The following is a 72,089-nucleotide window of genomic DNA, read 5'->3' on the forward strand; positions in this document are numbered from 1 at the left end:
CCGAGCCCATGTAGAAGGTGTGGGCTATAGTACACGAAAATATGATAATCGAGCGAAATTCCAAATTTATGGCCCTAAAATGCCAAAAAATGAGTAACGGTCATGGCAAGACGATGACTATTGTTCCTTAGGATGTTTTTTATGGGCCGGAAAATATTAGACGATCTGGGTCCTGGGGCCCTGTCATGACCCGGATTTCCCACCCTCGGGAGTTGTGATGGCGCCTACTAATAGGAGCTGGGCAAGCCAATCATCAATTACCTCTTTTAGCGAACCTTGACAATATTAGGAATAATAAAGCATTTAATAAATAAGCGGAAGTCTCAAATATGATTAACTGAAAGAAATGCAGAAGTTTAACAAAATCCTCTACCCAAGACTGATGTCACAATACTCACAAACGTCTAGAGAATACTAAATACAAGGTTTGAATGAAACATAAGACTGTCTGCTTCGGTACAAATGATAACAAACTGAGTAAAATAGAAAGGGACTCCGGGCCTGCGGACGTCAGCAAGGCTACCTCGAATGCCCCTGGACTGAAAGCTCGCTCCCAGAATGCTACTGCAACTCAAATGCTACTCCAACACCTGGATCTGTGCAAAAAAATGCACAGAGTGTATCATCAGCACAACCGACCCCATGTGCTGGTAAGTGCCTGTCCTAACCCCGGCGAAGTAGTGACGAGGCTAGACCAGACTACCAGATAAACCTGTGCAGATATATATACAAGTACAACAAAATAATAGCGGAAAGTAAACAGTTAAAACTGGGAGGGGAACATGCTTATGGGGTAGCAGATAAAACAGAATATCAGGAATACTAAAAGAAACTACATCTGATTTCTTCTAACACAGAATAAGGGAAAACAAACCACTTTCACTTGTCCAATGTCCTCTCGTTGCAGGCGTGCAACACGATCCTATTTCCTCATATCACGTGGTAGGCGTACCACTCTATCCCATTTCATAATATCACGTGGTAGGCGTACCACTCGCTCCCATTTCATAATATCACGTGGTAGGCGTACCACTCGATCCCATTTCATAATATCACGTGGTAGGCGTACCACTCGCTACCATTTTATAATATCTCGTGGTCGGCGTGCCACACGATCCCATTTCATAATATCTCGTGGTCGGCGTGCCACATGATCCCATTTCTTTCAACACAATACACAAAATAATCCCGGCAAGGGAACAAGATAATATAATAAACTATCCCGGCAAGGGAACAAGATAATATAATAAACTATCCCGGCAAGGGAGATCCAGCTATAACCAAACTTATTCAATTTCTATTTAACACAATTAAATCAATATTCAGTGTCAACAATTACTGGCTCAGTGTTAAAGATTTCCAACCAAGGCCTCATAAACAACAATGAAGAATTCGATAATTTAGCAATTCAGGACTCACGGTCATGCTCGACACCAGTGTATAGATACTCTTCACCATGCCTATACACCATACTCGACAAGTAGCAATTAGCAAATAAGACTCTACTCCTATTCCCTCAAGCCAAAGTTAGACCAAACACTTACCTCGAATGCTCCAAACTCAACTCAAGCCTCTAGTATAGCTTTACCACTCGAATTCGACTCCAACTCAATCAAATCCAAGTGGTCTTGAGAATGGGGGCTTCAATGGATTCCTAGAGCTTGGGGGAGAAGAGAGTTCGTGAGAAATTTTGAGTTAAACCCGTAACTATTCTGTTTCTAGACTTAAATTATAACTGGGCGATTTTGCCCTACGCGTTCGCGGGAGAGAGGTCGCGTTCGGATGGGCAACTGGTCGGTGTATCGCATTCGCAATGGGAAGGATGCGAACACGAAGTAGGAAGCTGGGGGGGTCTAGGTATTTTTATACGCGAACGCGTTAAGAACCACGCGAACGCGATGAAGAGCGCTGTAAAGCTACGCGTTCGCGAACATTGGAATGCGAACGCGAAGAGGGAATTTCTGGGGGCCTGAGTTTGACTTACGCGATCGCGATGATGGAGACGCGAACGCGAAGGAGACCAACACTGAAGCTAAGCGAACGCGAGGGTGGAGTGCGAACGCGAAGAACGAATTCACTGTGTAAAAATTACAGAAAATCTGCTAACTCCCTAAGTCCAAAACTACCCCGAACACCTCCGAAAACACCCCCGAGCCCTCGGGGCTCCTAACCAATCACACACACTAACTCAGCAACATCCTACGAACTTAACCGTGCGATCAAATCGCCAAAATAACATCAAAAACAGAGGAATCAAACCTCAAAATCCTCACTTTTTCATCAAACTTCATAAACTTTCATTTTTAGATATTTAGGCCCGAAACACGTCAAATGACGTCTGGTTTCGACCAAATTCACAGGAAGCGCTTAAACCACATATAAGACCTGTACCGAGCGCCGGAACCAAAATACGGGCCCGATACCAACATTATCTAATCCATTTTCATTTCAAATTTCCATATTAATTTCAGAAAAACAATTTCTCTTAAAAATTTATTTCTCGGGCTCGGGACCTCGAATTTCGATTCCAGGCATACCCCCGAGTCCCATATTTTCCTATGGACCCTCCGGGACCGTCAATTCACGGGTCCGGGTTCGTTAACCCAAAATGTTGATCAAAGTCAACTTTAATCATATTAATATCAAAATTCATCAATTTTTACACAGAATTCATATTTAACTTTCCGGTTACGCGCCCAGACTGCGCATGCAAATCGAGGCAAGTAAAAATGAGGTTTTTAAGGCCTCGGAAGTACGGAATGAAAGAGAAAACAGGTGATGACCCTTTGGGTCGTCACAGGCCCGGTCTTATGCAAAAGGCGTGAGAATCTGACGGAATTCCAGCTTTATGGTCCTAAAATGCCATAAAAACGAGTAACAGTCATGGCAAAGTGGTAACTATAGTTCCTTAGGATATTTTTTATCCGGATTCAGGGCCACGCGCCCATATAGAAGGTGTGGACTGTAGCACATGAAAATAAAGGAATCGAGCGGAATTCCAATGTTATGGCCCTAAAACGCCAAAAACGAGTAATGGTCATGGCGAGGCGGTAACTACTATTTCTTAGGGCGTATTTGATGGGATGGAAAAATTTTAGGTGACCCAGGTCTAGGGTCCAGGCCCTACGCAGAAGGTGTGGGCTATAACACACGAAAATATGAGAATCTGGCGGAATTTTAGTTTTATGGATCCAGAACGCCAAAAAACGAGTAACGGTCATGGTGAGGAGAGGTGGTGGCTATTCTTCATTAGGATAATTTTGAGGGCCGACAGATTTTAGGCGATCCAGATCCAGGGCCCAGACCCATGTAGAAGGCGTGGGATATAGCACAAGAAATAATAGGAATCGGGTACAATTTTAGTATTATCGCCCTAAAATGCCAAAAAATGAGTACCGATCATCGCGAGGCGCTGACTATTATTTCTTAGAACATTTTTGGTGGGTTGGAAAACTTTTAGGCGATCCTAGTCTGAGGGCCCTGGGCCCATGCATAAGGCGTGGGTTATAGCACACGAAAACATGAGAATCAGGCGGAATTACAGTTTTATGGCCCTAAAACGCAAAAAAAAAATGAGTAACGGTCATGGCGAGGTAGTGACTAATGTTCCTTAGGATATTTTTGATGGATTGGAAAAATTTTAAGTGATCCGGGTCCGGTGGACCGGGCAATGTAGATGGCTCGGGCTATAACACACGAAAATAAGAGAATTGGGCGGAATTCAAGTTTTATGGCCCTAAAATACTAAAAATCGAGTAACGGTCATGGCGAGGCAGTGACTATTGTTCCTTAGGACGTTTTTGATGGGCTAGAGAAATTTTAGGTGATCCGGGTCCGTAGAACTGGGCTCATACAAAAGGCGTGGGCTGTAACACACGAAAATATGGAAATTGGGTGGAATTCCAGTTTTATGATCGTAAAATGCCAAAAAAACAAGTACCGGTCATGACGAGGCGGTGACTATTGTTCCTTAGGACATTTTTGATGGATCAACAAAATATTAGGCGATCCAGATCCAGGGGCCTAGACCCATGCAGAAGGCGTGGGCTATAGCACAAGAAAATACGGGAATCGGGAAGAATTTTAGTATTATGGCCCTAAAATGCTAAAAATGAGTACCGGTCATCGCGAGGCAGTGACTATTATTCCTTAGGACGTTTTTGATGGGCCGGCAAAATTTTAGGCGATCCAGGTCCGAGGGCCCAGGCCCATGTAGAATGTGTAGGCTATAGCACATGAAAATATGGGAATTAGCTGAAATTCGAGTTTTCTGGCCCTAAAACGCCAAAAACGAGTAATGATCATGGCGAGGCGGTGGCTATTGTTCCTCAGGACGTTTTTAATGGGCGGAAATTTTTTTAGGCGATATGGGTCCGTTTGCCCGGTCCCATACTGAGTAACGATCATGGCGAGGCGGTGAATATTGTTCCCTATGACGTTTTTTATGGGCCTGCAAAATTTTAGGCAATCCGGGTTATTGGGCCCGGTACCATGTTGAAAGCATGAGCAAAAGCATACGCAAATATAGGAATAGGGTGGAATTCTAGTTTTTTTTGCCCTACAAAGCCAAAAAATGATCAACGGTTAGGGCGAGGTGGTGCCTATTGTTCCTTAGGATGTCTTTGATGGACCAAAAAGTTTTTAGGTGATACAGGTCCTGGGGACCGAGAGCATGAAAAAGGCGCGTGCTATAGCACACATAAATATGGGAATTGAGCGGAATTCCAGTTATATGGCCTAAAATGCTAGAAAATGAGTTACGGTCATGGCAAGGCGGTGAATGTTTTTCCTTAGGACGTTCCTGATGGGCCGGAAAATTTTTAGGTGATCCGGGTTGGGGCTACAACATTTGAAAATATGGAAATGGGGCAGAATTTCAATTTTATGGCCCTAAAACGCCAAAAACGAGTTACGGTCATGCCAAGGTAGTGACTATTATTCTATAGGACATTTTTGATAGGCCAACAAAATTTTAGTCGATCCGACCGTGGGCTCGGTCCCATGCAGAGGGCGTGGCTATATCAAAAGAAAATATGGAAATCGGGCAAAATTCCAGTTTTTATGCCTTAATACGCCCAAAAACGAGTAACGGTCATAGCGAGGCAGTTGATATTGTTCCTTAGGACATTTTTATGGGCCAGTAATATTTTAGGCGATCTGGGTCCGGGGGCCCGGGTCCATGCAAAAGGCGTGGACTATAGCACGCGAAAATATGAGAATCTAGTAGAATTCTAGTTTTATGGCCCTAAAATGCCAAAAATCGAGAAACGGTCATGGAGAGGCGGAGACTATTTTTCCTTAGGATGTTTTTGATAGACCACCAAAATTTTAGGCGATCCTAGACCGGGGGCCGGTCCCATGTAGAAGGTATGGGCTATAGCACATGAAAATATGAAAATCTGGCGAAATTCCATTTTTATGGCCCTAAATCGCCAAAAAAAGTAACGGTCATGGAGGGGCAGTGACTATTGTTCCTTAGGACGTTTTTGATGGTCGGAAAAAATTTAGGCGATCTGGGTTGGGGGCCCAAGCCCATGTAAAAGGTGGACTACATCACACGAAAATGTGAGAATCGAGCGAAATTCCAATTTTATGGCCCTAAAATGCCGGAATATGAGTAACGGTCATGGCGAGACTGTGACTATTGTTCCTTAGGACCTTTTTGATGGGCCGGAAAATTTTACGCGATCCGGGTCCTGGGGCCCGGTCTCATGCAGAAGGCGTGGCTATAGCACACGAAAATATGAGAATCTAGCGAAATTCTAGTTTTATGACCTTAAAACGTCAAAAAGCGAGTAACGGTCATGGCGAAGCAGTGACTATAGTTCCTTAGGACATTTTTGATGGGCCAAAAAAATTTTAGGTGATCCGGGTCTGGAGGCCCGGGCCCATGTATAAGGCGTGGACTATTGCACATAAAAATATGTGAATCGGGCGGAATTCCAATTTTATGGCCCTAAAATGACAAAAATGGGTAATGATCATGGCGAGGTGGTGACTATTGTTCCTAGGGCATTTTTGATGGGCTGGCAAAATTTTAGGCGATCCAGGTCCAGGGGCTCGGGCCCAACGCAGAAGGCGTGGGCTATAACACATGAAAATATAAGAATCGGGCAAAATTTAAGTTTTTATGGCTCTAAAATGCCAAAAAATGAGTAACCGTCATGGTGAGGCGGTGAGTTTTGTTCCTTAGGACGTTTTGATGGTCCGGCAAAATTTTAGGCAATCCAAGTCCGGGGCCCAAATCCATGCAGAAGGCGTGGGCTATAGCACAATAAAATATGAGAATCGGGCGGAATTTTAGTATTATGGCCCTAAAATGCCTAAAAAATGAGTACTGGTCGTTGAGAGGCGGTGACTGTTGTTCTTTCGGACGTTTTTGATGAAAATATGGGAATCGGGTGGATTCCAGTTATATGGTCCTAAAGTGCCAAAAAATGAGTAAGGTCATGGCGAGGCAGTGACTATTGTTCCTTAGGACGTTTTTGATTGGCATGCAAAATTTTAGGTGATCCGGGTCTGGGTGCCTAGGCCCATGCAGAAGGAGTGTGATATAGCACACAAAAATATGGGAATCCAGCGGAATTCCAATTTTATGGCCCTTAAACGTTAAAAAATGAGTAACGGTCATGGCAAGGCGGTGACTATTTTTCCTTAGGAATTTTTTGACGGGCTAGCAAAATTTAAGGTTATCCGCATCCGTGGCCCGGAACCATGCAGAAGGTGTGGGATATAACACACGAAAATATGAGAATCGGGCGAAATTTTAGTTTTATGGCCCTAAAATGCCAAAAATGAGTAATTGTCATGGTGTGGCAGTGACTATAATTACTTAGGACATTTTTGATGGGCCGGTAAAATTTTAGGCGATCCGGGTGCGGTCCCATGCGGAAGGCGTGGGCTATAGCACATGAAAATATGGGTATCGGGCGAAATTTCAATTTTATGGACCCAAAACGCCAAAAGAATGACTAACAGACATGGCGAGGCGGTGACTATTGTTCCTAGGACCTTTTTGATGGGCCAGCAAAATTTTAGGTGATCCAAGTCCGGGGTTTCGGGTCAATGCAGAAGGCGTGGGCTATAGCACACAAAAATATGGGAATCGGGCGGAATCCAAGTTTTATGGCCCTAAAACGCCAAAAAATGAGTAACAGTCATGGTGAAACGGTGACTATTGTTCCTTAGGACGTTTGGATAGGCCGAATTTTTTTTAGACGATCCGGGTCCGGGGGCCTGGGCCCATGCAGAAGGCGTGGGATATAGCACACGAAAATATGAAAATCGGAGGGAATTCCAGTTTTATAGCCCTAAAATGCCAAACTTTGAGTAACGGTCATGGCGAGGCGATGACTATTGTTCCTTAGGACACTTTTGGAAGGTCGACAAACTTTTAGGCGATCCGGGTCTGAGGGCTCGAGCCCAAGCAGAAGGGGTGGGCTATGACACATAAAAATATGAGAATCGGGCGGACTTCTAATTTTTCGCCCAAAAATGCCATAAAATGAGTAACGGTCATGGCAAGGCGGTTACTAATTTTCCTTTAGATGTTTTTATGGGCTGATAAATTTTAGGCGATTTCCATCCAGGGGCCCGTTCCCATGCATAAGGCGTGGGCTATAATATGAAAATCGGGCAAATTCCAGTTTTATGGCCCTAAAACGCCAACAAATGTGTAACGGTCATGGGCGGGTGGTGACTATTGTTCCTTAAGACGTTTTTTATGGGCCGGCCAAATTTTTGACGATCAGGGTCTGGAGGCCCGGGCCCATGGAGAAGGCGTGGGCTATAGCACACGAAAATATAGGAATCGGGCGAAATTCCAGTTTTATGGCCCTAAAACGCTAAAAAATAGGAAATGGTCATGGCGGGGAGGTGGCTATTGTTCCTAAGATGTTTTTTATGGCTGGCAAAATTTTAGGTGATCCGAGCCCGGGCCTATGCAGAAGGTGTGGGCTATAGCACACGAAAATATGAGAATCAGACGTAATTCCAGTTTTATGGCCCTAAAATGCGAAAAAATAAGTAATGGTCATGGTGAGGCGGTGACTATTATTCCTTAGGTTGTTTTCGATGGTCTAGCAAAATTTTAGGTTATCCAAGTCCGATGTCCTAGGCCCATGCAGAAGGCGTGGGCTATAGAACCCAAAAATTTAGGAACCGGACAGAATTTCAATTTTATGGCCCTAATACGCCAGAAAATGAGTAACGGTCATGGAGGCAGTGACTATTATTCCTTAGGTCGTTTTGGATGGTCCGGCAAAATTTTAGGCGATCTGGGTCCGGTGGCCTGGGCCTATGCAAAGAGTGTGGGCTGTAACATACGAAAATATGAGAATCGGGTGAAATTCCAATTTTATGGCCCTAAAATGCCAAAAAAGAGTAATTGTTATGGTGAGGCGGTGACTATTGTTCCTTAGGTCATTTTTTATGGGCCGACAATATTTTAGGCGATCATAGCGAAGCGATAACTATTGTTCATTAGGTTATTTTTTATGAGCCCACAAAATATTAGGAGATTCGGACCTAGTCGCCCGAATCCATGCAGATGGGGGGACTATAGTACATGAAAATTTGGGAATCGTCCTGAATTCCTGTTTTATAGCCCTAAAATGCCAAAAAGTGAAGAACGGTCATTGCGAAACAATGACTATTAAAGGCCATTGTTACATAATTACTTGCTTGATTTTGTTAATCGGTGAGTGATACATGTAACAATGGCTTTTGAAAGCCAAATGAAAGGTCATGGAGGCGGACTTAGTTGAAAATCATGAAACCCTAGCTGGTAGGGGTCAATGACACTTGAGCAGCAAACCTTGCTGCAAGTGACATTGGCTCCTAATGGCCAACGTCAGGAAAAAATGAGGACATGTGCCCTTGACCACCATGGGTCTTTGACCAGCGAACACTGACTCGGACTTGTGATGAATCTAGGTCGAAGAAAGAAAAACTAGGGGAAGAAGGAGTCGATTTAGGAGTTTCAGGCTGGTCAACGGTGAGTTGACCAGCGCGATAGCCGCGAAATAACCTGAAACTAACCTCAATGGATATATCTCAGAGAGATCTATAGATTGGCGTTTGTTTCAAGTGATTTCAGGCGTTGGTTGAGTGAGAAACGGGGAAGGGCAGCAGGGTTAGGGTTTTGATTTTGGAGGTTTGATTTTTGACGAAGAGATGAAGATCAGGGTTCGATCTTGGCAAGGAGGCATAGAGGAGGAGGAAAGGATAAGAATAAGAGTAGTTTGCAGTTAATTAGTTAACTCCGACCGGCAGAGACAATTTCTGGTCGATGATCATCGGTGGCCAAAAGCGGAGGAGTGGTGGTTTGAGGGTGGTGAGTGGCAGAGGATATTTCCTACCACTCAAGAGAGAAAGAAAGAGCGGCAGAATTGAAAGATTGACCTTTTGTTTAAAAAAGAAATTCAAGTGGAACAGCATAGTTTCAATTCGAAACTACGCCATTTTGAGGTGTCTGTGAGGTCAAGGGAATGAATCGGGTTGGGATTTGGATTGGGCAGGGAAATAGCATAACTGGGCCGGTGAAATGTTTTTCCCAGTTCTTCTATAAAAAAATTGCATGGTCGCCCTTTTTTAGCTTATACCCGTTTAGTTTTCCGTTTGCATCCGTACTCATTTTTTGGTAAAAGCATTTTAAAAAGACGATTTTGCGCTTCTTTAATAAAAGACTATTGACAAACTGCAGGACAAAAACTTAAACATGTTTAGGCTGAAGTTTTTGCAAATGAACTAAAAAACTTCAGCTTGTTTAGACTGAAGTTTCGGATAAAACTCAGGACAAAACTGAAGACTGCGTTACAAAAAACTTCAGCATGTTTTGGTTTGAAGTTTTAGCAAATGAACTAAATAACTTCAGCATGCATTAGCAAAAACTCTTTAGAAATTACATACTGCAAGATAAAAACTTAAGCATGTTTAGTCTGAATTTTTAGCAAATGAACTAAAAAACTTAAGCATGTTTAGTCTGAAGTTTTAGCAAATGAACTAAATAACTTCAGCATGCATTAGCAAAAACTCATTAGAAAATTACATATTGCAAGACAAAAACTTAAGCATGTTTAATCTGAAGTTTTAGCACTTGACTAAAAAACTTAAGCATGTTTAGTCTGATGTTTTAGCAAATGAACTAAAAAACTTAAGCATTTTTAGTATGAAGTTTTAGCAAATGAACTAAAAAACTTAAGCATATTTGGTCTGAAGTTTTAGCAAATGAACTAAAAAGCTTAAGCATGTTTAGTCTGAAGTTTTAGCAAATGAGAAGGTTCGGATAAAACTCATGACAAAACTGTAGACCGCATGATATATAACTTAAGTGTGCATTAGCATGAAGCTTTAGCTTCAACGTGAAACAACTTCATGCTGTATTAGCATGAAGTTTTAGCTTCAACATGAAGCAACTTCATGCTACATTAGCATGAAGTTTTAGCTTCAACATGAAACAACTTCATGCAAGTGTGATTCTGAAGATGAATCTGGATAAATTTCTAATTTTTTGATAAAGCTGCTGAGAGGAGATGAGGAGATCTTTTTTCACGAATGAGGTTGCAGATTATGTGATTAATGTGTGATGCAGGTTTTATATCTTTTGCCAGGGGTGTAATTGTCATATTATTACGGTTGTTTTGTAGTTGGCTACCAAATCAACAATTTTTAAAAATAAGGTAAAGGTTAAAAGATGGCACAAATATAGGGTACGGCTGCAAATCCCCCGTTCTTCTAATGGCAGGGACGTCCTCCTTTTTCTGCTTTTACTTTACACAATTAACCACTTGAACCCTAATTATCAAATGGCCTATTTCGTGCATTTCTAGCATGTTTTCGTCTAATTAACACCAATTATCCTAAATAACTATTTATTTATGCAAATTACATTCTAAAATGCAAAAATAAGCGACAACTAATGTTTTTGTGACTTTGTGTATTTTAATGCGCAGGTAAAATGTAACTAAATGCAATGAAATACAATTAATAAACTAAATGTAAAAAATAAAAATGAATTAAAATTCCTAAAAATCCTATAATGTTTGAAATAAATAAAGGACCTAATTAGAGCCTTTGGAAATAATTCTTTTTTGAACAAAAATCACATGCTCACAGGCCCGCTTCTCCTCGTGTATTATTCTGTCACAATATTGCTAACCATTTCTGGCCATAATAAAGACACTTGATCACCTTAACAACTATGTCCACTGATCACAGCATCGTCAAGCACTCAACCTGAGACGTTAGAGTGCATTATTCTTGCCTTTGCTTAGTGACATCTCTTATTATGGAATCATGTAAAATTCTACTTCAGTGTTATCATACAGCAAGTCAAAGTATTTTAGGAATTTGGTTGAGAATATCAAAAGCACCACATGGATTGTAATATTGTAGTTCGTATATTCTTATTAGGAATATACTTTATAAGCAAGCAATTCTATGTCATGGTGTTTTCATGGCGGGTATTATACCATTTATTACTATAGACGGAGCCAGAATTTGGAATTTGTAGGTTCGAGATTCTAGTTCGTTTATGTTACTGTGTTCTAATTTAACAATTTATACATATTCAATGAATTTTTTTAGATAAATATATAGTTTAGACCAAAGTTATACTTGGTTCGACCGAACGCGCAAGTCCTATGCTAGCTACGCCCCGGTTTATTAAATGTTTTTATGGGACATTAGTTTGGTCAGCTAAAAACCAAAACAAGCGCTCGTGAAGAAGTGGGCACTTTTGAGGATAAAGAGTAGGGCCACTAATGGCCAATGGGCTAATGAAAATACCATCATCATGTAAAATATTGTTTTATTTTACTATAATATATTGCATATGAAAGGCAACAGAATGTTGTGTGTGGCTGTGAATGGAATTGAAGTATAAACAAAGATACGCAACCATAAAGCAGAAAAGATTTATGGTCCTCCATCTCTCTTCTAGTTTCTACGCATGCAAAGTGTAATCATATATAACACCAGCACTAGGATATATTGAACCACTCTAATATGGGGAGTATTATTTTACTCGAAATATATAGCATTTTGTTATGTGCTCAAGGACTAAACTAAAAGAGAACCTTTCTTTTTTTTTTGGCCAATTGACATATTGATCTAGTGATTAACAAGATAAGATAAAATAGCTAATTGATGTAGTAATTTCCATCAAAACTATGTGAGTGTGATCGTATATAACCTTAATAGACATTATCTTTACTACTAATATGTATTAGAGGGTGATGATTCATAATATCACTAAGGCTACTCATATATACGATGCAAAAGCGGTGAGGATGTAGCGAAAATTGTATTGACTATGCTTTATTCATTATTCATTGCAAAATTATTTGGTATTTATTTCATCAATCATCCAGAACTCGTCAGGTTTCATATGATTTATTGTGGATTGGATGACGGAAAAATCAACATGCGCCTCCCCGCTCGATACGTTTGCTTTCTCTTTCTCACTCTTTAGTCAGTGGCGGATCCAGAATTTTCAAGCCGTGGGTGCTCAACTATTTTTAATCTGAAATTGCTACTGAGACTGAGTGCTCGGTTAATATATTTATATAAATTTACTAGTTTTTTATACAAGTAATAGTATTTGACTCTAAAAGTAATGGGTGCTCAAGCACCCATAACTCATATAGTAGATCCGCCACTATCTTCAGTTACTACGGACCTTCTACCATCCATTACAGCAGAGCGGTCTCATGATTGCCAGCCAAAGAGCATAAAGACGTGGTTGAATGCAATTCTACCAAAACTCCATACGTAGTCGCGCTAACAGGCAGGGGCGGATTTAGGGGGGCGCAAGGGTGTTCACCCGAACATCCTTCGCCGAAAAATTACACTGTATATATATGGCAAAATCTTAACACAATCTAAAAGTATAGTTTAGTGGTCAAGGGGGTTCAAAATTTACATAAGGTCATGGGTTCAATTCCCATTAGCTATAAAAAAAAAATTTGAACCCCCTTCGTAAAGATCCTGGCTCCACCCCACCTAACAGGTACTTAACGAGCTCGTGACGCGGATATTTCCCATGCCTGGATGTAATATTATAAAAAATAAATAAATAAAAAAGTATTAAGAAAAAACCTTAGACATGATAGCCAAAAAGGAACGCCCGTGAAATGGGTCGGCAATAGTGCGGTAAAGGGTCACGAGACTGAATTATGGGAAAATCCCTTCTACTAAAAGCCAACACAAATGGGACCCCCACCAACTACTTTCCAACTGAAACGGCCAAGCACGAACCCACCCACCCCCACCCCCACCCCCACCTACTAAAAAGTGCACACAACTGATATTGAAAGGTAGTCACAGACCCACAGTTTCTTACACCCCTCTTTGACCCTCCTTTGTTTCCGGGGCGGATTTATAGCCTATTTTTATAATTATATGGCGCACGTGAATTCATGATCTCTTCGTCAACACTAGATATTTTATGTTCATATTTGCTGGAAATGATCTAATATTATCTGCTGGCACATATGCTCGAAAGAGGCTAAATGGTGTATTAATGCTTATTTACCTAGAGGAGCAGGAATCAATTCCCACTTAATACTTTCTTTTTTTTTCAGTTGTACACCCATGTTATAAAAATCCTAAATACACCTCTATTTGTTCCTATATCGTCGAGGAGTGTGATGGAATGATTGGAATATTGTTATTTTTAATTAGAAGTTTCGAGTTAAAACTTTAGTAACGACGAAGAATTGCTTAGTCCGAAGTGTTTACCCTTTTAGTAGGCTATCCAGCGCACATTTAAGTTAGTCGGACTAGTGAGCTTTGAATACCAGACGAGTGAAAAAAGAAAAATTGTATCTACACCTAATAATGAGGAAACTCCTCTATTTTTACTTGGTCTATAAACCATTCCTCAAGGCCAACTACAAACGAGAATTTTTTTTTTGGTTTCTCATTCGGTGTCCGGTACCCGTATTATTGGAGCCCGATTATATTCGAATTTGTGCCGCGTAGGGCCCCATTCGGGAGTAAGCGCTCCCTACCAAGGATTTTTCCATACCCAGAGCTCGAACCCGAGACCTCTGGGTAAGGGACTAAGATGACATCACTAAGATGTACTAAAACATAAAGAGAATTACTTAACTGTTATTTAAAGAGTATACTTAACTTCATCAAGAAAGTTGTTTAGACTATAATAGTAATGATAAATTGAGTAATCAACTTGTAAGAGTCTGTTTGGAAAGTCACCTTGTAATTGAAATTGGTATAATTACTAGGGTAGTAATTATACAGCCTAGTAATCATACAGTTGTGTAATTACGATAGCCTGTTTGTTTGTCATAGTGTAATTACAGTGTAATTACAAGTTTACTGTTTGGTTGCACAAGTGTAATTACACGGTTAGATTAAATTTTAAATTAAATAATTATCAAAATTAAAAATTAATATAATAAATATATACCATAAGATTTTATAAGTATAAATGATAATATATTTGATATTTAAGATGTATATTTTTTGACAAAATTAAGCTACCAATTCTAACTAAAAAATGAAAAACATGCAATGTGAGTCAATACTACAAAACAAGTAAATTGGAACCATGAATATAACACAGTTTCAAAAATTCAAAAAAATAAAATAGTTTAACTTATGTCAAATTCTAACATAATAATAGTAAGTCCCACTGCAACTTAGATAGGAAACATGATAAGTTTATAACCACATTTAACAACGAAGTTCCACTTTAATTGCATCACTCATTATATGCCAAGTTTATTAATGACTCATTATTTCTAATATTAGGAGGTGTAGTTTCAAAAATAGAATAATAAAATAAATAAATAAAAATATAAGCAATTACATGTCACAAGAAGTAAAGATAGAGAAATAAAAGATAAATAATATACAAAGAAAATATATTTTAAAATTTCAAAAGAAATTAAAAGGTAAAAATAAAATTAAAAAATTAAAATAATAAAAATAAAAAGTTATAAAGAAAATAAATTAAAATAAAAACAAAAAGGAAAGAAACTAAAAAGCAACCTTGTAATTACACAGTGTAATTACCACCAATTCTCACCTCCCCTTGAGAATGGGAGAGTGTAATTACACCCCTCCAATTACCCCCAATTCCATGCTGACCAAGTAATTACTTGGCCAAACAAACATGCCAAACTGTGTAATTACACCCAATTACACTCAAATCCATTTCCAAGGTGGCTTTCCAAAATAGGCCCTAATTGATGAGTTCAATTTTTTTTGATGTTAGGCTATTCCAGTAATCTGTGAGATTTTAAATCATTATATGTATGTAAAGCAAATAAAAACAAAAATAGAAAGCGGAAAAAAGGTGAAGAAAATTGTCCACTTCAGAGAATCTTTTACCTCAATCCAAATATGTCACAGATTTAGAGTCTGTGACAAAAAGGTTGCTGCAGTTCAGTTACAAAACTTTGTCTATATAATAGACCTATTTACATATTTGCATATTATACCACCAAACCAATTCCATACCATATTTCTACTAAGCAATGCATTCATTTTATAGAATCCCATTGCCATCTCATGTAAGTGATGTTCATACCATTTACTCTTTATTTCTCTCTGCAGTTCAGTGTACTGCAATAATAAACTAGAACCAAAATTACCAACTTTTGTAGTAAGTACTGCTTTAAAAAGAATTTTCTTTCCCTTGAAATTATGTCTTTTCTTCTTTAAAATTGTGAAACATTTTCTAGAATTGAGATCTTGCTCTCTTCTTGCAAAGAGCACATAGAGGTCTCGGGTTCGACTTATGTAATGGAAAAACATGTGGTAGAGGGCGCCTCCTTCTTTCGTGGACCCTATGCAGTGCGGATCCGAATTAGTCACTCTAGTGATTTTTGACCACTACTGCAACAATAAAAGGATAACTCGATGCCACAAAGCATCCCGCATTCATGCAGGGTCCCAGGTAGGGCATGTAGACAGCCTACCATAATGCAAGCATTAGTGGCTACTTTGACAGCTCGAACCTGTGACCTATAGATCACACGGAGATAACTTTACCGTTGCTCCAAGGCTCCCCTTCTACGACACTAATGCATAAATAAAAGAGGAAAAAAGGAGCAACTTTAAGTCAAGACTCAAGAGACATGGACTTAAATAAGTTCCTTTTAGCATAGTTCAAACTTGAAAAGTATTTATTCTTTTAAGTTTTTCCTTAAGTGTGTTCTTGCTATGTTGCAGATGGAAAAGACAAGTTGGTTGCTACTAGTGATATTAGTGTTGGTGCTTTTAGTAGGAGCAGAGGGAAGAAAATCAAGAATTCTTGATGAGTCGTCTTCTTCTTATGATTTAGTGTACACAGCAATAAGTTGCAGAGCACACAGTGCATCTATAAAAGATTTTGGAGGAGTTGGAGATGGAAAAACACTCAACACAAAAGCATTTCAAGAAGCAGTGAATCAGTTAAGTCAGTATGCATCAGATGGTGGATCTCAGCTTATAGTACCTGCTGGTCAATGGCTCACTGGTAGCTTCAATCTTACTAGTCATTTCACTCTCTTCCTTCAAAAAGATGCTGTTCTTCTTGCTTCTCAGGTACTCTCTTTTTTTTTTTTTGGTCCATTTCCCGAGGAAATGATTTCTTATGACCGATTACAATTTGAACAGAAGAAAATGACCATATACTCTCCTATGTCTTATTTAGCGATCTCGCGTTACTAGGCCGTGTAACTAAACATACAAATCCGATGAAACGGATCTCCTCATTTAGTTGTGAATGAAATATGACCTGCATTTGGAATTGAGACGTAATTGATTGATTGATACAGTACGTAGCTTCAGTATTAGGCTCAATCGTCTAGGGGAAAGCTTTAACACATACACACACAGACACTAAAGGGCAGCCAGGTGCAATACATCCGCATTCACGCATGATTCAGGGGATGGCCGCACCCCAAGGAAGTGATGTGGACAGCCTACTCGACTCTGACACTCTCTTAGTTAAATCAGTATATTAACATGATGTTTCTAAGAATTTGTACTATAGTTATTATTTGACTGAATAATTGAAATGGTTCAGGAAATAAATGAGTGGGCAGTTATAGATCCATTACCATCATATGGTCATGGGAGGGATGCAGCAGGTGGAAGGTACATCAGTCTTTTATTTGGCACTAACCTTACTGATGTTATCATCACAGGTAAAGTGTAAACAACCATCCTATATCCAATTTTTATATGCATTTAAGCTATTAATTTCTCAAAATTTTAGACATTTTTCTAAAAATTGTGATTTTTTTTCTTGTGTAAATGATTAGGTGAGAATGGGACAATAGATGGGCAGGGTGAACTTTGGTGGCAGAAATTTCACAGCAAAAAGCTAAAATACACAAGGCCTTACCTGATTGAACTTATGCATTCTGATAATATTCAGATATCAAATCTAACCCTTGTCAACTCTCCATCTTGGAATATCCATCCTGTTTATAGCAGGTGATTTTACTAAGCCAAAATCTTCATTCTTTCACTTGTTATCTATTTGCACTAAAGTTTATCAAGAATATTTGGTTATTGTGAAATTTCAGCAATATCATTATCCAAGGCATCACTATTTTAGCTCCAGTCAAATCTCCAAACACTGATGGAATCAATCCAGGTCTGTTTTTCCTTAACGTATTCAGGACAGCCTGGTGCACTAAGCTCCCGCTATGCGCGGGGTCTGGGGAAGGGCCGGACTACAAGGGTCTATTGTATGCAGCCTTACCCTGCATTTTTGCAAGAGGCTGTTTCCACGGCTCAAATCCGTGACCTCCTAGTCATATGGCAGCAACTTTACCAGTTGCGCCAAGGCTCCCTTTCCTCCTCAACGTATTCGAATGAGAAAAAAAGCTAATGATATGTTGATCAATATTAAAGTTTTCATTTCTTTGTTGTTTTTACAGATTCTTGCACAAATGTAAGACTTGAAGATAATTACATTGTATCTGGAGATGATTGTGTTGCAGTTAAAAGTGGTTGGGATGAATATGGTATAAAGTACGGAATGCCAACAAGTCAATTAGTCATCAGGCGCCTGACTTGCATTTCGCCTTATAGTGCTGCAATAGCATTAGGAAGTGAAATGTCAGGTGGGATTCAAGATGTGAGAGCCGAGGACATCACGGCCATCAACACGGAATCAGGGGTCAGGATCAAGACTGCTGTTGGCCGAGGCGGTTTTGTCAAAGATGTATATGTCAAAGGGATGACACTTCACACAATGAAATGGGTATTTTGGATGACTGGAAACTACGGATCACATGCTGACACTCATTGGGATCCTAATGCATTGCCTGAGATAAAAGGGATTAATTACCGCGATGTGGTGGCTGAGAACGTGTCGATGGCTGCTCGGCTGGAGGGGATTTCTGGGGATCCGTTTACCGGAATCTGCATGTCCAATGTGACAATAAGTATGGCAAAGAAGGCCAAGAAATATCCTTGGACTTGCAGTGATATTGAAGGAATTACCAGTGGTGTGCAGCCTCCACCTTGTCAGTTGTTGCCTGATCAGGGCCCAGAAAAGAGTGAAATGTGTGATTTTCCTACAGAGAGTTTACCTATTGATAACATAGAGATGCAAAGATGTTCCTATAGATTGAATTACTAATAAGCTCTACATAATGTATCTGCAATATAAGTTAATGAACTATCTGATATCTTAGTGTTTTCATCTTCAATGTTAGCCCTTGAATATCCAGCAAAATGTGTATACAACAACATTAACTACTACTACTACGCCTACATTTCAAATAAATTGGGGTCGGCAATATGAATCTTCACCGACCATGTCGCTTTTAAGCGCCAATATTGTACAAAATTAGATAAAACAAAAAGTACTAGAAGTCCGCTATATTTTCTACTAGCATAAATCTCTAACATGACTAGAAGACTTCTATCCAGCAAAATGTGCATTTCTTACTAAATTTCCAAGGTTTTCATATGGTGCCAGAGAAGCTTCATTAATAAGAAGCCAAATTATTATAACTAATGATACGAAATGGACCTTGTACCTAACTCGACCCCAAAAGCTAGCTCCTGAAGTGAGGAACTGAGGATTGCTCAAGATCATATAAGGAGCCTAATATTTGATCCCACAACCAATGTGAGAAAGTAAATCCCCCCCACACCCCACCCCCACCCCCCAAAAAAAAAACCCACGCCCGAGATTGGACATCTAGAGCGTGGACAACATAACATAGAAGCCCAACATCGGGTAAACCAAGAATTGGGATGAGTATGAATTTGATACCATGATAAGAAATGGACCTTGGCCTAACTCAACCTCAAAAGCTAGCTCATGAGGTGAAAGACTGCTATAAGGAACCTAATTTAATCCGACAGCCGATGTTGGAAAGTCAACAACTAACAGAAGGCAAATTATCGATAAAACACCCTGATAAGAAGACCAAGCAGAGATTCTTTCAACATGCTGAACACTACAGTTGAGCAAGAAGCATAAGCGAATCAAGTACTCCAGGCAAGTTCTTATAAATATGCATACAACTTCAAAAATGATTCACTCACTGTCCATTCTCACATGAACGATCTCCTTATAATGTCAAACCACTTGAATAGGTGAAATATTCAGGAAAACAAGCAGTCAGCAGTCAGGATTTCCTAGTTCTATCACCCAGAGAGAATCAGTATTTTGAAACATCTAATTGCAGGCTACCATTTAGCTTCCTTATACAACACCGATAAACCAGAACATAATAAGGGAATAAGTATCTGACTTAAGTCACTAACAATTTCTTGAACCCAACAGCTCCACCATATTTATTCAGTCATCATCACTAGGTAACATTACAAGTCTAATACAGTATATTAGAGAAGTTAAATAACCAAATTCTTATTGTATACATCATATAACCACATCTCTTTCAATGAGTTGGATCAGGATTAAATTTTACGGCTTCCCTCCATATGAGCTCCTTGATATTATCTTCAGTGAAAGATGGCTGCTCAAAGTCCAAACTGAAAGGCCTAGGACAAACAGGCTCCTCGTTGATATCATGAAGCGGTGCCAAGTACGGATGGGAGAGAGCTTCATCAACTGCAATAATCCAGTAAAAAAGGTCATTAACTAGCAAATATTGACAGAATATACTTAGTAGCATTTAGTAAATCTATAAAGGAACAGAATCCCTCGTAAATTCTTTACCAGTAATACGCCTGCTCGGATCAAAGATGAGCATTTTTTCAAGCAAATCAACAGCTCGGGGAGATGAATTCGGGAATCTGGCAGAAAATTGTTGCCTCGGGTACCTTGGGAGCTGCCTAACGTATCTTCGGGCATTATTACTACGGAGAAACCCGAGACTAGCATCATCAGGTGAGCCTATGAGCTATTGCAAAAACAAAAATAGAGCATGTCAGATTGAACTGCCTCAGCTCAAAGTGAAAACAAACTTCTAAATGCATGAATGCAGAAGTACAAATTCTATCTACTAAATGTACCTCAGTGATAAGTCTCAACTGGTGTACATAATCTCTGCCAGGGAAAAGGGGTTGTCTCGTCAATATTTCACCAAGTATGCAGCCTACTGACCAAACATCAATTGCCGATGTATACTCTGAACAATTAAGTAGCAACTCTGGTGCACGATACCAACGTGTCACACAGTATTCCATCATGAAATCTGTCTCAGTTGTCGTCCTTGCAAGCCCAAAATCTCCAATCTTTAGGTCACATTTTGCATTGACTAGCAAATTGCTGGGTTTTAAATCACGATGCAAGATGTTGGCAGAGTGAATGTACTTAAGTCCTCGCAATACTTGGTACAGAAAATGCTACAAAATTAAAGATGGCAACCGATCACATTATGATTTATAAAAATGCAGATAAATCCCAAACAAGCAAAATTCAGAACTACATCTTCAAATACTAATCAAGCTAGCTGGTTAGAGAAAACGAATAACGAATATGGGAACTTAAGTACACGACATAAAGTGTAGCTTACTCGGCAGTGTTCATCAGTTAACTGTTGGTTGGAATGAATAATCTGATGAAGATCAGTGTCCATCAGCTCATAAACAATGTACACATCATTGAAATTCTTTTTTTGAGGAGGCCTTATAACATCTTTAATTGCAATTACCTGTATATTCGGGGAATAAAAAAGTTGAATGTAACTGGGATTCAGAATCATTAAATATTCACAGGAAAGATTGTACAAGATCCATGTACTTGGAGGGGGGAAATAATACAACAACAAGAACAACAACAAACCCAGTGTAGTGTAATCCCACAAGTGGGGTCTGAGGAGGGTAATGTGTACACGGACCTTACCCCTACCTTGTGAAGGCAGAGAGGCTGTTTCTGATAGACCCTCGGCTCAGAAACCACAAATCAGCAATTAGTTACTGATACTTACCATAAATGCCTATGCTTCCCATCTTTTTAGTGATGAATCTACCATATGAATAATCAACACATCATCTTACTCTTAGCAATGGGTTAACACTTGACAATGAAACAGCATATTTTGAAAGGAGTATTCACTACAAACAGAAGTACTCATAATCAAGATTCAATTTTGTTTCCTACTCCTATTTTAAACAAAAGGGCTATCATTTCATAGTGTGATATTAGAAGCAAAGTAGTAATAGATGTCCAACTTTCTAGTGAATATACAAAGCAAAGTCAAAAATGAATTAATCTAAGGAGCATGGTGCAATATTGAGATTTCTGGAGAGGTGCAATACTTACATTCTCATGATCCATGTGACTGAGAAGCTTTATCTCTCTTAATGTCCTTTTTGCATCTATTACATTATCAAATGCATTTCCAATCTTCTTAATTGCTACTTCCTCACGTGTCTCCGAGTTCATAGCAGCACTGCATGCACCAAAATTACAAAAAATTACTGTAACATCTTCCCTTCACATACTAATAAAATAGAGGAAAAAAGTTCAACAGAGGGAACTCTTACAACAGTGAAAAGAAATTAAACAGAGGACAAGTAGCATATGATCTAAAACTTTAATATCCCTAATTAACAAAGACTTCAATGTCACAGGATATATCACGTGAAAAGATAACATATTGAACAACTTCAAAATCTTGCTTTAGATTAGTGAAACATGTAGATACAAGACAAAGTACAGTTTGAGCAGATAATAGTCTTGCCCTTCGTCCGAAAATTAGACTGTGTAGGTAGATAAAAAAACTATGTATATATACTTTATGTTGAAACCTCTTGACTTCTTGTGTATTTATTTCTTTATATTCTGACTCCCCTAAGTGAAAATCGTGATTCCGCCACTGATCATAACAAGGGAAACATAGAAGCAACCATACTCATATACCATACATGGAGTCACTTTAAGACACATCAATGAGCAAGCATACATACTACCTTCAATTGTCAAAAAGCTCTAACTTGAAAATTATTTAATGGAAACTCATCATAAGAGTATATATATATATATATATATAGGTTAAACGATGAGGAATAATTAACCTCAAAGGTAAAAAACTCAATCTCCATGCAGGGGCAAGCTTTGCTCCTCTTCAGATCATAGAGCACTATATATATGTACATCAGGTGGTAATATACACAAATATTCACATACCTGTAACTATTAGAACTGAAGAAACAGAGCTTAAACCTATGCTGTGCATATAAAAAAGTAAAATTTTCTTACCAAACCATGCCATTAGCACCACGACCAATAGGTCTAATAGGAGGAACATATTTTCTTGAAACTTCAAAAAGACTACCATGCACATTATACTGCACATATCGACCCCCATGCGTTGGAACTCCTCTTATGTTACTACTATGATCACCTGAACTTGAATCAACAGACATTTCTAAAACTTAACAGAAAAATTTAGACCAAAAAAGAAGAAGAGCCTTTGGACATTTCAGTTTGTTTTCTTCTTTTGAACTTTCTCTTCAACTTTCAATTTTCTAGAGAGTAAGTTAGAGGAAAAGCATGTTAGATCATGTGTCAACTTTTGAACTGGATTGCATGTCATTTGTTGTTGCCCGTGAAGGAAATTGACTTTTCTTTGAGGGATGGGAGTTTGCTTTTTTTTTTCTCCCCTTTACTTTCTCTTTATTGTACTGGATGAGTCCTCTTAAATTTTTCACCATACAGGTGGGAAAAAATTGACTACATAATGATGCTTCCATTACTTCATTTTTTTTTTATTTTACATGCATAGGTAATATATATACTAGCATTTTTGTGGCAGTGGTTGTGTTTTGGGATGTTAGGAAATATTCTTATTTTGCCTATATTTAGAGGTCGTTTAATACGTGGTTTGAAATAATTAATCCCATCATAAAATTTCGCATAAGACAATATAATATTTGGTTGGTTGCACAAGAAAAAAAAATATCCTATGCCCGCATTTCTAATGCAGCATTTGGTTGACAGTATTAAATAATATTGCATTAAGTTATGTGAGGATCTATATAATTTTAAAGCAAAATAAATAGGTGTATACATGGATTAAATTATTCAAAGATAAAAAGTTTCCATTTAAAGTTAGTAATTCATATACAACATTCGCATTATAATAAGTAACTAACTAGTACGCGAACTAGACGACCTTTTAAAGAGGAAACTACTCTAAATATCTACTACAGCATTGATCACTCACTTAAGGATAAACCAGACAAAATTTCAAAGTCAAACATTTAAACCCCTACTTATTGCAATACCTTATGTTAATATAACAATTACCCATATACCTTATTCAAAATCAGACGCTAAAAACCACTACGTATTGATGAAAATCATACAATATTGAGTAAAATTCTCATCATATGTGAAGTTGTATATACAATTGATTACTAGAGGATATCCAGATCATAAGGGAGTCACATGTGATCCTGACGGGCTTGAAATACCTTAGGCAATGAAGATAGTCGATTTGAACCATAAACTACAAAGACGCGCGAGATTTTGCATTTATCATTTTGTACTTGGAGGGAAAAAACGAATGGAAAAATAAAGTTACACGTTTAATTTATAAAACTGAAATAGATTTATCGTTCATTCCTATAGGTCATCCTAAGAGAATCTTGAATGACTTATTTTTTATAGTCACAAATTTTTCACGAAAATAATGCCTTTGAGATTGAACTTTGTCATCAATTAGTGACGCATGTATAGCAAAATAGATAGATTAGGCACTTGACAATTCCATCTACAAGTCAAATGTACAAACTAATTATCTTTAATGTAACATTCCTATTATCTTTTTGGTTACATGCTTTTGAACTTTTGCGCACTAATCCAGCAAATTCTTTTAAAGAAAACAGAAACACTAATTAGTATAAGAGAAGCACTGGATAACATGAAAAAATGCAGAGACGGGACCAAAAACATTACACCACCTACAAATTTTTTTTGTTTTTGAGCCACAAAGAAGCTCCTTAATATGTAAAGCAGTTCTGCCCTCAAAAATACTACGAAGTTCTTGCTACATCTCCTCGAGAGCTCGAATTGCCACCGTTTGATTATATAAACCATAAATTTTGACCAACTCTAGTAGCAAAGTCGAGCTGAAGCTCCCAACTTCTGTAAACAATACAATCAAACATAAAGTCATTCCTCCTTGCAGCTCCAGTAACCTTCCTAACTCAGCACTACAATGTGAATGTGACATCAAAAATATCATGGCAATTGAAAGTAAATCACACCTATTGTTTGTTATGCTTTGCAGTTCTGCAGTGCAAAGCATAGAACCAACTCTATATTGAACAGTGAAATGTCCACGTGGTGTCAGTCTGTCTTCTTATCGTGTTCATCAATCGCAGTCAATCTTTCAACTAGAGGAGGGTGAGAATAATGATAAGCCGAATACCAGGGATCTGTGTTCATAGCCGACAAGTTTTCTTCCTGCAAGATGTTGAACAAATTGGTATTACAGATATCTTGTTACAGGATTTGAAAGTTTCTTCTAAGTTGCAATGATTTGAAACCTAGAAATTACTATTATAGCTTTGAGTTCCGAAGAATTGTTCAGCATTTAGATTTGGAAAATTTTTTGTTATCAACATTTTAAGAATCATCCATGAACATAGATGGTATATGCAAACGGCTCAATCGCAAAAAAGGATATCATGGAGACACATTTAGGATAGAAGGAATGGCAACCTGCAGTTTCACAAGACCAGCTCGAAGTGCTGCAGCATAACCAAGCTTCTTTGCAAAAGCATCAGCCTTGAGATAAAAAAATTACAGTTCAGGTGAAAACATTTAGCATTAAAAAATAAGTCAAAATATAAAGGTAAATCCATACAACATAACGTCACCTGGAACTCAAAAGCACGGCTTACAAGATTAAGACCAAAGCTCACTAGGTGCTGGAGAGGTATGACAGTGTGCTGCAACCATGTTAAATTACATTTGAATAAATTAGAAAAAAATAGATTTTGCAACTGATAAATACCAGTTCTTATATTCTCAAGGCATGTCAACAACAACAACCCAGTAAAATCCCACTAGTGGGGTCTGGGGAGGGTAGTGTATACGCAGACCTTACCCCTACCCCGAAGGACTAGAGAGGCTGTTTCCGAAAGACCCTCGGTTCTCTCAAGGCATGTCAAATGACACAATATTGAACTTTGAACTGTTTGTATATGCATGATTCCTTAACGAAGAATAACACCCTTAACGTACAACCTTGATTGCCTATTCACAAGGTATGACACATCAATCACCATTACTTTATCATTGCCTTTGTCCAAAAAACATAATTTGCTCTCACATTGAGCGGCATTTCAGTAGCATCCTACTTAACCCAACGGCTAGATTGATCATTAACTATGGATAATATTGTATTAGTTCTTTTAAGCTTCAAATAATTCATCTTCTTTTTGGGTATCAGTTGAGCCTGCCGTATGTCGACCAAATGGGAAATATAAAAGCTACTAATATGTGGAACCTCAAATATATTAACTACAGATCAACAAAAACAATACTACCTACTTACAGATTCACTTGTGAAATATTGGCAAACCCAGTGAAGAAACTACCAATCAGTCTATCAACTACGCCTGAAACCCAAATCATTTGGCATCGACGATATGAATCTATCTATTTATGGATTCTCTAAATCTCATGCTTACGCATACAAGTCGGTATCACCGACATTGACATTTATGATGTTTTATTCATAGGTAAATTTGCATTGACTGCATTGCTTCCAAGAGATTTCACATCTTTGAGGGAAAAAATATTAAATTCCAGAACAATGATATCAAGGACAATGTTAATACCATTAGTTCCAAACGACCATGATAAGAGTAATTCAAAATCTGGAATGGAAGTCCCTTGAGTCAATAAACTACAGAGTGATCAATGTTCTTAGACATATATAAAAGAAAAAAAACCAGCCAATGATTTGAATAACATATAGGCTAGTAAATCTTCTGGATTTTGAAAATCAAATTACCATATCTAACCCTTCCCAATAGCCACACTGACCTACCAGATGTTTAATATAACCTTTCAAGAGCATAGTATTACCTGAAATATGATAAGTCCAATAAGAACTGGTTGGGTATCAAACCCAAAACTCTGAAACAAGTCCTTTGAATTCCTAACAAGAGTGTATCCTCCGAACTGCAATAATGTGAGGATCTGCAGAGAATAATACTCGTGTCAGAACAAGAAAAATATGATTTTACTGTCAGAATAAAGAATATAACTGTTTTCGAACAGAGTGTTCTATCAAAACAGAACCGCATAGGTGTTTTGTTTTCCTAATGCTGTAAAGAAACAAGCAATCAGATATTCTTGGGCCAATGCTGATGTACGGGGAGAAAAGGAAAAAGGAAACCCAACACGAAGAGGCATGGCAATCAGGTAAGGAAAAAAGCAGCCAGATATTCTTTTCTTCTTTTGAGAAAGCTAACAGTAGCTGCCAGATATTCTTTTCTTCTTTTGAGAAAGCTAACAGTATACTCATCAGCACAAAGAATATACTGGCAACCAAGAAGCTAAGATACTCTTTGGCCAAGTTAAATACATACCAAAAGTCAGACCAACAATATCCCCTAAACATAATAGATGAAGGATGAAGCTCCAACATAGTCATCGAATGTTGATGATAAAAAGAAGTCAACCATACCAGCATCTCTATTTCCTAATACTGTTACAACTGAGAATACAGCAGGTTTTTTGTAGCCTCACCAGACATAGGCATTCTACTTACCCTCAAATTTGAGGGTTGGTATAGCCACACCAAACATAGCCATTCTTCTTACCCTCAAATTGAAACCTAACTGTCTTTGCTATCCTCAAACTGAAGAGCCACCCAAAAACCCAACAGTGTAACTACACCAATTTCCTTAAAATCCTTGCCTCAACCTAAAAGGGAAAATCGAACTGACTCGAATCCTAGACATAAATGTGAGATAGGCCCCCTGGAACGAATCGAGTGCTAACCTCCTGATTATCTCCTCTTCTTATCATTTTCCGATCTAATGCAGTATTACAACATCTTTCAGGTTCATTCTAGTCCAAATTTCCCAAATAATCATAGTAAAGGAACACATATTATATAAAATCAATGAGTACTTCTCACTTCTCCTTCCCGTACCTTGGCAAGAAGGGAAGCATAACAAGAAGAGAGACTATGAGCTACTTAGGCTGATCAAGGGCTATCTCTGTTATAAATGAAGAAATGAAGGATTGGAAAAAGAAGAAGAAGAGATTGGGTGGGAGGAGACGAAAGACAAAGATGCAGTGAAAAGTAGGCATTGCGAGCAAGTGAAGAACAAATTGAGAGAGACTGAAGTCTGAGGGAGTGAAGATTGAGCGGATACCAGAGGAGAAAAATAGAACAAAATGGAGAAAAGAGGAAGCAAACACCCTTCTCCTGGTTATATCGAGGAGGCAAAAGTGACAGTTTGATTGTTTTATGCGCCAGGCAGGTTATAATCCCCAGATAAATATCCCCTAATAAGATAGTGAAATCAGATGCATATTAGTAAAGTATCTCTGGGAGTTATATCAGAGTGTTTTAACTCATCAAAAAAAGTTATATCAAGGTGATTCACATAGCTTGGATATATCAAACAGATGGGTCACATGTATAAATGATAATGGTACATACACTATTCACATGTTCAACAGATCAAAAATTGTTATTGCAAATGATAATAATGTGCACACTATTCATGTTTCAACAGATCAAATTTATCAAAAAAGACTCAAGTTTCAGTTTCTGACAACTTTAGGAACCAACTTTGTACAAAAATCGGAAACCAACTTGGTTTCTTGTCTACCATCATAAATATAATAAGTCAAACTAGTCCCACGATCTCTTAAAGAGAAATAAACTACATCATATAAATGGAACAACGGCAACATCTACTTGAACTGAAAACAGAATAACTGTTTTGGTTTAATGGCACGGGCTACATGAATTAATTTCCATACCTGGACAGCTATGAATGAGTACATCGTGTGATTAAGTTTCCAGTGCCCCAGCTCATGCGCAATAACAGCAACAACCTCCTCATCATTCTTGCACTACATACCACCAGCAAATAAATTAGAGGAAAGAAATCAAACTGAGAAAATGTTTGTTATGTTAGAATTTGGGTATTAGCATTGTAGAGTAATATCTAAATCATGCAGTCTTGCTATAAAGGATACCAGATGAGAGAAGCAGCCCTATCATATAATGCAGCATGCTATCCACGTTCTATCTCTTTGAATCACCAAGAACAACATTTTCTCGAAGTAAAAAGGAAAAAATTGAAGAGCCTCCTAATAAACATAAACACCTATGCTCATGGCTCAAAAAATCATTATATTTCAAGCTCAGATAATGGCCAAATGATAAAAAGGCTGTTACTCAATCAAGTAATCAACTAGGCATATGGTTATAGTCACCCATATGGATCCTCTACACCAATCCATGCTATTTAGGCATTACTAAAAAATAAGCATTGTAAGGCAAATTTGGGATTCTCTAAATCCCATACTTTCCCTACTGGATAACTAGTTAATGTGAGTTTTTAGTCCAAATTGTCCCTTATCTATAGAGTAGGTCTATTTTTGTCCCTTTAATATACCCTTGAGTATTTTTAATCCCTTAAGTTTGCTAAAGTGGAGCACATTTGGTCTAACTAACAAAAATGAATTAAAAACTAACGGTGCCACCATCAGCTATCCTAGACGTTTTGAAGGGGTTGGACATGGGATCAAACTCTGTCAAGCCTTCCAGTGATGCCTTGGAGACTATGTAAACAGTAATTTGGAATGGACCAATGGGGGTGTTTGAAGTTGACAAGTTTTCTGTAGGAACTAAGATACCAATTTCCATTCCTCGTATTTGTTTACCACCTGCAGAGGTATTTAATAGAAAGGGAAAGTGAATAAAACTAGCTTGTGTGGCTTTATAAAATAAAAGGAAGAGGAATACGTTGGTTTAACAGGTCACTAAGTGCATTAATTTAGTAATTTACTTGTTATTCTAATCATTTGGTGAGGGTGCAGTATTAATGTTTATGTATGTTGTTAGTGTGTACCTTCAATTCTGATAGTGTTGTTTCTGTAACTGAATAGTAAATAAAAAAGCATGTTAAAGTAGTGATAGGCAATTGCAAAGAAGCTTGCAGAACTAAGTGGGAACGGAGTGACACCACTATCATTGGAGGCGGAGACTCTGTTGCAGCTGTTGAAAACCAGGTATGAACCCTATTCTGTCTGTTAGTTTTTGACCCATTTCTGTTAGTTGGACCAAAGATGCTCCATTTTAGCAAACTTAAGGGATTAAAAATGCTCAAGGGTATATTTAAGGGACAAAAATAGACCTACTCCCATAGTTAAGGGACAATATTGGCAAAAAACTCAGTTAATGTCAACTAGTTGGTATCACCGGTATGATCCTTTGCTTTCATTTTTTTATTTCTTAGAAACAATACCAAACCTTATACTTTGACGCGGTGGATGGGGGAGAAAAAGAAAACTACATTCAAAATTTATGCAAGAAGATAACAGAAATTGTTTCCTGCAGCAATTCCTTCTGTGCAGTGGAATAAAAATTACATAGTCAAAATACTTTTTAACAGCTTCAATCTTTTTTATTGATTTTAACAGCTACAAGTTTTCTCATATAGATGGCATACACTCCTGTCATAAGAACCTACACATAGGAAGAAGCCTACAAAGTCGTCACCCTTACAATTAATTAAGGTTGCATCTGCAGGAAACCCGTCATCATATATCTTTGCTTTTCACCAAATCATGACCACGTTAGAACAATCTTTGAATTATCATAAAACAGTTTTTAGGAATCTGTAAATGGAGAACTCCTAACTTAATCAACTAAACTACCTAAGCCCAAAAAAAAATTTTAAAAAACAATTCATTAGCTAACAAACAGTGGACAGAACACAAAAAGGTAAAAGAGAAAAATGAAGGCAAGGTCACTTTAATCAGATTTAATAGCCACCACACCTGCTGGATTAGTGTATCATAGAGGACAATCCGTTTGTTCTTGAAGAATCCATACATGTATGCCTAGCAAAATTTTCAATACAAGATTAGCGCACAGGAGCAAGCGGGGTAAAATGCGAGGCAACAAGGCATAAGCACCTGGCTAAAAGTTACATTCTAGTGACAAATTCACAGACAACATAATTCCAACAAATGAGTGAAGAGGTAGATTTCCAACCAAAAAAGAAGGTTGATGCAGCCCTAGGGTTCACTGGGTAAATGGGCCCCTTAAATAATCTTGTGTCTTCTGCAAAAACTTTTTTATTTACCTTTACACAGACTTTCATTGTTGCTGATTCTATGAAATTAAACAAGTTTTCATAGAACGGGATGAAGATTTGGCTACCACTAACTAGTTAATTTTGGTAGCACGTCCAGGATATCATTGATCAAAACCCAATAGTCTAAGTTCTTACCAATGTACCATAACTTGCTAAAAAAAGAATGAAGAGATCCACCTGCACTATGCATCTCATTATTGAGGTAAAATTACTATTCATATATTCTTATTAGAACCAGTATTCATTGTCATACACTATGTGTTGTTTTTCATTTTTTACTTTACTTCCGAAAGTATATGGATAGCCTCTCTGATCTATATGTTTTGAATAAGTCATTCTCTCACCTTCAACAACAAAAAACGAAAGGAGTTGGTTCACTGGCACATGAATAAAAAATAACTTACTACGTCAAATAATATCCTTGATTATTTGGAAAAAGTAGTCAGTTTTAGATCAAATGCCCATTAATCGCCACTATGAGGGTGTTTGGCTAAGCTTATAAGATGGTCAAACCAGCTTATAAGCACTTTTCGGCTTATCTACGCGTTTGGTAAAGTTAAAAGTGCTTATAAGCCAAGTGCTTATAAGCCAAAAATAAGCCAAAAGCCATAAACTTGTCACCCCCAGCTTATGAATTTTTAGCTTATAAGCACTTTAAGTGTGACCAAGATTTTTACTATTTTATCTCTAAAATATTCCTTTTCAAAACAAAACTTCTACATCAATACCCACTACCTCACGTAGTTTTTCAACCTAAACCCCCCGCCTCTTCAAGTCTGCAATTCTCATTGTCTATTTGAGGTAAGCAAATTCTCTATTCCTTTGCATATTTGTATCTATGTGATTGTGTATTAATCTCTAAACTGCATGTAATAAACGGGGACATATCAAATTTTTGGTGTATTGCTTTCTAAGTATTGTGGTGATGAAGACAATGTTTCTCTTCAAATATTTTATCCTATTTAGGTTTATTCTTTTACTGAGAAACTTTTGTCAATTTATTAATTATTATAACTTATGATACAAATAGAATATTTTGTATTTGAATCGATCTGGATCTAAAATTTTGAAGAAATTACGCATTTATAAGTGTAAACAGTTCTAAGGTTATTCAAGCCATTTTAACAGAAAAAAAGAGCTTATCAGCACTTTTTATCAAATACTGCAGCACCTTATTATCAATTTCAGCACTTGTATCCAAACACGTAACTGCTTATTTATTAAATCAGTTTCAGCATTTAAAAGTGCTTTTCAGTCCCTAATGCTTATCAGCTACTTCAAATCAGCTAATCCAAACGGGCTCTATATAACCAGCCCATTCATCGCCCAATAGCTTTAGCATACTCACCTACTCACTTTGCTGTCTCCAATTAAAGACAAGAGATCCATGAGAGCTTCTCAGACTTAATAACATGATAATCCAGAAAGAAAAGGAGAGATAACCCTATAGACACTTAATAACATAATCCACAAATAAAGTAGAGACAACTCCACAGAAATTTACCACCAAAATAATTCCTACACATCAACAGTTGAGTATCATACTTAAGTTTGTGCAAGACCTTGACCTATTCTTTTCAACCAGGGGACAATCCAAACAGATTTTCCATTTAAAATATCATTCTGATCTTATAATGGCATCAATAAAAAGGCGGAAAACTAAGAGAACTAGCCTGTCAACCTACATCAAATGAGATTACAGAAAGAGACCATAGCACAACCAACTGAATTATGTGATTGGCTTTCCGCATAAATGTTGTAGAAAAATAAAAGATTTCCAAACTAGAGAGTTAAGTAACAGTAGACAAATCCTAAAATTCAAATTATCTTCTAAAGCCTAAGACCAGCCAACCACTGAAGACATAGAATGTGTCAGGATTTCTATGTAGAATGGGTGAAATGAAACAAAGCAAATGTTTAACCACCATGAAGAGACCAACAGAATAAACGAAAAGGAGTTCTCACATTGCTATGGCTCGACCTTGTGGACCCATCAACCACAAACAACTTCTTTAGGGGAAATTTAAGCGAGGAAGCCAGATTCTCAATCTTCGACCTAAGTTCTCCTTCCGGAAGCTGCTCATTCAATGAAACTTAATTATCAAATCAGGCTGCAGGAATTTCTTTTCCCTTCTCTTTGGGAGTTCTCTTCTTTAACGGTCGGTAGATTACTTACTGGAGTGAACTTGTTGAAAAGTGGAGCAATCAGAATAGGGTAAAGAGTCATCATAACAAGAGACAGGACGAGCATAAATCCCCACAAGTAAATGGCCAAGTAAGGACCTCCCTTCTGCAAATCAAGAATCGATTTTATTGTTAGGGGAAACGGATACAATATCATCTCTTGCCTTTAAGATGGAGATATAAGAAATGTTCATGGTCAACGTAATTAGAATACTGATCCGAAACAACAGTAACATCTCAAACAGAAATGAACAACTACATAATGATAAGATCTTGAATTTGAACCATAACCACAAAAGGAAGTTCCTGTAGTCCCAAAAACATGAGTACCTGTACTATAACAATGATGGCAGCAACAATGGGAGGACCAATTACAATTGCCAAAGCAATTCCTTTGATCATGTCTCTGAAGAATAACCATACTGTTTGCTGTATAAGAATGATAAATTCAAGTTCAAAATAGACAAGTTAACTGCCTAAATAAGTAGACATATGGAAAGTAAATAAAAGAGATAGTAGCTCCTTAAACTGGAAGAAAGTACTGCTCATTTCCAAGATATACCTTGTTGAAACCATGGCGGGACTCGATCACAAAAGTTGAGTACAATGAAAATGGCAAATCAGTGATCTGTAAAGGAAAAAAAGAAGTCTTACCACAAAAATATGAAGATGAGCACAAGTATAACTTTCTGAATGCTATCCAGACCACTTCAACATATGTGGACATAGATATCACCACACTGCCAAGTGCATCAATCTAAATGCTTCTCGGAATAAGTTTCAGCCTATTATTTGTGTCATGGCAAAAGAGGATTCCAACAAATATTCACTAGAAGAAATCAGTCTTTATCTAGCTGTCTAAATGAGCTCAACTTGTAAAATTGCATCACCATTAAATCCATAAACTGAAAATACGGCAAGAGACTTGCCAATTGTTGCTAACAATGTTTCAAATCACTACGTTGGATGTCACTTAACGTTTGTCAGGTCTTAACAGTGTTGTCAAAGGCTCATTTAAGGCGCGCTTAAGCCCTAAAGCTCAGAAAAGCTCAAGGAGGGCGCTTCACCTCTCTTTAGTTGCGCTTCAGTGTAAAGCAAGGCACTAAGGCATGCACTTCATTGCCCATGAGTTCTCTCTTGAATTGAGTGCCACTAAACAACAACTATAATTAGAAATAAGTGTATTAGCTGCTAAAGGAAATATTATGACTGAATTTATTACTTTGTTCTTGAATTACATATCATTTTTATTTATTTCCTTCATTGCGCCTTTTTTAACTAAAGCCCACACTTTAAGTGCGCTTTACGCTTAAAGCCCAAATAGACGTAGAGCGCTTTTTAGAGCTTTTCGCCTTTGACAACACTGGGTCTAAGCAGGTTCTAAATCCCTGCGTCAAGCATAAGAGCAAAAATCTCATGGAACTGACCCCCCAAATAGGAAGAGCACTTTCCCACATGCAAACCTTGCCCTAAAGCAATTTATTTTCTGAACCAAAAAAAAAAATTCATCTTCTTTTTGGTTGAGAAAGATAACATTTTCTATTTTGATTTTCTAGGTATACAAGTATAATTTAATCCTCTGCGCCATTTACATATTACTATGTGATGAGTCAAACAAGCTTTAGATATTTTTAAAAATGGAAATTATGATTTATAGCAATTTTTATGTAGCTTCTAAATATGAAAATTTTATTTCAAAAAAATGAGGAACCAATGCTCAAATACACATAAACAACTAGATGCTTGAATATGTGCACTTTTATATATATATATATATATATATATATATATATATATATATATATATATATATATATATATATTGAACTTTAAACCATTTTTTTATGTTTACATAATCATCCACATTGCTCTGCTATTTATTCTACAATTTCATTTTTCTTTATTATATATGGAAAATAAAAATTTGCAAGCTTATGCCTGCCTCAACACTAACATCTTGCCCATGATAGGTATACCACGCCACGCCCCCTAGACAATGGTTGAAGAACAAAAAAGAAAATCAGGTTGAACTCTAAGGGGTGAAGCAGAGACAAATTAAACAACTTTGACTAATGTCAATCCCGAAGGAGACGAGAGGATGAACCCAATGGCGAATGGTACGGAGTGAAGGATGCAAGGCACTCGCATGGAAATCATGCAATATGAGGTTACCTAGAGAGAGGACAAGTCAACAAGAAGAATGTGTTTAAGGCCATACAAAGTATCAAGGTGTCAAATAGGCTTCTTTTTCATATGGTGTGCAGTGTGGAATGCAGTTCTGCATTTCTCTGCTGATAAACTAAGAATAAGGAGACAGAGTAAGTTGATGTTGCATGTGCAAAGAGGATTAGAGATATGCATATATGCGGTGCAAAGTTGCTTCACGTTTGTGCGCCCTTGTTTTTGTTCTTTATCATCGATAGAGTCTTATCGAGGAAGTAGGATGAGGCAAGTGCATCTATACTACGAAAGCGCGAGGAGAAAGAGGAGCACAACTTAGGAAGGTGGTGCCCGAAACTATGGAACGGAGGAACGGAAATTTTTTCCAAAGCAGCAAGAAGGATGTGACTTGTGAGAAGCAAAAAAACTCATATATGTTTCAGTCATATTTTTGGAGTAAAAACGCTTTGTGCACCGGAATCCGGACTGCCCTTTATATTGTTGTATATAGAGTTGGGCAGGACGGATGGATATATCTATGCCAAAAATTACGTATTTTCTACCAATATTTCCATGTACTATTAATGAAATCACTTTTGATTAGTCAAAAATTCTAATTAGGAGCTGAATAAGGTCCTGTTTTTTTATAATTTTTTGATAAGGGAGGTCTTGTTTTTCTTATATTTTGATGGAAACATAGTCTATATATTTTCAGATGAACATATTTATACCAAAATATGAAGGGAAAATACTGAAAGTACTCACCTAACATAATGGATGGTTATCACATAGTTTGAAAAGTAGAAATTCAATAAAAAGGTCTTTCAATGTAGAGTCCAAAAGCACACGTTTCAACTAATCATGGTTAAATCCTTAGTTATATATCACAAAGACCAAATTAAAGTTTTTCAAATAAGAAGATCGAGGTTTTCTAATAATTAAGATGACACAGCAAAAAAAAAAAAATTCCTAATATGCTGAAGGTTTTATTTAATTCAGTTTTGTCAAAGCTAAACAAAATCATGGTGATAAAGGTCCAGTGCAACAATTCCAGGAAAACATCAACCATCCTATTTCTAGAGGGAGGGGGGAGCCAGATGGAAATATTCATATGCACCTGCGACCAAACCATAACTCCAGCTAAAAATGCTAGTGTGTGAAATATTTCATTCTCTGCATTGAGACCAAGGTATATCAAAAAGTCTCCTGATATCTGCGATCAAAAAAGAAACACAGGTCAACAATGAGCAGAGAAGCGGAAACGGCTTCGCAAGAGAAAGGCTCAATCACTCACCTTCCAAAACCAAGGTAATATCCGGAAATATAGTATGGCAGAGTCCATCAATATGGTAACAAACTCGTGGACAAAATGAAAATTACTGAAAAGAATTAAAATACCAAAAGAATTAAAAAAGATGGCCAAACAAGATAATGCAAGAATTCGTGAAGTTAGATAACATTCCATGAACAAAAGGAAGCATACCTTTTGTCGAGACTATATGCCTGGGACTTCTTGAATTTTTCCTGGCTGATCACTCCCTCCAGAGGTTTTGGAAGTGTTGGCAATTTAAGAGCCGCATGTTGCCGTAAATCAAGGTATGTCTCAAATATGTACATTAGTATCATGAAACCTGGAAAGTTCAAAAGCACAATAAGAGGGAAATCACAACGTTTCTTTATAAAAAGGAGAAGATACATTACACCATATAATAAATAAATAAATAAACAAATAGAAGGAGAGTATATAACAGAATGTGACAGCAAATAGCCAGTTAACTAATAAGTAATCCGAAAGAAGGATCCAATTTACGGTGATGAAGACCACAAAGAGAATAACAAATTGAAGCCAAGCAAATTAACTTGCCAGCCAAATATTAAAAAGCAACAACTTCAATTAAATTGCCAACCAAATCAAGACAGGGATCCAGCATCAATCAATTAATAAATTAACAAAAACGAAACCACCATTATCTAATCCTAATTTCATACAAGCTTGATAATACCACTAAAAGGCATCCAAAATGGAAATAGAAGGAAAAAGTATCATAGCTTGAGGCAAATGATAAATATCTAAAACAATTTTAAGGCAGAACTTCAGTTAAATTCGTCTCTATTGTTCCAATTTTATCGTATTGTCCACAGAAGAATGTTTAGCACCATAGTAGTAATGATCCTGATAGTATGATCCTGAAAGAAAAGCACTAAGTTCATAAACTTCCAACTCAATTCCTTATGGAGTCTGATTAACCACTAATTCCTTTACTGATAAGTGAAAAACTACCGCTCCCTGATATTAACTATAAGTGAAAATTAATGACGATTTATGCAAAACTTAGCACACCCCTATAATCTCTATATTTCTTCCTTTCAATTTTAATCAGATGAACAATTCAAGGTGAAGGTATATTTTACAAGATACTTCCCAATTACCAAAACATGCCCCATGTAGTTCAGTTTTCCTACTTTGAGTGCATTTGCCCAATGAACTCTATCAAGTACAGTTACTAAGAACTCACAATAATTGTACAATGTTGGATTATTTCAAAATCTAGCCTACTATCAAGGGCGGATGTAGTTAAAAACTTACGGTTAGTTCATCCTAAACCCAGTAGCTTCGGCTCGAACTATACGTATATGTGTACAAAGCCACTAAACAAGTACTAGCGAACGTATATAATCCTAAAGTGCAATTATCCGTCTATACAGGCAGATTCGAATGAATTTGTTAAATAAGTAAAACCTAATTATTTGGAAATGCAAAAGCAAGAAAGAATAAATGAATAGCTATAATGCGTGTGTACAGGGTAAGAGAGAGAAAGTTTGAGAGCATACCGACAACCGATTCCAAGTATGGAAATGCCATGGATGACTGACTCAGTGCAGCAACAAAGAAAACGTGAGAGAGATGATACAGTGACGTTTTTTTGGGCGATATACTTGTATACAAATTGCTTTTGCTATAGTGAATACGGACAAGTCGTTTTTAGCGCCTAATTAATCGCATACCCTGATTGAGACTTATAAATCGCATTGCGACTTTTATATTGCGCCGCCCATTGACACAGAAAAAGCTCAAAGTAGTTCCTAAGTTTGGGCTTAGACTCAAAATCATCCCTGAAATATATACTAGAACACTAATAGTCCCTATCGTATTTGCAAATATGAAATTAGGAGACAATATTTTTTTTATTTTGGTTGTTTTTCAAATGATAAAAGATCTATGGTTGTGACTTCAACCTAGGTGGTTACCAAACGGGTTGTAAACTCTAGGGCAAGTTTGATTAGTAGGGGTTGTAATATAGCAATCACACGCAATTGCCCACTCTATACCTCTCGGCAGTTGAGTGATTTTGCCCAATTTGGCTTTCTCAAGTCCAAATGGGTATTGCACAAATCAAGTGATATATGCTCAAGTCGGGTCTTACTATCTCTAGATTTGACCCTTTAATTGGGGCTATCAATTTCTTGAGTTCACCCCAATTTCTTGTTAGCCTCCTAGACTTAGTCTCTCTTTCTCAAGTAGATTCTAAGTCAAATAGGCATGAATCAATGTTTGCAACCATTAATTCTTGAATACAAGCATGAACAAGGCTAAATATCACTAACTCAATCACAAACAAGCCCTAAATTAAACACCCATTAAGTACCCACGCTAGGGTTGGGCCACAACCCTAGCTAGAAATTTAGCTACTCGTGAAAAAAGAAATTAAGATAGAATGCATAACAATTGATTAGAGAAAGAAAATATAATGTTTAGAAGTTAATCTAGTAAAAAATTACTCAAAACAACAAAGAAAACGGCTCAAGTGCTCTTCCCAAAACAAAACTTAACCTAAAAATGGCAAAAAGTTCTATTTATACTAAGCTGAAAATATCTGACAAAAATGCCCCTGTGAAGGTTGTGCGGCCGCATAATTATGTGTGCGGTCCGCACAATGAGCTTCCGCGGCCGCACAATTATGTGTGCGGTCTGCATTCCTAGAACTTGGTTTTGACTTCTTTGCCTCGTTTCTCAATATTCCTGTTCAAAACCACATTTCATTTGTTCTTGGTATTGAGCTAAAACGCAAGTAAAAGAGAGCAAATAAGCGGTTAAAATCCCTACTTATCAGGACCCCAACCAACGGCTCGGGAAGCGCCTGAAGGAGAAGGTGATAGGGTGAGCATGGTCTTGGGAAGCGCCAAAAGAGAAGGTGATGGGGTAAGCATGGTCTCGGGAAGCGCCCAAAGGAGAAAGTGATGGGGCGAGCCTACGACTGATTTTCAAAATGTTGGAGGCTCAACAAGCAGCGATAGCATAGCTGCAGAATCAAAACCACGCCCCTAACAAGGTCGAGCCCGAACGATCCCATGAAAGTATTCGGAGAGACGAATAAATTACCAAAAGACCGGGTGAAGCAGAGCTTGGGGAAACTTCGGAGGTAATGAAGATGCTCGAAGCGTTAACCAAACGGGTAGAGTCAAGCGAGAAAAACATTCAGACCAACGATAAGAAGGTGGAAACATACAACTCCAGGGTCGATCAGATCCCAGGAGCACCTCTGATATTGAAGGGACCAGACTCCAAAAAATTTATCTAGAAGCCCTTCCCCCCTAGAACTTGGGCTTGGCACTTTGGGGCTTCTGCAGTCCGCATAAAAATGAGTGCGGTCTGCACTCATTGACTTTGGACTTGAACCCAGCTCTCCGATTCTTCACTTCTGCGGACCACATAATAATGAGTGTGGCCGCACTTGACTTCCTGTGGCCGCACAATTTCGGTGCGGTCCGCATGCTTTCAGTTGGCCAAAAGACTAACTCTCTGAATCTCCTCTACTACGGACGCACTAGAATTGTGCGGTCCGCACTATTGGCCTTTTTGCCCTCTTTTGGTTCTTGTTCACTTTTGACTCCTTTATGAGTTGATTTTGACTTCTTTGCCTCGTTTCCCAATATTCCTGTCCAAAAGCACATTTCATTTGTTCTTGGTATTGAGCTAAAACTCAAGTAAAAGAGAGCAAATAAGCGGTCAAAATCCCTACATATCAGGACCCCGACCAACGGCTCGGGAAGCGCCTGATAGAGAAGGTGATGAGGTGAGCATGGTCTCGGGAAGCGCCCAAAGGAGAAGGTGATGGGGTCAGCATGGTCTCGGGAAGCGCCCGAAGCAGAAGGTGATGGGGCGAGCCTACGACTGATTTTCAAAATGTTGGAGGTTCAACAAGCAGCGATAGCATAACTGCAGAATCAAAACCACGCCCCAAACAAGGTCGAGCCCGAACGATCCCATGAAAGTATTCGAAGAGACGAACAAATCACCAAATGACCGGGTGAAGCAGAGCCTGGGGAAACTTCGGAGGTAATGAAGATGCTCGAAGCGTTAACCAAACGGGTGGAGTCAGGCGAGAAAACAATTGAGACTAACGATAAGAAGGTGGAAACATACAACTCCAGCGTCAATCAGATCCCAAGAGCACCTCCGATATTGAAAGGACCAGACTCCAAAAAATTTATCCAGAAGCCATTCCCCCCTAGAATTTGGGCTTGGCACTTTGGGGCTTCTGCAGTCCGCATAAAAATGAGTGCAGTCCGCACTCATTGACTTTGGACTTGAGCCCAGCTCTCCGATTCTTCACTTCTGCGGACCGCATAATAATGAGTGTGGCCGCACTTGACATCCTGTGGCCGCATAATTTCGGTGCGGTCCGCATGCCTTCAGCTGGCCCAAAGACTAATTTTCTGAATCTTCTCTACTACGGACGCACTAGAATTGTGCGGTCCGCACAATTGGCCTTTTTGCCCTCTTTTGGTTCTTGTTCACTTTTGACTCCTTTATGAGTTGATTTTGACTTCTTTGCTTCGTTTCCCAATATTCCTGTTCAAAAGCACATTTCATTAGTTCTTGGTATTGAGCTAAAACGCAAGCAAAAGAGAGCAAATAAGCGGTCAAAATCCCTACTTATCAGGACCCCGACCAACGGCTCGGGAAGCACCTGAAGGAGAAGGTGATGGGGTGAGCATGGTCTCGGGAAGTGCCCAAAAGAGAAGGTGATGGGGTCAGCATGGTCTCGGGAAGCGCCCGAAGGAGAAGGTGATGGGGCGAGCCTACGACTGATTTTCAAAATATTGGAGGCTCAACAAGCAGCGATAGCATAGCTGCAGAATCAAAACCACGCCCCTAACAAGGTCGAGCCCGAACGATCCCATGAAAGTATTCGCAAAGACGAACAAATCACCAAAAGACCGGGTGAAGCAAAGCCTGGGGAAACTTCGGAGGTAATGAAGATGCTCGAAGCGTTAACCAAACGGGTGGAGTCAGGCGAGAATACAATTGAGACCAACGATAAGAAGGTTGAAACATACAACTCCAGGGTCGATCAGATCCCACGAGCACCTCCGATATTGAAGGGACCAGACTCCAAAAAATTTATCCAGAAGCCCTTCCCCCCTAGAACTTGGGCTTGGCACTTTGGGGCTTTTGCAGTACGCATAAAAATGAGTGCGGTCCGCACTCATTGACTTTGGACTTGAACCCAGCTCTCCGATTCTTCACTTCTGCGGACCGCATAATAATGAGTGTGGCTGCAATTGACATCCTGTGGCCGCACAATTTCGGTGCGGTCCGCATGCCTTCAGCTAGCCCAAAGACTAACTCTCTCAATCTCCTCTACTGCGGACGCACTAGAATTATGCGGTCCGCACTATTGGCCTTTTTGCCCTGTTTTGGTTCTTGTTCACTTTTGACTCATTTATGAGTTGATTTTGACTTCTTTGCCTCGTTTCCCAATATTCCTGTTCAAAAGCACATTTCATTAGTTCTTGGTATTGAGTTAAAATGCAAGTAAAAGAGAGCAAATACGCGGTCAAAATCCCTACTTATCAGGATCCTGACCAACGGCTCGGGAAGCGCCTGAAGGAGAAGGTGATGGGGTGAGCATGGTCTCAGGAAGCGCCCAAAGGAGAAGGTGATAGGGCCAGCATGGTCTCGGGAAGCGCCCGAAGGAGAAGGTGATGGGGTGAGCCTACGACTGATTTTCAAAATGTTGGAGGCTCAACAAGCAGCGATAGCATAACTGCAGAATCAAAACCACGCCCCTAATAAGGTCGAGCCCGAACGATCCCATGAAAGTATTCGGAGAGACGAACAAATCACCAAAAGACCGGGTGAAGCAGAGCTTGGGGAAACTTCGGAGGTAATGAAGATGCTCGAAGCGTTAACCAAAAGGGTGGAGTCAGGCGAGAAAACAATTGAGACCAACGATAAGAAGGTGGAAACATACAACTCCAGGGTCGATGAGATCCCAGGAGCACCTCCGATATTGAAGGGACCAGACTCCAAAAAATTTATCCAGAAGCCCTTCCTCCCTAGAATTTGGGCTTGGCACTTTAGGGCTTCTGCAGTCCGCATAAAAATGAGTGCGGTCCGCACTCAATGACTTTGAACTTGAACCCAGCTCTCCGATTCTTCACTTCTGCGGACCGCATAATAATGAGTGCGGCCGCACTTGACATCCTGTGGCCGCACAATTTCGGTGCGGTCCGCATGCCTTCAACTGGACCAAAGACTAACCCTCTCAATCTCCTCTACCGCGGACGCACTAGAATTGTGCGGTCCGCACTATTGGCCTTTTTGCCCTCTTCTGGTTCTTGTTCATTTTTGACTCCTTTATGAGGTTATTTTGACTTCTTTGCCTCGTTTCCTAATATTCCTGTTCAAAAGCACATTTCATTAGTTCTTGGTATTGAGCTAAAACGCAAGTAAATGAGAGCAAATAAGCGGTCAAAATCCCTACTTATCAGGACCCCAACCATCGGCTCCGGAAGCGCCTGAAGGAGAAGGTGATGGGGTGAGCATGGTCTCGCGAAGCGCCCAAAGGAGAAGGTGATGGGGTCAGCATGGTCTCGGGAAGCGCCCGAAGGAGAAGGTGATGGGGTGAGCCTACGACTGATTTTCAAAATGTTGGAGGCTCAACAAGCAGCGATAGCATAACTGCAGAATCAAAACCACGCCCCTAACAAGGTCGAGCCCGAACGATCCCATGAAAGTATTCGGAGAGATGAACAAATCACCAAAAGACCGGGTGAAGTAGAGCCTGGGGAAACTTCGGAGGTAATGAAGATGCTCGAAGCGTTAACCAAACGGGTGGAGTCAGGCGAGAAAACAATTGAGACCAACGATAAGAAGGTGGAAGCATACAACTCCAGGGTCGATGAGATCCCAGGAGCACCTCCGATTTTGAAGCGACCAGACTCCAAAAAATTTATCCAGAAGCCCTTCCCCCGAGTGCGGCACCCAAGCCGATCCCAAAGAGGTTTCGGATGCTCGACATTCCCATGTTTAACGGGACCACGGATCCAAATGACCATGTAAATTCCTATACATCCACGGTCAAAGGAAATAATTTGGAAGATGACGAAATCGAGTCGGTGTTGCTGAAAACATTTGGGGAAACTTTGTCCAAGGGAGCAATGATATGGTATCACAACCCGCCTCCACATTCCATTGACTCGTTTGCTATGCTTGCAGATGCTTTCGTAAATTCCCATGCCGGAACCATCAAGGTCGATACTAGAAAGTCAGATCTTTTCAACGTCAAACAAAGGGATAACAAAATGCTCAGGGAGTTCGTGTCAAGATTCCAGATGGAGCTGATGGATCTGCCACCAGTTGCGGATGATTGGGTTGTTCAAGAATTAACTCAGGGGCTCAACCCCCGAAATTCCGTGGCCTCTCAAAAGCTAAAACAAAATTTGGTAGAATATCCGGTGGTAGCCTAAGCCGACGTCCACAAAAGGTACCACTCGAAAATAAGGGTCGAGGACGACCAACTCGAGGCCCCTTTTTGATTGTGTACCCCATCAGAACCAATGATAGATCTAAGAGATCCATTGATCAGGAGCCAAGACCGGTCCGAGATCGATATCAACCATGCAGCGCGGACAGGAGGGGAAAGGGATCTGGGCGTCACCCAGCAAGGAACGAGAAGAGAAGCGATCGAGGGCTAAGCGGCCTAGGCTTGATGAGCAGGAACGAGTTTGCCAAGTCACTCGGGAGTAGGGAAGCGCCAAGTTATTGGAGTATAACTTCAACATAGATTTTGCAAGCATCATGTCGGCCATATGGCGCATTAAAGAGACCAGGTGGCCCCGATCATTGCAGTCCAATCGAACTCAGAGAGATCCTAATTTGATGTGTAAGTATCACGGCAATCACAGTTATAGGACCGAAAATTGCTGACAGTTAAGAGAAGATGTTGCTCGACTATTCAACAGTGGGCACCTCCGAAAATTCCTATGCGAGCGAGCCAAAAACCACTTCAGAAATAGGGACACCAACAAACAGGTCAAACTAGAGTAGCCTCAGCACGTGATCAACATGATTATTGGGGGAGTCGATGTACCCCAAGGGCCAATGATAAAACGCACTAAGGTGTCTATTACGAGGAAAAACGCACCCGGGATTACGTTCTGGAAGGAGCTATTTCGTTCAGCGATGAAGATGCCGAGGGCATCATACATCCTCATAATTATGCATTCATAATATCTGTACTTATCAATAAATCACAAGTTAAATATGTGTTGATTGATCCAGGTAGCTCGGCCAACATCATCAGATCAACGGTCATAGAGCAACTGGGGTTACAGGATCAAATTGTACCAGAGGTCCGGGTATTAAATGGGTTCAATATGGCATGTGAGACCACGAACGGAGAAATAATTTTGCCGGTAAACACTACCGGGACGACCCGAGAAACAAAGTTCTATGTGATCGAAAGGGATATAAGGTACACGTTGAGGGCGGTACCTTCAACCTTACACAAAGCACTAAAATTTCCCACGCCGGTGGGATCAAAACGGTCTACGGAGAACATTCGGACACAAAGGAAATGTTTGTTATCGATGAAGTGATCCCGGTGCCCGCAGCCTGAACATCGAGAAATGAGGAACTCACCAAAAAAGAAGAGACTAAATAGCAATCAATGGCGCCGGCCTTGGTCGAACCAGAGAGACATGAATAACAAAGGGTAGACGATGAGGACAATTACGGTGTCCCGAGATCATTCATATCCCCCGATGACACCGACGCCACCAAATCAACGATTGAGGAGTTAGAGGAAGTTATACTAGTCGAGCACCTACCGGTTCGAAAGGTATACCTGGGCACGGGGTTAACCCCCAAGCTCAGGAAAAAACTTATAAAATCTCTTAAATCTAACATCGACTGTTTTGCTTGGTCCCATTTACACATAACAGGGATCCCACCGGAGGTAACCATTAATAAGCAGAGTTTGGATCCGAAGTTCCATCCGGTCAAGTAGAAGAGAAGGCCATAGTCCGAGATCAAACACGCGTTCATCAAGGATGAAGTATCCAAACTCCTAAAAATAGGTTCCATCCGGGAGGTTAAATACCCGGATTGGTTAGCTAATGTAGTAATAGTACCTAAAAAGGAAAATAAACTGAGAATGCGTGTAGATTATAAGGACCTAAACAAAGCATGTGCAAAGGATTCTTTCCCTTTTCCTAACATCGATCGAATGATCGAAGCAACGGTCGGGCACGAGATACACAGTTTTCTCGATGCCTACTCCGGGTATAACCAAATTCGGATGGACCCGGACAATCAAGAAAAGACTTCTTTTATAACAAAATTCGGTACCTACTGCTATAACGTAATGGCGTTCGGATTAAAGAATGACGGTGCCACCTACCAACGCTTAGTAAATCGGATGTTCAAAGAACAAATAGGAAAATAAATGGAAGTTTATATTGACAATATGTTGGTCAAGTCACTGCGATCAGAGGACGTTTAGAAACATTTGCAGGAAACATTCGACATATTAAGAAAGTACAACATGAAGCTAAACCTAGAGAAGTGCGCATTTGGGGTCCGGTCGGGCAAGTTTCTCGGTTTCATGGTATCTAATCGAGGGATAGAGATCAACCCTGACAAAATAAAGTCCATAAAGGACATCACCATAGTCGACGCAGTTCAAAGACTGACTGGGCTAAAGGCCGCAGTGGGCCGGTTCATCTCGAGATCGTCGGATAAGAGCCATCAGTTGTTCTCACTATTGAAAAAGAAGAACAATCTTTCTTGGACTCTGGAATGCCAGCAAGCTTTGGAATAACTCAAACAATACCTATCGAGCCCCCCCTTTGCTGCACACTTTGAAGGCAGATAAACAACTATACCTCTACTTGGCGGTTTTCGAGGTGGCGGTAAGTGGTGTCTTACTCCGGGAGGAAAAAGGTATGCAATTCCATATTTATTATGTTTGTTGAACCCTGGGCGATGCCAAAATGGGGTATCCTCACCTAGAAAAGTTAGCACTCGCCTTACTAAGTGCTTCTAGGAAGCTAAAAACCGTACTTTCAATGCCACCCCATATGTGTCGTAACCTCTTACCCGCTGAGGAATATCATGCATAAGCCCAAGCTCTCGGGCCAAATGTGCCGTGGAGATTAGCGAATACGATATCAAGTACCAACCCTGGAATGCCATAAAATCTCAGATTTTGGCAGACTCCATTGCCGACTTTACGCCGGCCTTGATACCCGAGGTCGAAAGGGAATTGCTGCTCACCTCGGGGACTAACTTGGGGATCTGGAACCTATTCACGGACGGTGCATCCAACGCAAAAGGTTCCGGGCTCGGTATAGTACTAAAATGACCTACTGGTAGCATAATTAGACAGTCTATTAGAACTGTAAAATTGACTAACAATAAAACCGAGTATGAAGCCATGATTGCAGGCCTGGAACTGGCTAAGAGCCTCGCGGACGAACTGATCGAAGCTAAATGTGACTCCCTCCTCGTCATAAATCAAGTCAACGGAACATTCTAAGTAAAATAGGAACGGATGTGCACCAATTGAAGGAATGGACTCTGCAACATGTACCTCGAGATCAAAACAGTAAGGCCGTTGTGTTGTCCAACTTGGGGTCGTCTGTCGACTCCGACGAATTTAGCTCGGGGACAGTGGTGCAGTTGATGAACTCGATGGTAGAAAAAGGTCATGTCGAAGTAAACTCGACAAGTTTGACTTGGAATTGGAGAAACAAATACATAGACTACCTGAATACAGGAAAATTACTATCGGATCCCAAGGAATTGAGAGCCCTGCGCACCAAAGCTGTCAGATTTAGCTTAGTCGAAGGAGCATTGTTTAGAAGATCTTTCTTCGGCCCGCTGGCCAGATGCTTAGGTCCGGGAGAGGCCGCATACGCCATGAGAGAAGTTCACAAGGGAACTTGCGGGAACCATTCGGGGGCAAAATCCTTTATTTGGAAGCTAATCAGAGCCGGCTACTACTGGAATGAAATGGAGAAGGATACGAAAGACTTCGTACGGAAATGCAATGAGTGCAACCGGGAGAGATGCTCCACCGGTCTTGTCACCATGGCCATTTTTGAAGTGGGGAATGGACATCGTCGGTCCCCTTCCATGGGCACCAGTAAGGTCCAATACATATTATTCATGACCGACTATTTTTCCAAATGGGTTGAGGCTCAGGCGTTCGAGAAGGTCCGGGAGAAAGAAGTCATTGTCTTCATCTGGGATCACATAATATGTCGATGTAGGATACCGACCGAGATCGTTTGCGACATCGGAAAATAGTTCATTGGCAGCAAGGTAAGCAAGTTTTTCGAAGACCACAAGATCAAGAAGATATTATCAACACCCTATCACCCTAGTGGGAACGGGCAAGCGGGATCTACGACAAAAACCATACTCCAAAACCTAAAAAAGAGATTGAGCGGTTCGATGGGAAAGTGGAAGGAAATCTTGCCCGAAGTCATGTGGGCATACCGTACACTTCGAAGTCGAGTACCGGGGTGACCTCCTTCTCTCTAGTCTACGGAGCGGAAGCCTTAATAACACCAACCGAGGTAGGGGAACCGAGCCTCGGGTTCCAGTATGCTACTGAAGTGTCATACGATGAGGCCATGACCACGAGCCTAGAATTATTGGATGAAAGGCGAGAAGTCGCCCTGGTCTGGTTGGCCACCCAAAAGCAATGAGTAGGGAGATACTACAACTGAAGAGCCAACCTCCGACATTTTCAAGTCGGGGCCTTGGTATTGTGAAAGGTAACACCACACACGAGGAACCCATATGAAGGGAAGTTGGGCCCCAAATTTGGAAGGACCGTATAGAGTTGTCGGAATAACCGGTAAAGGCTTGTATAAACTCGAATCGGGAAACGGTGTACAACTACCGAACAAATGGAACGTAGCACACTTAAAGCGATACTATTGCTAAGGTACGAACTTAATTTTTTTTATTTTGTTATATTACGGATTGACTTATGCACGTACTCAGCCAAGGGCAAACGTGACTATTAGGTCTGAAAGCGTGTATTGTACTCTTTTTTCCTTGAACTGATTTTGTACTGAAGTGGGTTTTTCGGCAAGGTTTTTAACGAGGCAACAATAAAACATGCTACGTTAGTTTTGAAGACTGCCCTTAAACCAGAATCGTTGATCTCTGCAGTATCTGATCCCTCACAAGTTCCGCCTCAAATACTGGGGGCCATTACCCCTAGGTTAAGATCTTTAGAAAGGGAAAATTTTATATGTCGAAAAGCCAAGGCTTAGAGGTTAGGATTTATTGTAAGGGTCAAATGAACAATACCCATATAGCCCGCTCTAGCCACTGCACGAGGCCTTTGCACCTCTGATTATGTACTTTACATATAAAATAATGAAAGAAACCTTTGATTCCGTCATACTTTACTTCGTTTCGTCGATGCTTCACGATGGATCCTAGATCCTAAAGCCCAAGGGCTACCACGACTCGTGGACTGTCGTCCGATGAAATATTGGATGGCCCAGGCCATCAAACCCTGGATGCACCTACCCTATTAGGAAGTGCCCGAATACGAAAGGCTACGGCCACCCCAAAATTTCTTGGAGACGTCCGAAGTTTGTACTCAAAAAATAATGCCCTTACGTAAAATTAAAACCTATTAAAAGGTTACCCTCGGCAAAAACATCATCATATATGACAAACACTTAATCATCTTAAAAGCCGTTGATTTTCTCGAAATCTCGAAGCCACGAGTAATCCGGAGTTGCCATCGAAATCGGGCTCCATTCGGGCCTCCGAAGAACGGATGCTCTAGATTACGTTCGACTCTATGCTAAAACATTAAGAACGATACACGAGTAAAAGATTGCAAATAGATGCTAAAAAGTAAAAAATTGGTATTGCCAAAGGAAATTTTTTATATATTTCAAAAAAAAAATACAAAAGCACAATAAAACGGCCTCAAAATAAGCAAGAAAGAAAATATACAAGGAAAAACCAAAAAAAACTAAGGCACCTATGCCTAATCTTCACCGGGGCTTGACTCAGCGCCGGAACTGTCGGAGCCATCGGGACCTCGGGCTCATAGAGTTCCTTTGTCTCGTCCTCGAGCCTCTTGGCTTCTTCGATCTCAACCGACATGTCAAATCCTCGGGCGTGAATTTCCTCAAGGGTCTCCCTCTGGAATAGCCGCTTTATATACTCGGTCTTCGTCTTTAAGCGGGCCTCGGCCACCTCCACATCGGCTTTGTACTGAGCCAACATTTTTTCAACCTCGGAGGAATCAACCAAGATTGCCTCTAATTTGGACTTCAGCGCAGTATATTCCTGGCCAAGGGCATCTCGTTCTGAGACGGCTGAAGCCGGTTGTGCTAGAGTCCGTCATTTAGCTGAGACCATTTTTCGGCTTTGTCCTTTGCTACCCGGAGCTGGTCCTTGACCGATGCTAGATCCTTTTTGTGGCCTCTTTTATTGGCCCCAGCCGCTTCGAACATGGACTCTATGTGGGACGACGTCTCTGCGATGTCAATTATATCGGCTGCCTCATTCGGGGCATGATCGACTTCTCGGGAGGCCATGGCCTCCCGTTCCTCCTTCTAGTTCCCGAGCTAGAGGGTAATCGACCCCTAGACCACCTTCCCCGATCGTCGCCTGCTCTCCCTCATCGATGGTCGACTCATGAGCAATGAACTCAAGGTCGTCATCCTCAAGGTAGTCCCTGAGCAGGAAGAGGGAATCGGGGTTCGGTACCCTAGCTTTGGTGTTCTTTTTGTTGCTTTTCCGGACCCGGACAACAACCCTCTACTTCTTCACCTCAGCATCCGGGGAGCCAGAGGATTTCCTTTTTCTCTTTTTCTACTCCTTTGCGGCTGCTCCGGGCTATCCCAAACCTTCGCAAGCGAGGACGGGGCCTCGTCCTCATCCAATGGCCGAAACTCGGTGGTCTTGGGAAAATGTGTTAAAGGCAAAAAGACTTAGAAAATATAAAAGTTAAGTATGTAAATATAATTATTCGGGCAAAAGAGTCATCATGGGAACGGGCGTCCAACTTGCCTCTCGAGAGCTTGCGCCATTCACGCTCGAAGTAAGACATTTGTTTGCAAATCCCCTCATTCCACTCCTTGAAGCGGGGGATTGCATTGGGAACTTGGGCGATCGCTACACAACGGTAGACACATGCTATTAGAAAAAGAACAAAAGGAAGTAGCAAGCACTCGAGAGGGAGAAGACTTATGGGATGAGTTCCACTTTTCAGGGAACGATAGAAATTCGGGGGGGGGGGGGGGGGTGGATGAGGTCTTCGATTTTCACTTGAACAAACCTCCTATAACAACATCTATTTCGATCTTCATCAAAGCTTGCTTTACTTGCTCGACAAACAAGCTTAATCAGCCCCCATCGGAAGATTCGGGGACTGTAGAGACGAAGCAGGTGGTCGAGGGTGAACCAAGGTGCTTCGGTGTTGTTTATGAAGTGGAGAAAGATGAATATGATCCTCCAAGAGGACGGGTGAATCTGCCCAAGGCAGACCTTGTATCTTTTGTAGAAGATGAGAATTATAGGGTCTAGCGGGGCGAGCATGAAGGGGTAAGTGTAAACACTTAAATAGCCTCCACGTGGGTAGTAATGTCCTCATTGGACCCGGGAAAGACCACCCTTGCCCTCCCAGTTGCAGTCCACCCAGACTGTGGGGAGTATATCTTCGGTGATGGAGGATATATACCTCCATACCCCCTAGCCTCGGTCTTGCTTACTGGAAGCCTTCTCGACTTTGAAGTCGTTTTCGATGGAACAGACCCCAGGAACAAAACTCAACAAAGGAGGCTCCGAGACCCCCTCAAGAATGGACACCTCAGCATCCGCGATCGGGTTGGAAGTCGAACGGGCGGTTTGTTGAGGCACGAATTTGGAAGTTTTTGCCATCGGATTCTGGAAAATATGAATATTTGAAGAAAAATATGAAGGTTTGAAGTAGGGATGAGATATGAAGATTTGATATGAAGGTTTGAAGATGAAGATATGAAGATCTAGAAAGCACCGTATAAAGATTTGAAGAGTTTAGAGTTAAGTGGAGAAGTCGAGGGTAAATCAAACAGCTCTGAAATCGAGAAGTGAAAAAGTGAAAAAGGGGTCGGAGTTATTATAGAGGGAAAGAGTAATCAGTGTGTGACGTTTCGCATTCGAGGACAGTCAATCGGTGGCTGACACATGTCTAAAGACTGAACGACGTGACTGATGGAAAGTTTCGCTGACCCGTCAACCCGATTATAACGTACGAAGGAGAAAACCAGGGTTAGTTCATTGCTTCCCGTCGCTTCGATAAACCTACTCTCCGAAAAATGAGGGGACTATCTGTGTACGGGTAAAATCGGGGGCAAATTTCCACCGATTCTCCGGTGAGAGAACGAAGGGGAAGCATGAATAGACAAAATTATTATTGAGGTTGGGAACTCCTCATACCGAGACTCGGGAAGAACAAATGATATATCTGAGATCGGACACGACAAAGCAACATACCCCGGATCAATTATGACTCCTGGACCTCGGGAGACGAGGTGAGCGCTTATGCATGACGGATAAGGGGTCGTAATATTCTCCCTCAATCGGATTTTACGGCGTGAATCTCGTCGGTATCAATCATGGATCAACAATTACCGAAAAAACTAGATTTTTCCTTTTTTAGACTTGTATTAAGATTGAAATTCTCCTACTATATAAAAGGGAAGTTTTTCTTTAGTCTGACACATAGTAAGACCCAACTCAATGCAATAAAAAGTTTACTTTGTCCTCTAGCTACTGTCCAAGGCATTGCTTGTTTGTTCTATTCTTTACTCACGCCCGAGCTTGTACCATGGCTCCAATCGAGGACGAATTCCACTATTTAATCTAAGAACAGGCTTGGTTATTGATGGGTATAAATTATTTATGTAATTTCATACGTAAAAAATAAGTTTTTAAAATAAAATATGAATAACAATATCCTATCCTTGCATATTTTCTAACAAATCTTGTAGGAAAAAGAAATTATGAAAAAAAAGTAAAGAAGCTAAAAGACAAGAGAATGAAGCAAAGCCACAGTTGCACACATCATGTTTATATTCGCAAATGTGGAATATAAATATGGGCTTATGGAAAGAGACAATCAAAAATGAAAAGGAGCACAGTTGTATATGTGGAATCTATATACACAAAGGTCACATTCGCATACATGTAACATATATTTGCAAGTCTAAGTCATGAAGTCAAGAATGGAAGCAAAAGAGTCATAGATGCATGCGTGGAATCTATATTTGCAAAGGTCACATTCACACACATGGAACCTACATTTGCAACACTAACTCATGAAGTCAAAAGTGAAGCACAAGTGCCATATTTGCATATATTGAATCTACCTACACAAAGGTCACTTCGCGTACATGGAAGCTACATTTGCAAGGCTAACTCATGAAGTCAAGAGTGAAGCACAAGTGCCATATTTGCATGTATAGAATCTACGTACACAAAGGTCACTTCGCAGACATGGATTTCACATTCGCAAAAGTGGAACATGACAAAAGCTACTCATCTTTTCCTATAAATAGCAAGCTCTCTTTGTATAAGAAATATTCAATCTTTGTAAGACAAGAACTAGTCTTGATCTTCTTTCTTCGTGGTAAAAATATTTCCTTAGTCTTTTAAATATTTCTAGTCTTCTAAATATCTTTTTTTTAGCTTTTCTTACTCCATAATGGAGTAATCTCTTTTCGTTGAGATAGTTGATGAAGCTTAATATAATTTATAATACTATCTCAGTTTTTATATTCTTGGCTTGAAACTTTCTATTTACATTTCATACTGTGCTGAAATGATGGGTTCTAATTACTCTATTATCACGTCTATATATTTTATCTCTAAGTTATTCATATTAATTTTGTAATTCTCGCGGAGCAATTAATATATAATAACTGATGAATAAAATAGTAGACTGAAAGTAACTTTTCAGTAAACTATTATTTCAAGTCAGTAATCTTGCTTGCCTCGGTTTTAATTCTCACGGAAGAATTGTTGTAGGCAAGATTATTGATCCTTAGTAAAAATATTCTCACGGAGTTTTTACTTTCTTTTAGCACAATTCAAGCAAGAAAAATATTTCGGTTTAAACGTCACTAGTCTTAAGTTGATTAATTAACATAATTCTCACGGAGTGTTATTAATTGGTTATTTCTTAGTGAGCAAAATATAATTGTATTGTAAATAAGCAATTATTCTTTAGAGAAATAAATGTAGAAATTGAGATTTTATATAGTAATATTATCAAGTGAATTCAATGATTCCCAACTCCTTTTTAAATTATAAATCTTCCAAAAATATTTTGTTTTGTTTAAGTAATTAACAAGTTTTAAACCTCACTCACTTTTCATCAATTTGATTCTCTCAAATAGTAGTAGTTAAAATATTACAACTCTGTAGCATAGATTATCCAGTCTCTGTGGGACGATATCTTAAACTATATTAGAATTTGACAGAGTACGAGTAGAAAATTCCAATACACATTGGTGTCACAACTCACGACCCTAAAACCGACCCGGTTATGATGACGCCTATCGTGAAACTAGGACAGCCGACACGAATCCCAAATCAAACTATTAATTCATAAAAGACAGTTTTAAGTTATTAATTGACAATATCTCATAACATGGGTCTAAATAACCAGTACAGAAAAATAACACAAGCCCGATATCGGGGTGTCACAAGTCACGAACAACTACAAGGTCTGTCTAAGTACAATAAAAACTATCATAGTCCGGAAATAAAGGGCTGCGAACGCTAAACAGCTACCTTGCCTACTCTGAAAGACCTACTGGAAGAACGATCAGCGCTCACTATCGCGACCCGCAACTCCTGGATCTGCACTCAAGGTGCAGGGAGTAATGTGAGTACGCCAACTCAGTAAGTAATAAAAGTAAATGAAAGCTGAGCAGTAAGAAATTAGATAATTCCACGTCATAGCACTACAACAAAACAGTATGTTTCCAAAACAATACAGAAATCAATTATCTCATTAAACCCAGTTTTAGTAAAACCTTTTAAAAACATCTTTCAGTAGTTTGCAAACAAGTGACAAAACAGTGAGTAAAAATGATGAAAACATAAACAGCCCCTCGGGCAAGACATGTATCATAAACCGCCCCTCGGGCATAACATCAGTCAGAACATGCCCCTCGGGCTATCTCACAATCCCTTGTAATCGGCCCCTCGGGCAACAACATAAATCAAGAACAGCCCCTCGGGCAACATCACATCACTCACACTGGGTACCCGCGCTCACTGGGGGTGTACAGACTCCGGAGGGGCTCCTACAGCCGAAGCTCTATCACAGCCATCTCGTGGCATAATAAATCAGGCCCTCGACCTCTCATATATCACAAAATAGTACAACTTACAGCCCGATCCCATGATATCCTCACAACACAGGCCCTTGGCCTTACTCAGTCAGAATACCTCTCAAGCCACTCGGGCTAACAGTAAAAACAGGATGCTCAGTCGAAATATCATTTATGCATCAAATCAGAGTAAATAAGACTGAGTTATGAAATCAGTAAAACATAGCATGACTGAGTACAGTTATTAAATCAAACAGTGAGGAAATTTTAGTAAAGAAAGCCCCTAATGGCCCAAACAGTTGGCACGAAGCCCAAAGATGACATGCAGCCCAAAACATAGAAATACTTTGTAACACATGCTAGTATCAAGTAGTTTCAGTCAAATATGTGTAATGACCCGACCGGTCATTTTGAGCTCTAGTGCATCGTTCAGTGGTTTGAAGCCCTGAGTAGCTTCAATTCAGGTATTATGACTTGTACGCGTGGTCGGAATTGAGTTCCAGGAAGTTTGGAGTTGATTTGGAGAGAGAGTTCTCATTTCGGAAGCTTCAAGTTGAAAGAATTGACTAAGATTGTATTTTTTAGTAAACAACCTCGGAATCGGGATTCGAAGGTTCCAGCAGGTTCGTATGATGATTTCGGACTTAGGCGTATGTCCGGACTTGGTTTTGGAAGACCCGGGAATGTTTCGGCGCCTATTGTGGAAGTTAACATTTTTGGAAGAATTTCATAAGTTTGGGTTAAAGTGAACTTCAGTGTTATCGATGTCCGTTTGGGAATCCGAGTCTGGGAATAGCTCCGTATGGTGATTTTGGTGTTGGTAGCGCGATCGGAAGTGAATTCGGAGGTCCGCGGGTCATTTTGGAGTCATTTGGCTAAAGATAGAAATTTGAAGGTTTTTGAGAAGTTTGACCGGGAGTGGACTTTTTGATATCGGGGTCGGATTCCAATTTCGGAAGTTGGAGTAGGTCCGTAATGTCGAATATGACTTGTGTGCAAAGTTTGAGGTCAATCGGACGTGATTTGATAGGTTTAAGCATCGAAAGTAGAAGTTTGAAAATTTAAAGTTCATCAAGTTTGATTTGGAGTGTGATTCGTGATTCAAGCGTTGTTTGATGCGATTTGAAGCCTTGAGCAAGTCTGTATTATGTTTGTAGACTTGTGCGGGTGGTTGGTTTGGAGTCCCGGGGGCTCGGGTGAGTTTCGGAGTAGCTTCGGAGCATTTTGCTAAGAAATGGGATTGCTGGTACTGGTATGATCGCAATTGCGAGGTTTTGGTCGCAAATGCGGTCATCGCATTTGCGAGGTGCTGTTCTCATTTGCGAACCTGGGCGGCTGAGGGGATGGTTCGCATTTGCGACAAAATGGGTCGCTTTTGCGAGGCCTGAAGGGTTCGTATTTGCGAAACCCTTATCGCATTTGCGAAATAGGCCAGTCCAGTCGGGGGTCGCATTTGGGATGCAATCTTCGCATTTGCGATCTTCTTGTCGCAAATGCGATGATGTCAGGGGGGAGCAGGCTTCGCATTTGTGAGGCTTTTGTCGCATTTGCGACCCTCACATTGGCGAACCTGGTGTCGCAAATGCGATATTAGAGGCCTGTGTCCAGCTTTTAAAAACGGGACTTAGGCCATTTATTTCATTTCACTTCTACACTTGGCCGATTTGGGAGCTCTCAAAGAGGGGATTTCAACCTAGCATTGTGAGGTAAGTTATTTCTACTCAATGTGAGTTTAATACTTGGGTTTTGGGTTGATTAACACACAAAAATTAGTAAAAATCATGGAATTTGAGTAAAACCTAGGGTTTTGATAAAAACAAGATTTAACCACGAAATTTGTTATGGAATGAAGTAGAAAATATATATTATTGATCCTTAGGTTATGGGTAACAACTTTCTTCAAAAATTTCCGGAATCCGGGCACATGGGCCCGGGGATAAATTTTAGGAACCTTGTATTTAGGGTTGGAAAATTGGTTTAATAAGTAGAAAATGAACTTTTGAGCATGTATTGACTAGTTCTTACCCCATTTGAATAGTTTTGGATCGTTCGGCTCCACTTTGGAGGTTTGAGCGCGTGCTTGAATTTGGATATAGGCTTCGGAGCGAGGTGAGTCTCCTTTCTAACCTTGTAAGAAGGAATTGTCCCCATAGGTGAATTAATTGAATATGTGCTGCTATTTGTGGGGGCTACGTACGCACGAGGTGACGAGAGTCCGTGCGTAGCTACTATTATGCTCAAGTCCGGGTAGTCTAGGACCCAAAAGCATGCTTTACTTGCAATATTTGAAATCGCATTGTCAATTTAAAGGTGCTTAAAACATATTGAACGTGTAAATGAATTTCTAAAAGGCTATATCAATTCTTGACTTTTTAAAAGAGAAACTTGCCTCTCCTGAATAATTGCTCCTTGATAAGTTATTGATTTGACTGTTTGAATGTAATTATATATTGTGGAGCGGGCCGAACGCCTCGGTAGGTTAAATAGATGCATCTATGGTTCGCGCCATTCGACCCTCTGGCAGTGCACGGTTCAAATATTGTTGCATCGGGTCGTACGACCTCGGCATGATTTGCGCATGCTTGTATTGCTTGCCTTGAAATTTATTGAAGTGATGTTGTTTCTTTTCGGTTTGAGAATAAATGTATAAATGATGAAAAGGGATTTGGGAATTTCCTATAAAAGAAAGAATTGCTTACTTGCTTCATTCTATTGAATTACAATCATGTTTATAAAAATTCTCGATTTATTATATCACGGACGTATCATTATTGGACCCCTAGTAAGTTTCGAAGTCGACCTCTCGTCTCTGCTTCTTCGAGATTAGACGGGATGCTTACTGAGTACACATTGTTTTCGTACTCATGCTACACTTGCTGTGTATTTTTGTTGCACAGGTACCTGTATTTCTAGCGGCCTACTGGGCATAGCAGCATGGATGATACGGGGACTAGGTGAGCTGCATTTCTCGAGGCGACCCCGCAGCCAGTATAGTCTCTTTCAGCGTATTATATTTATTTTCTGTCCAAATTTGTATTCCGGACAGTTATTGTACTTTATTCGATTCCTTAGTAATTGCTCATGCACTTGTGACACTGGGTTCTGGGATGTCTATGGGATTAGTCAGTATTTTGAAATTGTTAAAGATAACATTATTTATTCAGTAAAATTTATTCTTTATTGTTTAAATATATAAAAGGAGTGAATTCAGAAATATCTAAACAGAGAAGTTACTGGTATTTAGTGTTGGCTTGCCTCACAATGGTGTCCGGCGCCATCACGACCCTTAGTGGATTTTGGGTCGTGACAACATGGTATCAGAGCACTAGGTTCCCTTAGGTCTCACGAGTCATGAGCAAGTCTAGTAGAGTCTCGCGGATCGGTACGGAGACGTCTGTACTTATCTTCGGGAGGCTACAGGGCTGTTAGGAGCACTTCCCTTTTTGATTTCCTCATCGTGCGATTTGATTTCTTTGAGGATTATGCTTTTGTTTCCTTCCCAATCGATCTTATGCGACGCGAAACGCTTATTATAAATCAGGAATTGAGAAATTCTAAAGGTACTACAGAGGTGGTGCGGGATGCTTCTCCCTGCATAGTTGATTTGACTATTGTCGTCGCCTTGTGGAAGGATATTCTGTCGTTTCAGCTCAGTAGCCGTACTTCTGAGAGCTTTGAGGCTAGGCACAAGTTGCCATGGTACTTATGAACGATTGTCGCGAAGTATTGATATGATGGTAGGATGCTTGCCTACGTGTCGGGGCAGTGAATGACTGAAGGAAGGTTTACTCAATGCATGATTCAGAGATTCGGTATTTTATTCCCAGCGGAGGGAAGGCAATCGGGGTAAAAATGTTCAGATTTGGGTTGATGGAGTAACGAGACTTGGTATTTGCGAGCGTGGTGGAATTCTCATCTGTGATGAGGTGCTGTTTACCTTGTTGAATGTGCTATGTTCGCTGGTGTTATGACCTTCTACAATTCGCCCTGGGGACAGGATATTGTAAAACAGTATTGGAGAAGCGGCTGTCAGAGATCGCGGGGTGCGGTGGTTCAGGATTGAATGTTTATTTCTAATGCTGAAGACTCGAGAAAGATGATCTTCGAAAAGATTTAAAAGTTAGTAGCGGTCTATTAATTCAAGCGCTACTGAATTAGGTTTTGATCTAAGGCATCAGCTGAGCAGCCAAGGATGAGGAAGGACATGTGGGAAGTGTTATGCGATGGTTAAATTTCTACAAGGCTAAGTGTAAGAAGCGGAAGTCGAATAGTTGCTTAAAGAAGAGGGTTTGGCCAAAGTGGGAGAGTGGCAGAGCAGCACGTGGATTCAGGGGCAGGATAACTACACCCTTGAGGAAAGTTTGGAGTGATTTGGGAATTTTAATGGACGGTGATTGGGTCGAGCTTAATTTGAAATATTAGCTAGCATAACGGCGGGAGATTTGATATGATGGAAAGGAGTTGCTTGATATGAAGAGGGACACAACATAACTTAGAATTGGAAGATATTGTCGCACATTTAGTTGATGTCCCTAAGAAGTGAACGGACTAGTACAATTGGTGGATGAGCACGGGCTCATGATGGGTTATGAATGACGTAGTGATTGTGCCTCGTGCAGCATCGTTGAAATATGACAGCGTGTAATCTCCACAAGTGGGCTATCTCCTGTGAGCAGATCAACGGTCGCGTGGTTGGCGAAGCTTCTGCGAAGAATCCTACTGGCTATCTGGTAAGGAGGTCGAACATGTGAATGTGGTTAATGATTCAGAGTATTCATAAATGGTTTACAGAAAGATTTCGAGGAGCTTGGCGGGTTGGTTGTGCTAGATCATGTCAATAATAAAGAAAGAATCTTGTTGGATTCCAGAGTTGCGTAATGGTGGCTTCAAGCTAAGTGGGAGAGTCCTACCGCCTACGATTGGGTTGCATGATTATCTTCTTGTGAGGTTTCGGGTTATCGGCATATTGGTAAGTTGTTTCGGCTAAGGAAAGAGAACATCAGTAGTAATTGAGCAAAAGGAATTGAAGAATGTGTTCTATAATTGGCATCATCGATTCATGTTTAGGCTTTGGGAAGACTCAGGAATTATGCTTCGCGTAGAAGTGAGTTTCAAGGAAGGTGGTTCGGCCGGGTGCTTCTTTGAGAGGGTGGTCATGGGCTAGCGGAGCCTTGCAGTTGATTATATTCGGGATCATGTCAGAGTGGGTGACTCTCAATAACGGTCCTAGTGAATTCAAAGGTTAAAAATGCGGTGCCAAAAGGATTCAAGACCGCAGTATGTTTAAGAATCGGGCTTGTGAAGCAGCTTATGATAAGGGGCTCAGAATGTTCTATGATATTTTGACTTGCAGTGTAGCATTGGGAGTAAAAGGAGAAAAAGACTTCGAATTCGTAGAGGAATTATCAGAATGGATGTACCAGTCGAGATGCGAATATGTGCACAAGGAAGGTATGAGGAGGTTCATGGGATTTGAGACAGCATGGTCTCGTGTTACAAGGCCACTCGGGTTGAGTGCATTATGTGTTGAATGAAGTTATTATTATTCTAAGACAATTAAGGATAAATTGGAAGAGGTTGGATTGGTTAGCCCTAGTTGAATTGGCATACTGGTGGCAGTGGTCAGTTCCTTCAGCGTGATTAAGTTATGCAAGTGATTGTGATGGTACGTGCGAGGCTTGTCGGCCACCGTAATTGATTTCGTTCGGATGTATTCTAGTATTATGGCCTGCTATGTGTAGGCGGATCCCGGAAAGAGCTATGGTGGCTTAGGCCACTACTTGAAGAATTGCATCTTCTACGGTTGTGAGAATTCACTCGTGTGTTGCTATGGTTCTCTTGCAATGAGTTAAGTAGAAAGTTTCCATGTGAGGAAGTGTTTACCATGTTAGTGGTTCAGGAGTTGTGATGAGATTCTCGTACTATCGCATATTGGCATGTTAGGTGCAGTGAGTGGTATGAAATTTGAAGGTGAGGTACAAGGTCGCGGTTTGGTGTTGACAAGGATGTCACGAGCTCGGATGAGCATGAAAGGGATTTGAAAGAGGCTTTGCATCCTGGTTATGGATTGTTGATCGTTTTTCAGCGTCAGTGCGGCCGGTGGTATGGATGTGGAGACTTGTTATCTGTTACGGAAGGTCGTGGAGCGTGTCCCACTGGAAGATTGTATAAGTGTGGCATGTAGTCACTTGATTGATTGGAGAATGAAACCAAGTATGAAGATTGTGGTGATATCGTTAATTTGAGAATTTATGCCTGGAGAGCACTCAGTTTATTGGGTTGTGGACTGTGGAGGATTACTCCGGTTATGATGGTTGTTCTTGTGAGTTATGGGGAAAAGGGGTTGTTATGGACCCAGAAAAGATTATTAGCCTAGTTCGGTACGATCAGAATCAGCTTGAGGTCTGTGGATGGATTTAAATATGAATATGGGCTCTATATCCGGCCGAATGTGTTTATTTTAGCATAGCTCTACTTATAGAGGAGTATTCGGACGTTGGATGTTATTTCGTCGTCGGCTATTTCATGTAATGCTACATTGTGCCGTGTGAGTTGCGAAACGGCTTGGTAAATTTCTTATGTGTTGAGGTTCCGCGTAGCGATGGTGTTATGTGAACAGGATGGCTCTTTAGTTTCAGGACATATATCGCACCTCAGTTGTGCTTAAGTTTGTTAGCTTATGGCGCTATATGTCCCCTCAGGGATGGTATTATGCACTTAGCGTGCTTGTGACGGATATTCGGTATTGTGTTGTAATGAGCAATTTAGCTCGATGTCTATCTCCTTATGTGAATTTTATGTGAGGATCGGGTGGCACGACGCCATGGGTATGTTTTTTGGATTGGGTTGCACGTCGCAACATTGTGATGATGATTACAGTCCCTTATATTCTATTCTGTGTGTTTTGCTTCCATTTTCTGAGGAAAGTTCATATTGGCTGCGTGAGTGGAGTAGTCCCTTCCAGAGCTCGTCTTTCTTATGTATCACGTTCGAGTTGGTAGCCCATCTGGAACATTGTGGCATCATATGAGACTTTTGGTCATGTTTGGGGTGGCTTGTTTCCTGAGCAGTTCGTACTGGGTGAGACAAGGTTATTGGATCTAGGATCAGTGCAATCGGATTGTATGAAGTATATTAAAGAGCAAAGATTATTATTTGGTTCAGAATGAGGTAATGTTCTTGTCAGAAGTATAGACTCAATGATTTGTTGACCCGGCAGTTGGTTATGAATTATCTACGCGTCTCCTCCGTCGTGGCAGTATTGTAAGAATTGGGACGAGACCTATATATATCATGAGGTGCGTTGTGGGCATCAGATTCGGGGAATGTTGGTTATTATGATCAGAGAATGTTATTATGGTCCTGTGAATGATGTGGTGCATGGTGAGAATTCAGCAAAGGTATGCAGTCATGTTCTGGTACCTCGTGTAGTGATCGATACGGTGTTCATATATTGGAAGCAGGCCTGACGGAGAATTCCAGATGTTGGAATTGGGCTCTAAGCTTATTTGTTTGAATAAAAGAGAATATCTTCAGGTTCGATCGAGTTAATGTGCTCAACTGAGCTGTGGTAGCACGGGTAGGTGCTCAAGGTGTTAAACAGTGATTTCGGACAACTCCGGTGCCGTTCTCAGCACGTTCGAGGACGAACGTATGTTTACGTGGGAGAGAATGTAACGACCCGACCGGTCGTTTTGAGCTCTAGCGCGTCGTTCAGCGGTTTGAAGCCCTGAGTAGCTTCACTTCAGGTATTATGACTTGTACGCGTGGTCGGAATTGTGTTCCGGGAAGTTCGGAGTTGATTTGGAGAGAGAGTTCTCATTTCGAAAGCTTCAATTTGAAAGAATTGACTAAGATTGGATTTTTGAGTAAACGACCTCGAAATCGGGATTCGAAGGTTCCAGCAGGTTCGTATGATGATTTTAGACTTGGGCGTATGTCCGGACTGGGTTTTGGAAGACCCGGGAATGTTTCGGCGCCTATTGTGGAAGTTAGCATTTTTGGAAGATTCCATAAGTTTGGGTTAAAGTGAATTTCAGTGTTATCAATGTTTGTTTGGGAATCCGAGTCTGGGAATAGCTCAGTATGGTGATCCTGGTGTTGGAAGCGCGATCGGAAGTGAATTCGGAGGTCCGCGGGTCATTTTGGAGTCATTTGGCTAAAGATAGAAATTTGAAGGTTTTTGAGAAGTTTGACCGGGAGTGGACTTTTTGATATCGGGGTCGGATTCCGATTTCAGAAGTTGGAGTAGGTCTGTAATGTCGAGTATGACTTGTGTGCAAAGTTTGAGGTCAATCGGATGTGATTTGATAGGTTTAAGCATCGAAAGTAGAAGTTTGAAATTTTAAAGTTCATCAAGTTTGATTTGGAGTGTGATTCGTGATTCTAGCATTGTTTGATGCGATTTGAAGCCTTGAGCAAGTCCGTATTATATTTTTAGACTTGTGCGGGTGGTTGGTTTGGAGCCCTGGGAGCTCGGGTGAGTTTCGGAGTAGCTTCGGAGCATTTTGCTAAGAAATGGGATTGCTGGTACTGGTATGATCGCAATTGCGAGGTTTTGGTCACAAATGCGGTCATCGCATTTGCGAGGTGCTGTTCGCATTTGCGAACCTGGGCGGCTGAGGGGATGGTTCTCATTTGCGACAAATGGGTCGCTTTTGCGAGGCCTGAAGGGTTCGCATTTGCGAAACCCTTATCGCATTTGCGAAATGGGCCAGTCCAGTCGGGGGTCGCATTTGCGATGCAATCTTCGCATTTGCGATCTTCTTGTCGCAAATGCGACGATGTCAAGGGGAGCAAGCTTTTGCGAGGCTTTTGTCGCATTTGCGACCCTCGCATTTGTGAACCTGGTGTCGCAAATGCGACATCAGAGGCATGTGTCCAGCTTTTAAAAACGGGACTTAGGCCATTTATTTCATTTCACTTCTACACTTGGGCGATTTGGGAGCTTTCAAAGAGGGGATTTCAACCTAGCATTGTGAGGTATGTTATTTCTACTCAATGTGAGTTTAATACTTGGGTTTTGGGTANAGGGGGAGATTGTTAGGACTTTGCCCTGAATTTCTAATCTATTAGGACTCTCTTTCTTGAAGGAATGAAAAAAGACTCCTAAAAGGATTAAATCTCCTTAATATGTCTTATCCTTTTCTTGGAAGACAAGTTTTGCACATCTATAAATTAAGGATTTCTGCTTCTCACAATAACAAAAGAAAATATCCACAATGTAGTCGTTAAAGAATTTTGTTTAGGGGAGATTTTTCTCTCGATAGTTTTTCTTCTTTTATATTAGTTTTATCATATGTAGATCAATTGACCAAACCATTATAAACTATTATGCTTAGTTTAGTATTTTTTCTTTTGTCGTCTGATTTATCGTTCACCAAGCTTTGTATTGTTAGTTTCCGCATGCACCATATTATTTCGATCCCAACAGTCTAGGACCCAAAAACATGCTTTACTTGCAATATTTGAAATCCCGTTGTCAATTTAAAAGTGCTTAAAACATATCAAATGTGTAAATGAATATCTAAAAGACTAGTCATCGTTTCCTTGATTTTTAAAATTGAAATTTGCCTTTTACTTGAATAATTGTTTCCTTGGTGAATGTCTTGATTGTCTGTTTGAATATGTGTTTCTATGTGTACCTGCGTCGCATGTATGATTCGCAGCAGGGTGATTGTTTATTTATATTTGACCGCGTCGCATGTATGATTCGCGAGCGGGGTAATAGATGCATCTATGGTTCGCGCCATTCGGCCCTCTGACAGTGCACAGTTTAAATATTGTTGGATCGGGCTGTACGACCTCGGCATGATTTGCGCATGCTTGTATTGCTTGCCTTGAAATTTATTGAAGTGATATTGTTTCTTTCCGGTTTGAGAATAAATATATAAATGATGAAAAGGATTTTGGGAATTTCCTATAAAAGAAATAATTGCTTACTTGCTTCATTCTATTGAATTACAATCATGTTTATAAAAATCTTTGATTTATTGTATCACTGACGTATCAGTATTGGACCCCTAGTAAGTGTCGAAGTCGACCTCTCGTCTCTACTTCTTCGAGATTAGACGGGATACTTACTGAGTACACGTTGTTTTCGTACTCATGCTACACTTGCTGTGCATTTTTGTTGCACAGGTACCTGTATTTCTAGCGGCCTACTGGGCGTAGCAGCATGGATGATACAGGGACTAGGTGAGCTGCATTTCTCGAGGCGACCCCGCAGCCAGTATAGTCTCTTTCAGCGTATTACATTTATTTTCTGTCCAAATTTGTATTCCGGACAGTTATTGAACTTTATTCGATTCCTTAGTAATTGCTCATGCACTTGTGACACCGGATTCTGGGATGTCTATGGGATTAGTCAGTATTTTGAAATTGTTAAAGATAACATCATTTATTCAGTGAAATTTATTCCTTATTGTTTAAATGTATAAAAGGAGTGAATTCAGAAATATCTAAACAGAGAAGTTACTGGTATTTAGTGTTGGCGTGCCTCACAATGGTGTCCGGCGCCATCACGACCCTTAGTGGATTTTGGGTCGTGGCAATATGCAACTTAGTAGTTGCTACGGGATGGACCATGTCACAATCCCCAACGGTGCACGCTCCTCACGTCGTCATCTAGCTTTTGCGTCACCTCAAATAGTACCACGATGTAGAATCCGGGGTTTCATACCCTCAGGACAACATTTACAATCATTACTTACCTCAAACCGGACCGAACTCTATCCCGCGACGCCTTTGCCTCTCGACTCGGCCTACAAATGCTCCAAATCTAACCAAAATCAGTATCACATCATTAATACACGCTAAAGGAGCGAAGCCCAAGCGAAAATAATCAAATTAACTCGAAAATCTCGAAATTGGCCAAACCCGACCCCCGGGCCCACGTCTCGAAATTCAATAAAATCACATCACTAGAATCCTTATCCTCCCATGAGTCTATACATACCAAAAACATCGAAATCGGACCTCAAATGGTCCCTCAAATTATCATTTTTAAACTCTCCAATTCCAAGCCCTAATTTCTCATTTTTTTCACCCCTAGTCTCTTCAATTTCCATGTTTAATCAACTGAACTTCACCATAGATACGAGTATTAAGTTCAAAGATCTTACCTCAACAAGTTTCCCCTTGAATCCCTCTTTAAAACCCTCCAAGAGCTCCAATCCCGTCTCTAAAATGGTGGAAATGGGCAAAAATTTGCGAAGGGTTTAATTTATACCTTCTGCCCAGGCATTTCCGCACCTGCAGCCATATCACGCTTCTGCGGACCGCATTTGCGGTCAAAATAACCGCACCTGCGGTTTTAACTTAAGGCTCCAGCTTCCGCACCTGCGCCCCAGGCCTCGCAGGTGCGGTCAACACCTCCGCTCCTGCGACGAATACTGCATCTGCGGTCGTTTCCCGCTTCTGCGATCATCGCACCTGCGGTCCCCACTCCGCAGGTGCGGAAACAACAGAAGCAGCAAAAATCTGCAACACCAACTCAACTATAAACCTTCCGTCAACCACCCAAATCCATCCCGAGGCCCTCGGGACCTCAACCAAACATGCCAACAAGTCACATATCACCATTCAAACTTTTTCCAACCTTCGGAACACTCAAAGCAACATCAAAACATCAAATCACCCTCGGATTCAAGCCTAAGGATTCCAAAACCTCCGAATTCCGCAAACGACGTAAAAACCTATCAAACCTCATCCGAATGACCTGAAATTTTGCACACACGTCACAAATGACACAACTGACCTACTCCAATTTCCGGAAATTCCAATCCGACCCTGATATCAAGATTTTCACTGCCGACCGAAAAATGCCAAATTTCCAATTTCGCTAATTCAAGCCTAAATCTACCACGGACCTCCAAAATACATTCCGATCACGCTCCTAAGTCCCAAATCACCTAACGAAGCTATCCGAACCATAAAAACCCAACTCCGAGATCATTTACCCACAAGTCAACTTCCGGTTGACTTTACCAACTAAATATCCAACTTAAGAGACTAAGTGTCTCATTCCACCCTAAGACCACTCCGAACACAACCCCACCAACACGATATGATGAAATACAGCTGAACAACACACAAGGAAGCAGAAACGGAGAGAACGGGACTGTAACTCATGAAACGACCGGCCGGGTCGTTACAATTGGCCTCGTCAGTCATCATATTGCAATTGGTTTGATATTTTATTTTGCCTTTAATTCTTCTATCTGTTATTCTTGATTATTCGTATTGAATTAAATCATGTATTCTTTAAACCGCATATAAATTTAATTGTTACCCATTTTTTGGGTTAAACAATTATGAAAAATCTGCAAATAAAATAGCTTTTTGTTGTTTTTCATGCGAGCAAAAACTTGTTGTAATGATTTTCATGAAAGTTACTTGGAAATATTTTATCTGCAAGTACGTTACACGGGGGTTGTAAATACATCTATAAGTTACTTGCTAACTTTTTCGCGATAAATATAAAAAATTCACAAGAAAATTTTGATAAAAAGTTGTAAACAGAAGGAAATCTCATGAGGATTTTCAAGGGTAAAAACTCGGAAAAAACACAAAATGGCCGGTTGTTCGAAACTAATTGCATTCGCTAGCCAAAAAGTATATATATCGCATGTAAATCCTCAAGAAAGCTCCCAAGTAAGTTTGTGAAAAAATTTAGGTGAAAATTTTGTGAACAAAAGGAATTTTCTTGGGTATGGTTCTTGGATGATTTCGCTTGGAATCCCTATTAAAATTCCCAAGTAAATCCACATTAATATTTACATAGGAAAATTCCCATGAAAAATGTACATGCAAATCCCTATAAAACCTCCCACGGTGATAATCCACGAATAAATCTCAAAGTAAATTTTATGATTAACCTAAATTTTTATTTTAAATCTTCAAGGAAAATTTCAAGATAATTCTTTTGTAGGAAAATCGCAGTGTAGTATCTGGACAGTTTGTGTAATTGGATAGTTTGTAATCTCATTGTGTCCTCAAAATATATATTTCAAAGGCATAATAATGCTAGTTGTAGGGAAAGTTTATTTTATTTAATGAAATATCATTGAGTGGCTACTAAAAATAATAGCTCAGCCTTTCTCAGTTTCTTATCCTTCATTCTTTCCACACCTCCTCAACCCATCCCACCTCCCTGCGCTCGCATAAGCAGGGGCTTGGTTTAGTGGTAAGAACGTAATTTGTGATGTATGGATTAGTGGTATGCCATGGGCTTGAATCGTGCAAACAAAACATAGTATTTAAGTGGAGAAGGATAGAGAGACGACTCCATTTTTGAGTCAATAGAACAAGAACTGATCTTGTTCTTGTAGTTGCCAAGTAAGCTGGAAACCATAGCGACCAATGTACCGGGTTCTGCTTACATTAATGTCAGTATTAAATTTAGGCAAAGATAACTTTTAGCCCGCGGCCAAAATTATTTACATCTGGTAACTGCAAAAGTATATAAAATTTGTGTATTTTTTGGTATATAACATACAAAAGTAGAAAAAATATATACTTTTTCGACTATTATTTTGAGAGCCGCTATATAGTGTTATTTTTTCATTAAAATTTTGAAACTGATTATTCATTAATTTGTATATATAAATAAAATTGCATGATTATGATGGGACATAAATAAGTTCATACAACACTTTTCATGTACGCTTTGGTGAACATAATTTTTAAGATGGTTAATATATGAAGTGAAAAATATAAAACATAGGCAGGAATGAGAAGGGGTTTCAAAAAAAAAACCAAATTAATAATGCGTCCAAATATAATTTATTAATAGAATCCATGGCAGAGTACATTTTGTCATACCATCATTGAAACGAAGAAAAAAAGGAAAAAAAGAAAAGGAATTAAAAGCAGACACTAATCATAAAAATTCCATGTTTTGATCTAAAAATTATTCATTTGAAGTGAGTTATGTGCATTATCCGTAGGTGCTTGTGATGAAGATGAAGCTCCATTCTCGAGCTGTTTTAAACGATTTTCCAAGCCAAAGACAACGCCCTTTAACCAAGCTTCATATCATCTGCTTTGAACTGGTCAATTGATTCCTGCGAATCTATCTGTCTAGTTTTTTTCAATTGTTCAAGTAAAAGCATTATTTGGTGTATAAGCAGCAACAAGTTTTGTACTTTCGCTCAATTCTATGTTAGGAGTCTCAACATGATCTAAGAATAGATCAGGCGTTGGGTGAAAAAAAGAAAATGGATTACCAGCGGGCGAAAAAAGAGCTATTCCTATATCTACGCCACATTCTTCAACCAAATTACTTGCTTTGACCAAATTACTTTCCCTCTGGGTTTTCTATTCTTTCCATAGGAATTGATTGGCGTCCTTCACTCTTCTTCTCCTTATCCATTGCTAAAATAAAATAAAATTTATTGCTCAATTGTTTTCAATAAAAGTTGCTTATAGAAAAACATAATGTCATGGGTATTTATATACGCATGTTAAGAAGTTATTGAATTTCTAGCCAAATATTAAACTAGAAAGTAATTTTCTTCATATTGAAATTTATAGTAAAAAATTTAATTTTATTTGATACTTAGAATATGATTTTCACCTCAATAACATCAATCAAATCTGAAATTTTATATTAAAAGAGGTAACTCATTTAATATACTTAAATTAAATTGACCAAGTAATAATTAACAATTGTGAACATAAATTGATGAAACACTGGTTACGTACCAAAGACTTTCAATCTTTTACAGTAACAAATCAAATTCTTTACTTGCACAAATATAAATAAATTTACCATTTAACTTGAGAAGGAAAATATATTATCAATAGTGAAAATCAAGAATTCAACTTAATAATAATCAGATCCGAAATTTAACTTGAATTAGAAAATATTTTAATGTGCTTACTAAAGTAAATGTGAATGTAACTAAAAGAGAAAAACTTTCAATTTTATGATTTTAAAATTTTGGAAATGCATTAACATCAATAGAAAAAATTTGACACTCAACTTGAAACGGAAAATGTCAAATATAACAAGGATCAACACAAAAATGCACACCACAAAATTCTTAAATTTGTGAAAGACTTAAGGAAAATTTATTGTATCAACAATGCAAAATATGATGAAACGTTAATACTATTTTTCCTTCATAAAAGATATAATAAGATAGAACGGAAAAGGCCTAAAAATGCCACTTAACTTTCAGAAATAGTTTATCCATGTCATCCGTTAAAAAATTGCTATTTCCATTCCACTACCGTTAAAGAAATGGCCCATCCATGTCATTATTTACTAACGGCTCAATTTTTATTTGGCCCATCCATGCCACTGCCGTTAGTCAATAATGGCATGGATGGGCCATTTCTTTAACGGCAGTGGCATGAAATGAGCATTTTTTTAACGGATGGCATGGATAGACCATTTCTGAAAGTTGAGTGACATTTTTAGGCCTTTTCCGAAGATAGAATAAATCACATGTCAAATGAAATATCAAAAGTAAATAATAGATTGATTATCTTATTAAAGTCAATATTTTAAACAGTTGAAGTATCGCATTACCAATAGTATTTTATAGAGGTCAATTAATAAGCTATTTCAAATAAAATGATTTAATTAAATGGTGAATTCAATTATTTTCTACATCAATGAAATATCAAAGGTAAAGAATAAATTGACAATATTATTAAAGTCAATTTTTCTTGTTTGTCATATTGATCTAATTAGAAATCGCATTAACCAATTGAAGCATCACATCACCAATAGTATTTTATAGAGGTCAATTAATAAGTTAGTTCAAATAAAACTATCGAATTAAATGGTGAATTCAATATATTTTGCATCAACGGGAACTAAAAAGTTAAAATTCCCTTTATGGTGATTGATAATTATAAAAAAATCGTGATTATAGGAATTAATAGATATCCCCAGTCTAATTAGAAAAAATTTGTAAACTTTGTGCAAACTTGTTAATTTATAAGATATAGGAACCATACTAAATCACAAAAGAGACTTGAGTAAACTGTTGTCTTACACGAAGAACACATATTTATTCTTAATATTAGAAGATCCAAGTGAAATAATATAAAACAAATATGAAAAGTTAAAGGAGAGACCTTGTAAATATGTGTATTTGAATAATATAAATAAAATTACCTGTGCACCTGAGATTAAACATATCTTTGATCTTTTATATTGTAAAAAGGAAAAAAGGGCAAGATTTATGATAGTTGTGTCTTCTTATCATCGCTCTCTTGTCTGCAAGTATGAATGCCAACCTGAAATCAAGTAAATATAATTTAAAATAAGCAAAAAATATAAATATGTGGATTTTATCAAATAAATAAATAGATAAAACTTTTCAAAGGAACCAATGAAGGCGTAAACTGTCAAATTTATACAGTAATTTTACATTCTTAATAATGTGAAAGAAAAAGTATAATTTCAACGTTATTCTCTTGAATAATGTGATTTTAGTTCATATAAAAAGAAGTAACTTTTATAGGTATAGATATACAGCTAATCAATGATCAATTCACGAATAGCTGTATATATATGTTATTGGAAAGAAGTTAACACCATGTATCTAATACCGGATTACAAAAGAGTCAACATATTTATGTCGTTTATATTGATATTCTTAGTTGAGTCGTGAAGTGACTATGTAATTACAATAGTAATGATTTGTGTGTGGTCGTAAATGATGTCATTAGATTTACGAATTAATTCTTTTTTAATAGCCGAATACGAAATATGCCCTGAACTCTTAAATGGTTCAGATTGCCCTTTTCTAATAATTGGGGTAGAGAATATTCAGAAACCATTATTTTTTATTGGTGTCACGATCTGGAATCCCAACCTCGGGATTGTGATGGCGCCTAAAATCCACTTGATAGGCAAGCCGACGTGAGATAGTTAAATAGCCAATCTTTTACAGTTTAAACAAAATGATGATAATAGCGAGAGATAGGAGCTCAATATGATACAATACCAACATAAGTCATGTAGTAATAACTACTCCCAAAGATCCGGAGTCACAAGTATACGGGCAATTAGAAGCTTTACAAACAGAGTCTGAAATAAATACAACTGTTTCGAAGGAAATGAACAGTAAAAGAGGGAAAAGGAAGGGGACTTTAAGGTCCGTGGACGCCAGCAGATCTACTTCAAGTGTCCGTATGCAAGATCCTAGCTGTCGCACCTCACACACCACTGGGACCAATACCAAAATCTGCACAACAAGCGCAGAAGTAGTATGAGTGCATGTCACGACCCGGAGTTCCGGATCATGATGGCGTCTAACATTTCACTTACTAGGCAAGCCAATGTTAGAACAGTTTATCCATCTTTAACAGTT

The 72,089-nt window shown here is 39.5% G+C and overlaps 3 protein-coding genes across 5 annotated transcripts; 1 reads left to right on the forward strand and 2 right to left on the reverse strand.

Annotated features, from left to right (window-relative positions):
• Positions 1-15,433: 15,433 nt before the first annotated feature.
• On the forward strand, positions 15,434-18,682 carry LOC109206347 (probable polygalacturonase). 2 transcript variants are annotated; one of them, XM_019369176.1, is made up of 6 exons: positions 15,434-15,539; positions 16,201-16,554; positions 17,039-17,159; positions 17,277-17,451; positions 17,544-17,614; positions 17,901-18,682. In XM_019369176.1, the coding sequence occupies exons 1-6, from the start codon at positions 15,504-15,506 to the stop codon at positions 18,605-18,607; spliced, it is 1,464 nt and encodes a 487-aa protein (XP_019224721.1). In that variant the 5' UTR covers positions 15,434-15,503; the 3' UTR covers positions 18,608-18,682. The 2 variants fall into 2 exon arrangements, with proteins under 2 accessions (XP_019224721.1, XP_019224720.1); XM_019369175.1 differs by lacking the exon at positions 15,434-15,539 and adding an exon at positions 15,756-15,925.
• A 969-nt stretch (positions 18,683-19,651) lies between these two features.
• On the reverse strand, positions 19,652-22,976 carry LOC109206349 (mitogen-activated protein kinase homolog MMK2-like). The gene is made up of 6 exons (XM_019369177.1): positions 22,649-22,976; positions 21,710-21,839; positions 20,961-21,098; positions 20,458-20,790; positions 20,162-20,345; positions 19,652-20,053 (listed from the first exon to the last, which is right to left on the reverse strand). The coding sequence occupies exons 1-6, from the start codon at positions 22,813-22,815 to the stop codon at positions 19,881-19,883; spliced, it is 1,125 nt and encodes a 374-aa protein (XP_019224722.1). The 5' UTR covers positions 22,816-22,976; the 3' UTR covers positions 19,652-19,880.
• Positions 22,977-24,127: 1,151 nt separating this feature from the next.
• On the reverse strand, positions 24,128-38,053 carry LOC109206350 (CAAX prenyl protease 1 homolog). 2 transcript variants are annotated; one of them, XR_002064842.1, is made up of 15 exons: positions 37,933-38,053; positions 36,584-36,731; positions 36,395-36,479; positions 36,218-36,313; positions 33,503-33,568; positions 33,271-33,369; positions 32,933-33,046; positions 32,722-32,832; positions 30,437-30,499; positions 28,409-28,501; positions 26,492-26,605; positions 25,276-25,347; positions 25,118-25,183; positions 24,661-24,859; positions 24,128-24,538 (listed from the first exon to the last, which is right to left on the reverse strand). XR_002064842.1 is itself a non-coding variant. In XM_019369178.1 (14 exons), the coding sequence occupies exons 1-14, from the start codon at positions 37,961-37,963 to the stop codon at positions 24,743-24,745; spliced, it is 1,275 nt and encodes a 424-aa protein (XP_019224723.1). In that variant the 5' UTR covers positions 37,964-38,053; the 3' UTR covers positions 24,128-24,742. The 2 variants fall into 2 exon arrangements, 1 of the variants encoding a protein (XP_019224723.1); XM_019369178.1 differs by having other exon boundaries at positions 24,128-24,859.
• Between the last annotated feature and the right edge of the window lie 34,036 nt (positions 38,054-72,089).

The sequence above is a fragment of the Nicotiana attenuata genome, unplaced genomic scaffold, assembly GCF_001879085.1.
Source record: "Nicotiana attenuata strain UT unplaced genomic scaffold, NIATTr2, whole genome shotgun sequence".
In the NCBI taxonomy this organism is placed as follows: Eukaryota; Viridiplantae; Streptophyta; class Magnoliopsida; order Solanales; family Solanaceae; genus Nicotiana; species Nicotiana attenuata.

Coding starts and splice junctions, on each gene's coding strand:
- LOC109206349 (XM_019369177.1), bottom strand. CDS start 22,815: ATGTCTGTTGATTCAAGTTCAGGTGATCATAGTAGTAACATAAGAGGA. Junction 21,840..22,648: donor GGTGCTAATGGCATGGTTTG/GTAAGAAAATTT, acceptor TGGTGCATGCAG/TGCTGCTATGAACTCGGAGA. Junction 20,791..20,960: donor TAACTGATGAACACTGCCGA/GTAAGCTACACT, acceptor TTAATTTTGTAG/CATTTTCTGTACCAAGTATT.
- LOC109206347 (XM_019369175.1), top strand. CDS start 15,818: ATGCAGTGCGGATCCGAATTAGTCACTCTAGTGATTTTTGACCACTAC. Junction 15,926..16,200: donor GCATTCATGCAGGGTCCCAG/GTAGGGCATGTA, acceptor GCTATGTTGCAG/ATGGAAAAGACAAGTTGGTT. Junction 17,615..17,900: donor CACTGATGGAATCAATCCAG/GTCTGTTTTTCC, acceptor TTGTTTTTACAG/ATTCTTGCACAAATGTAAGA.
- LOC109206350 (XM_019369178.1), bottom strand. CDS start 37,963: ATGGCATTTCCATACTTGGAATCGGTTGTCG. Junction 33,569..36,217: donor GAGTTATGGTTTGGTCGCAG/GTGCATATGAAT, acceptor TTTCCTTTACAG/ATCACTGATTTGCCATTTTC. Junction 33,370..33,502: donor CCCGCCATGGTTTCAACAAG/GTATATCTTGGA, acceptor ATTCTTATACAG/CAAACAGTATGGTTATTCTT.